This window comes from Onychomys torridus, chromosome 3, assembly GCF_903995425.1.
Source record: "Onychomys torridus chromosome 3, mOncTor1.1, whole genome shotgun sequence".
NCBI lineage: Eukaryota > Metazoa > Chordata > Mammalia > Rodentia > Cricetidae > Onychomys > Onychomys torridus.
Window position 1 is genome coordinate 26,326,491 of NC_050445.1, and position 72,089 is coordinate 26,398,579.

Genomic DNA, 72,089 nt, shown 5'->3' on the forward strand with positions numbered 1-72,089 from the left:
AGGAAGAGCGCTGTGGCTGTTGGTGGACTGTTGAGAACTGCTGGGTTGTGGGTGGACTTTTGTGGTAGTAGGTGAACTACTATAGTTATTACATCAAATGTGCAGGGTACACCCTGAATTGGTCAGTGCACAAGCCTAATCTGGTCTTCAAGATTTTAAGTTGCATAATAATACAGTGACTTCATGTCCTCCAATATTCATCTATGTGTGATTTTCAAACAATTCATGAATGTTTTCAGTTTTAGAATTTTTTTCCTGGTGTCATATGTCCTATGACAGAGTGTCTGTTTGAGCTTAAAATAATAAATATAAACTGTTTTATATTTTGTTAAGTCTTTAAGTATTTTCAAACAGTGATAAGAAAGTTGTGAATGTATTTTTCTTTTAAAAGATAGTTTTATTAATATTTTCTAGTGCTCACTCTGATTTACATGATTAAATATATGTGAATTAGCAATGACCATTCTGTTAATGACTATACAAAGTTATTATGAAATTATATGGGCAAACGTAAGTGAGAAAAAATGTTTTTCATCTATTGTATAAAATTATTTCTCATCTGAATGCAAGCTTATCAGTGATTTATAGTTTCATAAAAGTATAATATAAAACACATTGAATGAGTATGAATTTCTAATTTCAGAATAATAAAGGTCAAATTTTGCATTCATTGTTTACAGAAAATTATTTTGGGAATTTTAGCTATTTAATAATTAGTTTTATTTAGATAAAAATAGTTTATGATAGTTTTAATATGATATAAAGAAATAGAGAAGAGTACAAAAAAATTGGTGTAGGTTATTGTGTGACAATTCCTGTTATTTATCTATTCCAATAAATGAGTAAACACAAAATTACCTTCCTCAGAGGGAAATTTCCTTTTCCATAAACTGCCAGCAATTTTCTTCAGTTGGACCAGGGTCATGCTTCTGTAGCCTATTTATCTTCAAGCCATAAAATTCATAAGAAAATAAATTGGCTTTGAGTGTTATGTGGAAAGGAATTTATTTAGTAAACTAGAAGTAAACATGAATAATCTATCCAGGTTCAAATCTTATTTTTTTAACAAGTGAAGAGAGAGTGGTGTATAATTCATGATTTCCAAAATGGAAATGATGTAACAGAGAGCAGTCACACCAAGTCTAAGAATTAAAACCTGACAGACATGACACACACATGCAATATAAACACCCTGTTGGACACATAGACCCAGTCACAAACCATTGTTTCTGGACAAGGAAATTTGCTTACTGCACTGTTAGGTTTGTCTTTATAATGACTTCAAATTATTCATTGTTTATTTGTCAAAATTTTGCTTTATTTTATGTTTTCTTTTTTTTTAAATCACAAAGGCCATAGTATATTTAAAATAACCAAACTAAGTTATGCAATTTTATGCTAAAAAATCAGCCCATAAAATTCAGTCAATATACATTAAATGCTCTGCCCCACTCCCAGAATAAGTCATTACCATTTTTTTTACATTGGAATTTTTTATTATTATATTTGTATTTTAATTTTACACATCAGCCATGGGTTCCTCTGTCCTCACCCCTCCTGCACCCACCCCCACCTTCCCCCCAGTCCCTCCCCTCCATTGCCATCTCCTCCAGGGCCAAGACTCCCCTGGGGATTCATTTAAACCTGGTGGATTCAGTACAGGCAGGTCCTGTCCCCTCCTTCCAGACTGAGCAAAGTGTCCCTGTGTAAGCTCAAGGTTCCAAACAGCCAGCTCATGCACTAAGGACAGGTCCTGGTCCCACTGCCTGGGTGCCTCCCAAGCAGTTCAAGCTATTCAATTGTCTCTCTTATCCAGAGGGCCTGATCCAGTTGGGGGCTCCACAGCCTTTGGTTCATAATTCATGTGCTTCCATTCGTTGGGCTATTTGTCCCTGTTTTTTTTTGCAATCGGTCTCAACAATTCACGCTCTTACAGTCCCTCCTCTTTCTCGACAATTGGACTCCTGGAGCTCCACCTGGGGCCTGGTTAAAAAAAAAAAAAAAAAAAATCCAATGTAAAAAAAAAAAAATGGTAATGTTTTCTTATACTATGTGTCTCTATTACACTGTGACACAGTTCTACATTTCTTTGTGTGACTTCCTATGTGTTCTCTTTCCTTCCCCATGGTAGTCATTGATGGTATAGATTATATTCACTTCTGCCATTACCATATGCTTTGTTTTCACAGATGAATTTATTATATGCCATTACCAGTATCGAAGAGTTCTTTAGTACATAATTGTATATATCATAAGAAATAAAATAAAGTATTTTTGAAAGTATCCATTCTTTGGACAGTGACAGATAAAAAATTTTCTAATTGGGGCCGGGTGGTGGTGCTACAAGTCTTTAGTCTCAGCAGTTGGGAGGCAGAAGCAGTCGGATTTCAGTGATTTTAAGGCCAGCCTGGTTTACAAAGCAAGTTCTAGTAGAGCCAGGACTGTTGCCAGAGAAACCCTGTCTTGAAAAATATAACAAACAAACAAACAAAAAAGATGTAATTATAACGGGGATAAAATAATTTCTGATCTCAAGGTCAAAATCCCTGCTATTTAATCTACACATCCACTGGGATATTTCCCAAAACCAATGATGAAAATTAATTCTTTTGTTCTTTTTTGTTTGTTTGTTTTTTAGAGACAGGGTTTCTCTGTGTAGCTTTGCGCCTTTCCTGGAACTCACTTGGTAGCCCAGGCTGGCCTCGAACTCACAGAGATTCGCCTGGCTTTGCCTCCTGAGTGCTGGGATTAAAGGCATGTGCCACCACTGCCTGGCTTCTTTTGTCCTTTTATTAATTGTTCTTGTTGTTTTCATTTATCTTTGTAGTACTGGGGCCTTTCACAAGTCAATTGAGTACTCAACCACAAAACTACATCCCTAATTTGGCTGATATTTGCGACAAAGGCAAAAAAGGAATTTTCTTTCCTGTGTATGTAGTAGAAAGCTGAGAACTTGGTGCAAACAGATGTAAATATTTATAAGTACCAAATACCATTCTCTATTAAACATTTTTATTATTCATGTTAAATACGCTTGAATTTATAATTGAAAGGATTTTAATGTTTTATTTCCTCTTGATTGACAAAATCGTGCATTGTTGGAGGTTACAATACTGGTGGCAGATACATACTGAATAGTCATCTCATTAAGCTATTTTACTTATTCATTGTAGAAAACATTATTTCTTTATATTATAACATTTTAATCACCCAAACGCTAATGATGTAATAGAAAACTTGTCAAAAGACATTCATATCAGTTTTCTCCACAGAACTCTCTGATATGTTATCCAACCCCAATGGTTATCCCAACCATCCATATGTATGTATGCGTGACACCAAATAGAATTAGTAGGTTCTCTCTCTCTCTCTCTCTCTCTCTCTCTCTCTCTCTCTCTCTCTCTCTCTCTCTCTGTGTGTGTGTGTGTGTGTGTGTGTGTGTGTGTGTGTGTGTGTATAACAATAATAATTAAGTCTTGAATTTAAGAGAAATAGGAAGGAACACAGGAGAAATTGGAGCAAGGAGAGGGAGGAAGATATGATACAAATACAAAATTCTTGTATGATATTCCCAAAAAATAAAATAAATTCAAAAACATAAAATAATTGTCAGAAGAAGATATTACAAGTCACAAGGTTTATGGAGGAAAATAAAACTCAACCTCATTCATCATCAGAGAGGTTCAAACCAAAACTATAATGCCAGATAGTTGACTGCTATCAGAAAGTTAAAATTAACACAAGCTGGCACGAATGCAGGAATAGGGAAAAGTTTGTGTACTGTGGATGAAAGTGGCAGTTGGCACAGGCATTATGGGAACCAGAGTGAAATCTTTTTGAATGGTTAAAAAATCTTTATGTGAATTTCAGTCCTGACCCTGTCTCAACCATAGCCACCATGATCAGGATTCAGACAAATCCTGTTCTTCCAGAGAGAAGCCAACGTCATCATAAGACACCTTCATCATCAAACGAGTGTATGGCAATTTATATGTGTATATTTTGAGACTGATATATGCATATGTGTTGTCACTTGTATTTCTCTTAAAAGAATAGCATATAACAAAGTAGTCAATTAGTGACAAATTTCATCAATCCACTGCAATTCAAATGCTACTGAAGATTGTGATATAATTCCTATAAATACAAAAACTACTATAAAAAGTGAAGTTTACTGTAATATGTAAAGGAAACAAAAGTCATATGAATATATTTAATTTTACCAATACCTGAAAAATTCTTACAACTGTTGCTCTAGAAACCTCTATAATGTCTCCCATGTGCTGAGAGTAAATGAAGATACTTAGTGTTTGAAATGCAAACGTATTAACAGAGTAGACTTTACATCATAAAAAGTGAGGCAGAGAACAGCCAAGAAATATAATGAAAATCTAAAACATTTACCAGAATGTGACAAGCATTAGTAGAAAAAAAGTTTAAGTAGAGAACAGGAGGTTGACACTGAGGATAGACAGTAAGTTTAATTTTTAAATAAATTTAATTTTTAAAATTATTTTTGGGGACAGAGAAGTACATGGCATGTATAATGAAGACAAAGGACAACTTTCAGAAATCAGTTCTCTCCTTCCACCATGTGGGTTTGGGTTCTGTGACTGACATCAGGTGGTCAGGCTTATGGGCTAGACCCTTTAACAAAAGGTGTGTTGTTTGTTTGTTTTAAGGACAATTACTTTTTACACCTTGTTTAATTTTCCCACAAAATTATAGTGACAGCATTAGCCATTGTAGTTTGTGGATAAATATCTGCAATATAAGGAAATAATGGTGAAATTATTAGGGCCACTCCACGTAGTTAAAAGGGAGGTTTATTTTGTGGGGTAACTTACAAATGAAGGGGTAGTTTGCAGGGTCTGGCAAAGGTATAGCGCAGTCTGGCGGTGTTCTCTGGAGAACTCTGCTCAGTCTCCCTCCAGCGTCCAGGGTCCCGGAACCAAGAGAGAGACCTCCTCTTGATCCTCTGTCTTCCGCTTCCTCCTCCGCCCTGCCTTGTGGGCGTGACCATTACTGAAGCCTCAATGGGGGCTGGAACTTCCAGGCCAATGCTGGGATGGCTACCCACTACAAGGAAAGGCCAGGGCAAAGGTCCTGTGGTCAAAACAAGTGTCCTATAACAAAGAATATGAAGGAAGTCCATTTGGCTTGATCATGGTGATCATATAGGAGGATTTACTCTCTGTTTTAAAGCTTCTAATGGTATTTCTGAGTTGCTAAGATGTTGATTAAAAATGTAATTTAGTATAAAGGAATTTAACCTTATTTCTTCTTATATTTTTATTAATCTTTATAACTTAGGTTACAAAGTAACAGGTTTCATTATAGTATCCAGCAGACATGGATTTGAGAAATGATATCATTACATGTAGAAAGAGGGATGGAGCCATAAAGCAGACTCAAAAAGACAAAGAGCAGATTTTCCACCACATGTGAAAAACACACGTATTTCAAAACCAACCTTCTGTGGGTATATTTGAATATGGTTTTCTTAATATAACACCAGGTCCCTTAATCAATACATCTTAAAACAAATTCACTGTTGTTTTTGAAATCCACTTTCTCTTATCAGTTCTTATTTTTCAGAATTTTCCTGTTTCTGTTAATAAAATAACAGCATCAAAGTGCTTTTAATATTTAATATTTTTCCCATATCCTCTCCCCATTTATTTATTTTTAATATTTAATTTTGAGAATTTCACATAAATCGAGTCATAGATTTAGTACATGATCTCCAAGCACCACCCCATGCTGAGGAGATATTGGTAGTGGTTAGTTGCTGGAGGAGGCAGAATCATTCATCATTGAAAATATGGCTACTGGTAGGTTTCTCATGAGCCCATTTTCCCCATAAATGTAGTCCTTTCACTGCTACTTCAAATTCTCCATTTCAACTTTGTGCCCCTCAGAACTCTGTCATGAGAAGTTCTGTGTAGCCTCCTGGCTCTCGGGTCTTAATCTAATACTGTACAAGGTTTTCACATTAATTGTGATAAATGGTAAGTTCTTCTGTTAACTAGACCCAGGGGGGTAAATCAATTACTCTGAAGGATGGGGTTACAGCTACTGTTGAATTTTATCTTCCCACAAACCCTTCATCTCTGTCCCCTACAAACTGAGTAATAATTTAGCCTGGGCTCCATGAAAAACTAATTGTATGTTAATGCATGGCAATTTTAGTGGGTTTTCAATATTCTTCAGTCAAAGGGTTGCTTCTTGTGCTCAGTGAATCAGCAACAAAAGTAATGAGAAGCTGACTCTGAAGTGAGAACAGTCCCAAGGTGTGGAGTCTGCAGGATAAATGAAAAAGGTTGATTGATATGGTACCTTTTATTCATAAGGGCATCTTCCAGGGCAAACAAAGGATGGATCTCAAAAGAGTTCAAGTGCTTCAGAGTAGGAGGAAAGTTTATTTTAAAAAAAATTCCAAGTACATTTGTTTGTAAAGATAGTATGAATACAATATGTAAAACATCCCGTCACTTGAAATGTTTGATAAAATTGTTTTTATGGAATCTCAAAGGTGGGGAAGGCAGAGTAGTATCTTGCCATATCCAATCCCTTAAGCTTATATTGAACTTGGAAATGCACAAAGGAAAAATAGTAATAAAATAAGTTGACTTAGGTGCAGAGAGATTTATTTTTTATATTAAATAGAAATTAGAGTAGAATAAGTTGAGAGTGTAACACAGAATGGTTTGTGTGTACATATGTGCAAGTATGTGCATAAATATGCATGTGGATGTATGCATGTGGATGCATGTGTGTATGTAGACAATATGTGGACACCAGATGTCTTCCCTGATAACTCCTCACCTTAGTTTTTAAGACAAGAGTCTCTCACTGAACCTGGACCTCATTGATTCAGCTAGTCTAGTTGGCCAATGATCTCTAAGGTCACTTACCTCCCCAATATCCATCTCTCTAATCCTGTGATTAATGGAATACTTGACTGTACATAATATTTTATATTGCTGCTATGGGTTTTCATGGTTGTGCAGACTACAGTTACCAACAAAACCATTTCCTGAGCCATACATGGAATATCCTGAGGCACATATCTGCTTTCGTGGTCTTTCTAATTTAACAAATGGTTTATAAGACTCTAATTCATTCTCTCTTTCCATGCATATGAACTATCTGGGGTTTTTTTTGCGGGGGGAGGTGAACAGAACTTTACAAAAGTTGATTTAAAGCCACATGGCCTCATTTTAAAGTTTGGCTCACAGTGATTTTTGTCAAGTAAGTCATTTTACCTTTGCAAGTTTCACCGACTTTGCATTTGAATGATTTTCTTAGCTGGCTGATCTCTAGAGCCAAGGTCTATAGAAATAAAAGTCCTTGTGAACAAAGAAACAAGTAGAAGAAATATATATATATATATATATATATATATATATATATATTATATAATTCAATTTGAAATAGAAACTCACTTACTTCAATTATTTCTATTAAGTCAAGGTTTATAGATATGTGGTCAGAGCAATTCTCCCAAGGCCAGCCTTGCATGTAACGTTCACTTTATATGAAATCAGAACAATAATTTAGGAAGCTCCAGAGATCTGTAAACCCATTAGAAATTTGGCTGCATTTGTTACAATTAGAAATGAAGAGAAAGGGAGGGAGGGAGAGAGAGAGAGGAGGACTCGGTCATCTGCAGAAACCGGACTTCCAAGAAGCCTAAATGTTCCACACAATAGTTCTGTGTTGTTGTTTGTTGGTTGGTTGGTTGGTTGGTATTTACATTGATAGGATTATCCTTCTGTTCATAATTTAGCTAATGCTTTGAATTTGTTTTGGCAAGCATATTATTAAAAGTTATCTAAGACTGTTCAACAGAAGTTAGTAATAAAGTATACATATTTTACATCTCTACTAGCTATTATGCTAATTACATTGAAACATATACAGAGAAGGACACATTCAACTTAAAGTAAAACCTACGAATCACATGTTTTGTGATGTGATTGCCTGTGTTATAGATTAAATCCTAAATTCTAAAAATAATGCTTTAATATACTTTAAGTGGTATAAAGAGTATATGACCTGAAACCCTCTCTCTCTCAGCTCCCTTAAGTGAGATCCAAAAGAAACATGGAGAAAAATCTGAAAGAAGTTAAGAATTAGATGCAATTCCAAGGTGCTTTGGTGACATCTGCTCCCTATATTTCACACAAGATTGACTTGCATAATGAATGATATTTTCAAGATATCATTAATCATATCAATTCCTTGTATAGTCAAGAAGTTACCCTGGGAAGTTGGCTTTAATCAGAGGAGCCTTTAGAAGAATAATTCCCCCTGGCTACTATCAGTGGAATTTAGACATACTCAAATTCTGGAAAGACATGATAGTCAGAGACATAGACCAACAGTGATACTCCATTGCTAGCTTGAAGATGAAGATAGTCATGTGTAGAGAACCTTCATGGTCCTTAGAAATGAGGAGGAGTTTCTCAGACAACACTCTACAAGTAATGAGGACCTCAGTACGACAACCTAGTTATACTAGATTCTTCCCAGATTCTTTTTTTACTATTTTGTTTTTGTTTTTTGTTTTGTTTTGTTTTGTTTTCTTTTTGGTTTTTTTGTTGGGTTTTTTTTTGGAGACAGAGTTTCTCTGTGTAGCTTTGCACCTTCCCTGGATCTCACTTGGTAGACCAGGCTGGCCTCGAACTCACAAAGATCCACCTTCCCCTGCCTCCCAAGTGCTGGGATTAAAGGCGTGCACCACCACTGCCTGGCTTCTTCCCAGATTCTAAGTGGACTAGAATTCTTCCTCAAAATTGGTGGATAGGAGTCTGCTTTAATGAAACTTAGTTAAAATTTATGAAACCTTAGAGACAGTATAAACTGGTCCTGTCCATGGATAGGAATTGATAAGTATTCTTCAAGATGCCAAGTTGTTAGGAATTTGTTTTATAGAATAAGATACCATTTCTGAAGTCTCAGATTAATATTACACACAAAATTAAATTCACATTGATGAAAACCCTAAGGCAAAAAATTCAACTGTGAAATCTTAGAAAAAAGTACAGGACAATATTTTCATGGTCTCTGATCAAGGGAGGATATTTTTAAAAAATATTTTAGAAACATACTACACAAAGTGAAAATAGAGTAACTAATGTAGCTACATCAAAAATTAAAATAAAACCATTTTATTAAAAAGTAAAGACAAATTAAACATGCAATGCTGTTTTATTAATACATTACTTCATTAAGTGATTGATACATAACAAATGGAATGTAATACCAATCATTAACAACAAGTCAATGCATTAGAAAAATGGAAAATTTATGTAAAGATATAAATTAAATAGAGCTGAAATGGCATTTTTATAACAGGAGCAATTAGATAACTATGGTATTTAAAAATAATTTATTCCATAGCCATCATATTGATCAACAAAGTTGGAGGATATAGACGCAAAGCATTGAACTGGTTATCAGATGAAGGGACATTTAATATATATTTTGGAAACTAATGAGAAACAATCGTTTTATAAATGTAATTTGGGACTATCTAATAATATTGAGGAGGCTTATTCCTCATCAATCAGCAAGTTTATTTCTAGGGTACACTTGAGAAAAATTTCACACATATTTACATACAGAAAAGAGAAAAAGTGCCATTTTCAGCTTTATTTCTACTACTCAAGAATGTTGATTATATAAATCAGGACATTCCAACATGAGGTGTACTGGTGGGTGATATTAACTAACAAGAATTACATGTAGTCCTTTTAATTGATAAATTGTAAGATCCTAAATTTAACAACACATTTTCTAGTTCTGTGAAGGCTCTCCTTTATCTCTTCTCTTTAAACTACATATATAGCATTAGTGCACACACTCACAGACACATGCACACACATACACACATACTGACTCATGCATTCACATGCGTGCACACACACATTGACTAGTTTTTCATTGTCCTGGAAAATTAATACTTATGTAATACCAAATACTGTTTTACAACATGTGGGATAGGTGCTTGTATTGATTAGTCATGTTATTGCAAATTCAAGATATGGATTCTTTTGTCTTATGAATGAAGGAAGAGGAGTGGCTGCAAGGGGATTCTACTGGTCATAATTAGAAAGGTCCTTGAAGTGTAGACAGAGAAAACATTGGAAAAGAAAACCCTTCTGTCACTGTGAAAGCTAGCCAACAGGGAGAAAGTTTCTCAATTGATTTGAAATGGATTTCTCTGTGCCCTGCATCGAAAGCATGGTATTTTCAGAAAAATCATTTAACCTTGTAGTTTTGACAGTTAACAAAGGGAAATAGGCAATAGCCTGTGGTTTGGGGACTCCTGGACCCTTTCTGCCCTTCTGCTGCTGCTACTTCTACCATCCCTGCCGTTTCTTAGAGATGTTCCATTCCTCAAACTACAACTTTAGATTAACAGCCCCTGTTTTCTGAGATCAACATTATCCACACATGTAAGGCTACCTATGGCATGCACCACTGGTATAGTATTCTTAAAATAGCAAAACAATAAAGTGAGCAAGTTCCTTCCTGATTGTACTATGCTGTAGATGGTGTCATTAAGGCAGATCAAATGACTAAAAATGAGGAGCTTGTGGGAGACATCTGGTACAGAAACAATTCTGCAACTTGGTCATGGTGCTTTCTAGGCAAGTCTACAAATAACTAAATAACCAAACTATGCATACTAGAGTATGTCAATGTCTGTCTGCTGGTTTTCAATAATGTGTTGTAATTTTACATGGTGAACTGGTTACTGGGTGAAAGCCATGCAGCACCTCAGTGAAATTTCATGTGCCTTTGCAAATGAAGAATTATTTCCAAATAAAAGCAATAAAAACAATTTTAGCAAAGGCATGTATTAATATATCATTTTCTATATAATATCAACTATGTCTTAAAGGCAGCTGTGGAATTTGGGGTTACCAAAATTAAAAAAAAAAATTCACTTGTTCCTATAAGACTCATTCATATTATAGTAAAGGAAACTATTAATAAAATGTAACACATGTTTAGTAAGTAATCCATGATGCTAAAAAGACAATGGGATAATTTCCTTGTGGCAGTAGAATATGGGTTAGGAATTTATAGAAAATATTAAAGGAAATTGAGCTGAAAAGGAAATATTTGAATCAAAGCTGAGTCTTTAAAGAGCCTGGTCTTCATCTATATCTATTGCTAATTTCACTCAGTGGATAAATGTTTGTTTATGTCTTCAGGCATTGCCTATATAGACATAGTCTTTGAGAAAAACTAAAATAAATTTTATAACTGTGTTATTTAAAAAATAGTGACCATGCTTGAGTGAACCATTGAAGGTTTCACCAAGAATTGCTGACTGTGAGAAATGAGCAAACAATGTCAATGGCTTTAGTTGATCTCCTGTCTATCTATATTAAACCGGTTTATAACAATATTAAAATGTCTTTGTCAAATCCTCATTCTAAGATAATTCACTCATGTATCTGAGGACTATGGAGAAGATACTTCACCTTGAATATGATTTGAGGAAGAATTCTTTAGTGCAAGGACTTTTAGTTTGACTCTGTAAGGGGGTATTTCTTCCAAGCCACAGCAGAAGGCCAATTTCATCACAAGGGAGATTATCAAAACTTGAGTCACACCATCATCACAATAAAGTTTTAGTTTGACCAAGTCATTTTCCCACTCCCTATTGCTCATTTGAAACAGACGTTCTTTTTCTGGTTTACTCACCTAGCCATACTTTCCTGTCCCATGTTTTAATAACCTGTACAGACTGCATTCTTGTGTACTTCAGGAAGACACTTGAAAAGTACTTTGTGCCTTCGTTATTGCAGTGATTGATGCATGGCAAAAATCTCTCTCTAATCTCCTGCATTCTACATGTATAGAAAGTTGGGGGAGGGATGATCTTAGGAGTGAGAACAGATGATATTTGTCACTCTGAGTTAGGATCATCTCACTCATTGTATTTTTCAGTTTTATTCATTTCCCTGAAAATTCATAATTTTGTTTCTATGGATGAATATATTTCTACTGGAGTGTTTTGGAGCCACTTTTAAGGGAGGAATGATAGTAGAATGCAGGTGACATGAAAGGAAATAGTGGAAAGATAGAGGAACATTTTAGGTAGGAAGAGGGATGGGTGAGTAAGGCAGAAGAGGGGGTGGAGGAAGAATAGTTAACACTAAGGATGTTTGAAAAAGTAATATGAAAATCTATTATTTTATAAACTTTCTAAATGTATATTTACATACATAAGTATTCATTTGAAGTTACTCTGTACAGCAAATAGTACTCCTTCCACTGGTAGCCAAACAAAAAGTCCAGTGCCAGTTGAGGGACTACAGCCCTCAAGTTATTGGTCAGAAGTGACCTTGACCTGGAGATCCCCAAAACAATGTAGGCTATGGCAATTGCTCTTGATTGCCAACCATAACTTTATGGTGAGACCTGATTGCTGAAGATACCATACACTTTGATACTTGGATTGTAGGACATGGATAAACCACATTGATATTGATGTGATTAGCTTCATGCTGACTAACTTTCATAGCATCTGAAGATGCTGTGTTGGTGGTTGTGGGAAGGGTAGTTATCAACACTCTTACCTGGTAAGCCTCAGGGTCGACTCTATTAGTATTACTTTGTTAAGTGGACAGTGTCAAACCGTTATATAATATTACACTACTGTATACACTGAGAACTCATCAGAGAAGTTTACTTATAAAGTAGATGATGGTTAAGACAGAAAGACACAACAAATCAAAGTATGCAGAGTAAGTGTCAATAGGGTGTTTGGTAACAAAAGGAACATCCATATCACCTCTGCAGACATTTAGAGACCATCACAGAAGATTGTCAGAACCAGAAATTGGGGAGGACTGTAGTGAAACAGTATTTTCTGGATATTACAGGACTACTGCACTCACAAACTCATAATGGCTATGTTGCTAACATTCTGGCATGGATATCCTCTCATCATTAACTAAGGAGTTATTGACAGTTGATACCTTCTGGGGGTCCCATCGCTGAGATCATCATGACAAACAACAAAATAGACAAAGGATGTTAATGGAATTCTTTTAATAACAAAGGCAAAGGATCCATACGAAAATACAAGGAAGGAAGCTGGGCAGTGGTGGTGCACGCCTTTAATCCCACCTCTCAGGAGGCAGATGCAGATGGAGATCTGTAAGTTCAAGTATAGCCTGGGCTACAGAGTGAGCTCCAGGAAAGGCACAAAGCTACACAGAGAAAAAAAGAAAATACAAAGAAGGTCAACCTCAGTAGCTATAAGAGAAATGCCATTTTTGTAAACCATACAATAAAATAGAACTTCATGTCCAATAGAGTCACCAAAGCAAAAAGATGCAAAATACAAAATGTTGTAAAATTGGAGGAAATGAGTACATTATTGACTGGCCTGTAAAACAGTACAGCTATTGTAGAATCCATTTCATGTATTTCATTAAAACACGTGAAATGGCAAGAAATGTTCATAGTTAATATCCAAATAGAGTAAGTCCAAAGGCACGGAACACAGTTTGATGGCTACCAGGAGGTTGAAAGAGAGAAAGGTTTAAGTGTCTGTTCAATGGCTATGGCGCAATGGTTTTCAATCCATGAGCTGTGACCCCTTGGGGGATAGAACCACCTTTTCATATCAGGCATCATGCATAACAGATATTTACATTACAATTCATAACAGTAGCAAAATTATAGTTATGGAGTAGCAACGAAAATAATATTATTGTTGGGGTCACCATAACAAGAGGAAATGTATTAAGGAATTACAGCTTTAGGAAGGTTGAGAACCACTACTATGGGGTGTTCTTCTGGAATAATGAAAGTGTTTTAAATCCTCTTAAAGATTTTGCTTCTGTTTTGACTATACTAGTGGTCATTACTTTTAAATTTTAAGTTAATTGCTTTGTGTGATATAAATTTCACTTAAAGAAATAAAGTATGAAGATCTTAAGATGTTGGCTTTGGATGTAGACCATGCAAAAGATAAGAAATTAACAATCTTCCAGCCGTAGCATCCTGAATATTTGGATTAGGTTATCAGCACTAGATGAGCCTCTGACTTTGTATGTAACTTTCAAACTCTCTCCATTGTTTCATGTTCTAGGCCTCAATACTGATTTCTACAATTTTATCATCAGCTGGAAATTTTATACTGAGAATTCATCTCAGGCTGGTAATCAAAGTGCTGGCTGATTTTTATGTTTGCACTTTTCAATTTGCTAATAAACTTTGCTAATGGAAAGCACTATGTTGACTAAGATGCATCAAATGTGGGTCAAACACACTTGTTATAAAGAAAGGATGGAATATCAATTGACCATAAGAGGATTTCAAAACTGCGTAATGACTCAATAAATTTGTTAATTGAGCTTTTATTCATGGCTGCTATGACAGAACTGGGAATTTGGGGCCTTTAATGGATTATGGCTTATTCCAAATGCTTTTTTAATATTGGGGTAGCTCAACTAGTCTACTATTTTTGTTTGACTTCCACAAAATAGGACTAAATTTTATAGCTGATTAAATATTTAAAGTGTAAAAAAATCTTTCCACTCTAACCATAAAGCCCTGGACCATACAGTAATGTACAGGGCCATGCTATGGTTTTAGCCTAATCCACTCTCTGTGGAGTTTTTGCACAATATTCTCTAGGCTGGTAATTCCTCCAGAGGGTGCTAAATCACATGTGAAACGTGTTCATTTTCTTGAAATATTTGTATTTACCTCATTTCTTCCCAATTGCATCACTTGTTGGACTGTATGAAGAAGTGGAGCTGCTGTGGCCCTGATGTGCTGTGTTAGGGGAGAAGTCCCACTGTGAGCAGCAGAATGTTACCAGATAGAGACAGTTCCCAACCTCCTAAACTATGACCCTCCACAGTCAGCTTTTGGGGCACAGAAGACACAAATCCAATTTCAGCAGCATGTTTGCATGTGTCTATGTTGGTAGAATCTACTTATCAGTCTTTTTATCCATCTGTCATCTAACTTGAACATCTCACCCTATGAGGTGGATATTATTGGATAGCACATTATTTGTGATCTGCAATTCTATTGTCCACAAACACCAGGTGTGAATTATAGATATCAATAATTGCAAAGTGGGTTTTAAATTAACAAATATACATACAAACATATATGATTAAAATAATTCATGTTTATGCTTGGAAACTTAAATTATTCGGCAAGACTGCACAAATTTATCAGTTTCACTTTGAAACGCAATTCAAAAGTCCATTCAGGTGTAAATATCCATGGCATTTGAGGTATTTAAGAATGTAACAGTCTCTGAGGTGGAGACTTTTTTGTCTTTTATTTGTGAATATATTCTAAGACTTTGTTTCATAAATATAAGTTGCATCATATTGGTTTATGCAGCAAACAAATATGAACATTTAAGCAAATATAAGGTGAAAATTATTTTATTGTTAAATGACATGTTAAACCCTAAATACTTAAATGTAAGTAACATGGTGAATATTAACATAAAGCATAGTAACATGGGGAGTTATAAACAGTGCCTAATAACTGAGTGACTTTGTGAATAACACTAGTCCCTCGTGCTGGTACAAATCCCCTCCTTGACCTTAGGATTGACTACTAAGTTACTCCCCCAGTCCTGAGACTCTATTAATACCTAAAAATTTTAAGACCTAAACCAATTTTAGAAAGACGTAATATATACCTATAGATTCACCTCTAATTCATACAGGACCACACAAGTGGGCTGGGATGCTGCTGTCTGAGAAAAAAACTTGAAAGGCAACTAAAGACAGCCTGCTTAGAAGACTGATTAAGGAAATGGTAATTATTTTTTTAAGATCTATTTTATTTTTATTATGTATATGTATATGTGGTTCTGTGTATGCATATGTATGTGGACATGAGTGAAGTGCCCTGTAAATCTAGAAAACAATATCAGATAACATAGAATTAGAGTTACAGGCAACTGTGAGCTGTCCAACATGGGTGTTAAAGAACCAAACTCAGGTCCTCTACAAGAGCAGCACATTCTCTTAATGGTTGAGCCATGTCTCTAGCCCCACTATTTTATAGTAGTTAAAGAAGCACTATACCTTGTTTATCACATGTAACTGTGACTAATTTCCAATACTGTAAGTAAATAAACATTTTATTTCATTCTTTTATTTTTCACATCTCTCAATGGTTCAATTCTCATACACATTGAATTTTATTCAACACATAAAATACATCTGAAATCCACTCTCCCTGAATGGTTCACTACATTTGTTCAAGCCATATCAATCTAAAACAACTCGAAGAATAGCATTACCTAAAATAGATTCTCTAACTGTTCAATTCAATAAAAGTTATGAAACTTTAAGCATCCACATGGATATTTAAAACAGTTGTAAAACTTAGCCTCACAACAAAGCGTTTTGGAGGAAAAGGTTATATTCAAAATAAATGCAAGCATTTATTTCTCCATGAAAAGTTGTAATATTTTGGACAAAATGATAAAATATTAGAAAGTTTTCAGAGTAAGAAATGGTAAAACATAAATCAAGAACTTGCTAAGGTGATGAGAATCAAGTGATAAAGAATATCATATTAAAAAATAATCCAGGAGTGGGTAGACGGCTCAGAAGGTAGCTGCCACCCAGGAAAAACACACTTCGATCCTTAGGACCCACATGATGGAATAAGATATAATTTGTCCTAATCTACACACACACACACACACACACACACACACACACACACACAAACACACACGTGTAATGAAAATTTAAAGAAGAAGCTAGATCAGCTTGGAAGATGATCATAGGATGCTGTGCACTGTCACAGGAAGAGGCTTCTTTTATTGTGTGTGCATGTGTGGGTACGTGTTGTGTTTATGTTCCTGTGCCATATCATGTGTGCTGAAGTGAGAAGAGAACTTTGGGCATAGGTCCTCACCTTCACATTTTCTGTGACAGGGTCTTTTCTTGCTCAGCACTGCCTATGCCAGGCCAACTGACCCATGAGCTTTCAGGCATTCTTCTGCCTACAACTCCCCTGTCACTGAAGAAGCTGTAGAATTACAGAAATTCATATTGCTTCCAGCTTCACGTGGTTCCTAAGAATCAAAGTCAAGTCTTTACATTTGTGCAGCAAGTGCATTAGCCATGGAACCATCTATTTTACAGCATAGCTTCCTGGATTTTATGAATGTGTAAATTTTGGCACTTCATAATATGACTTCTGTGTCTATGACATAAAGCTCATAATACAGAGATGGATATGTGAAGGAGAAATTGCATTGTAGACCCCAATCATCACATTTAAGGAAGGAGCCACTTCAACGCCTGAAAAGGTAAATGGATGGATTCACATTAGCAATATTTTTATAGAAATACATGATTATTTCACAGTATTATATGTGAAAGTCTCACGAATCAAAATGTAAATACCAAATGTGGAATAGTATGCATATGAAAAGACAGTGGTCAGCAATAATCCAGGTTAATATCTTGCATGTAATTTAACTACTATGCCATATAAGTAGATATTGGTTTACTTACTTATTTATTATTTTTATTGTTATTTATTTATTTTGGTTTCTTTGAGAAAGGGTTTCTATGAGTATTCCTGACTTTCCTGGAACACACTGTGTAGACCATGCTGGCCTCTATCTCACAGATATACCTGCCTTTGCCTCCTAAGAGCTGGAATTAAAAGCTATAGATATTGGTTTAGTAGAATAAGTTATACATTGGTCTTTTATGATAAAAACCATAAATTTAAAATTCAAATATAACCTTGTCTAGTTAAAAGTTACTCCTTTATTTATCACCATAAATGAACAAAGATTACGACAATATTATAAATGAGTTGTTTGGGATTCTTTACTTAAAACTTTGAGTGTTTGGTAAATATTCTTCTTTGCTTGTATTGACCATCTATCCTTGAAATGTACTAATGAAACTGCATATTTTCTATTGACAATAGCTGTAAACTCATCTTTTCTTCTAATTAGAATTTTCTCAGAATAAGAAACATTATAGGCAATTTTTAGAAATGATCACCCATGATCTCACATCACAGTAAACACTGATATCCAAATGGGTGTCATAATATATGTGTACTCCTGTATAGGATTTATACTCCTTTTAAATTTTCTTAAATTATAATCCTGTTGGTGATGCTCAAATAATCTACAGTGACTAGTATCACTCTGATGCATCTACACCTATTTAGTAAATAACGGTAGGGCACTTGGCTAAAATTGTGTGTCCCTAAGGCAGTTTTGATTTGAAATAGGGTTTTCTAATGTATATTTTAAAAATTCTTTTTGTGCAAGTGGTATTCTCTGAGACAGAGATGCTGAGATGGAGACAGGAGTGCCAGGGGATGACTGGAGGCTAACTTAGAAAGGAAACTGGATTGCCCATGAGATCTGTCAGAACCTAGGAAAGACTGACTTAAGTTCGTGTTAGCCCACAGAGGAGTTCAGAGTTCATATTTCCCAGTGAGCAATTCTCACACTCCAGCGAAATGGCTAGGATATTTTACAATCAGTTTGATTAGACACTGCAATTCAACCTGGAAAATGAACTGTCAACTACCTCTGCCTTGTTCAGTCCCTCAGCACCCTAAGAAGAGAGATATCTCAGCTTGGAACTGCTGAAACAAAGTCTGACTGAAGTAGTCAACAGAAGAAATTTGTCCCTACAACTTTTTAACATAGCTTTTTAATCCAAATATAAAATAACTGCATGGATTATTATGATTTTTACTTGTAAGCTAAGAAGTGATTGATAAAATGCAGGTTTCAATATTATTCCAAACTCTCTTCACCTTTCTTAAACAGTTCATCTCCTATTTTAGTTCACACAAGAATGAAAATTACATTGAAAAAAAAGCTTTATTAATTTCTTTTAGCCTCATTGAAAAATGTAAAGGGAAATTTTGACAGGCAAAATTCTAGCAAACTTAAAAGAGAACTTATGTATTTGATATCACTTTAGCAGTATATTGTTCTCAATTATAGAAAAAACATTTAGCAATTTAAGATTAATTACATTAATTAGCACAGAAGAAAAACATGATCAACTATAACGCATGTGGGGATAATGGTTGCAAGAGTTTTTTAGCTTTTCCTGTTGGAAATTCTATGCAAAACTGGCCTGATCATTTAAAACAAACTCAAAAACTGTACAATGCCTTCAAAGTAAGCATGTTGTTAACAGTGACTCTTGCTGTGTTCTGTCAATGGACAATAATAATCTCTATAAAATAACAGTGGGAAGTTAAATATGCCTTTCTGTGATAAAAAAAGAGAGCCTGTCAAAATCCTGCCTTTTTTTTCATTAGAGCACTACTAATCAAATGAAATGGCTCCCCTTTCTCACCCCATACCACAATTATGACACTGAGAGTAGATACTAAATTTAATTTTTGACAAGCTATCACAGTTGTGACTTGGAGAGAATTAATTTACTTACAAAAAAAGTAGAGGTAGTATACAATCGTTTGGACATTGATGTGTTAGATTCTATCTTGAAGCAATTTAAGAAATAAACTGCATGAAAACTCCTGTTAGGATAAATATTATGCAGTAGGCTTCAAAGGGAAAGCCATGCTGTGAATCACAGTCACTTGCAAAGGATTTTTCAAAACATCCTTAAATGAATTCTACTTAAGGAAAAACTGTAGAATCAAAGAGGCATTAATATAAGATGTCAATACAAGCACAGATTTGGAAAAAAGCTTGTTGGGAAAGTATTTTTTTAAGTAAACAGGGGTTAAATAATTGTAAATCAATTATACCCAGGTATCACATAAGGTTATGAAGAAAAGGGTGCTGGCTCTGCCAGTGAATTGTCTATTGTATCCATAATTCTCTTTATATATATTCCTACCAAAACCACACTGTATGTATCAGAAATGCTTCAGAATTAGTCTTCCTGTCTATCAGAGTGAAATCCTTACCAAGATTGCCACATTGTCATATGAAATTTGGAATTGCATTTTCAGTTTTCAAAATAGACTTTATGTCAATTTGCTGAGGATTTTACTGAATTTATATATAACATTGGGAATTAACATCATTCCATGTTATAGGTTCTCAATCTACGAGCATAATATAGCATACCTGAGGCCACTCGCACATATTTTCTCCAACTTGAAGTTTTACAGTTGTGTGCTCTGCCTTATAAATTCAATTTGTTATTTATTTCTTATATCTACAAAGACTGGGTGGGGGAGTAATTGGAACAAATACCAGAAATAAAATGTGTAACTCATGGAATACATGAAGTCCTATAAAATAGTAAGGATGAGAATAGCAAAGGCAATGTAACAAAAAAGAGGAAAAGAATTTGAAAAAGAAATCTTTAAAAGGAAATTCACATTGCCAATGAGCACATGAAAGGGAATCGACCTCATTAGTGCTTCTGTAAATAAAAAATGTGAAGCTTAAATAAATGCAGTTACACATTTGTCAGGGTGACTAAACCAAGAAGCAGATATTCAAAGAAAAGCATTTGGAGCAAACTGAAATAATGAGGAATCAAACTCCTGATCAAAGTATAATTTGTGTACCAATTTTGGAGAATTGTTTGGCACAGTATATTAATGCTGAGAACACACATATGGTTTAATCACATCCCACATTTCATTGGCAAAGAGTCTATCATGAACATCACTGAAATCATCCCAAAACCCCATTTGAGAATTTATCTCTTTCCAACTTTGGAATTCTTTTTCTATATTGACAAGGGTCCATGAAAAACACAGTAGAAAACTAGATATATTAGAATTTATACATTTTAATATTAAATATCAAGGAGGGACAAGGGATTATTTACCAACATATAATTAACTAAAGTCTTCTAAGATATAATAGAACCTGAATAACATGTCCAGTGGAGAAATGAAGTTGTGACAGGATTTTTTTGCTCATGACAAACATTGAATGCTTCTTTGATATGGTGTAGCTATTTGGTCATCTTTGTTGAAGACATTACTAAGTTGTCGGCACAGATTTTCCACAGCTGTTGATTGTCAAATGAGAAGCCAATGAATTGGTAAAAATGGTGGCCCATGTTTCTGTTGACAGAGCTTGCTCCAAGATGGTAGATAAAAGCTGATGATCAGAAATCACCCTGCCAGAATGCCATGAGACTGAGGCTGGCAGGTAAGACACCACAACATAGAGTTGGCAAGTGAAGCTTGCAGAAGGCCAAGTAGTGTGTTGGTGTGTATGCTTCTGCCACGCATACTTCCAGATCAGGAGGAGAAGCTTAACATCATCTGCCGTCTTAACCCTCTGCCAGCTGTCCAGAAAGAAAGGTAAAGTCTTAAGGCTTACAAGAAAGACCTTGCAATGTCAAAGTGTCTATAAAGTATACAGTGAGCTATCTATTGATAGCTCTCAACACTTCAAACAGAACAGAGAGCTATATCCTGGAGAATGGAGAATATTGTATCTATGGAATGGTGTCAGAATTGACTCTGATACAGTTACATGCCAGCACAACTCATCAATTATTGAACTTTGCTGATGGAGGTATTGGCTCCATCCCTCCTGCAATGCATTCAATGGGTCTGTGGACACATCCATCAGTGCTAATATTATTTCCTTTTTATTAGTGTTTATTCATTGTGCAAAACATTGGGGATTCATTTTTTTCATACATATGTGTAAGTTGGCCATTTTTACATCTATTACACTTTTCTGGCTATTCTAACACTTTTCATAGTCTCTATTCCCCTCACCTCTCCCTCCATCTCTCTCTCTCTCTCTCTCTCTCTCTCTCTCTCTCTCTCTCTCTCTCTCTCTCTCTCACTTTCACACACACACACACACACACGATATCTTTCTAAGGGAGGCTCATTTTCTTTTCTATTTTCTTTTCTTTTTTCTTGTTTTTTTTTAGTTTTTTCAAGACAGGGTTTCTCTGTGTAGCTTTGCACCTTTTCTGGATCTCACTCAGTAGACTAGGCTGGCCTCAAACTCACAGAGATCCACCTGGCTCTGCCTATCGAGAGTACAGGGATTAAAGGCATGTGCCACCACCGCCTGGCAAGGCTTATTTTCTTAACAGAAAGATCTATTGCTTCATCTATTTTTCTGAAAGTGGCATGGTCACTTTCTTCTTGTGGCTGAATACCACTTTGTTCTGTAAGTACACCATATTTTCTTTATTTGTTCATCTGGTAATAGACATCCATTTAAATACCATGGCTTGGTCATTGTGAATAGTTCATTTTTTTTGGTTTTAGTTTTTCGAGACAGGGTTTCTCTGTGTAGCTTTGCGCCTTTCCTGGAACTCGATTTGTAGACCAGGCTGGCCTCGAACTCACAGAGATCTGCCTTCCTCTACCTCCTGAGTGCTGGGATTAAAAGCATGTGCCACCACCACCCGGCGTGAATAGTTCTTGATTCAAAGTGGATATGTGATTATCTCTGTAGTACTACGAAGTATATCCCATGCAATAGTGTCTCTGTGTCAGATGGCAATTCTATTTTTAATTTTAGGCATACTTCATACAGATTTCTATTGAGGAGGCAATCATTACATGATTTCTGAATGTATATTTAGTATGAATAATATGTACCACCTATAGGTAGCCACATTGTTTTCTTTCTTTGGAGCAGGATATACTATAGGTGAGCCTTGTTTCTGCCAATCCCTTTTGTGCAATATGTCAAGTCACAGGCAGCTATGCTGCCATTACTGTGAAACAAAGTCTAGCTCCACTATTAAAGTACAAAATCCTCACAGTTGGCAAATTTTCACATTTCTTTTGACCTCTACCAAAAAAAGGCAAAAGAAAAAAGTAGAAAAAAATATGTATTTGAGAGGATAATGGTGAACAATGAAAAATTTAAAGTGTATATATGTGAGTGTCTGCATATATACATGTATGCATGTGCTCCATATGTATGCCAGTGTTCACTCAGGCAAGAAGAGGGGATCAGATTTCCCAGAAGTTGCAGTCAGAACCACCTGATATGGGAAATAGGAATCAAACCCCAGGCCTCTTCAAGGGCAGAAAATGCTCTTAATTACTCAACCATCTCTTGAACTGCTAGCTGATATTATAGCTACTTTCTGCATTACTAAAATTTTCAAACATGTTAAAAATGTACATGAAGTGACAAGAGTAAATATTCATCATCTTATACTCATGTCATCATTAAATTGCTTCTTCCATTGGCAATAATGATATTCTATGCAAAATCATTCTGTTCCTAAAGCACAGCAGAGCCTGATGAGTGGGATGTGACATATATTAAAGATGGTCAAAGTATAAATTTGGGGTTCTGAAAACCAACATCACTCTGATAAAATTCATACTAGATTAAAAAATAGCCAATAGCTATAATAATACCTCTATCACTATGAAAGAGACAGAATTAGATGAAACAGTTTAAAGACAACATATACAATTGGATAAAAAAATCTATTTAAGATGTAAACTTCAGAGTTTCTAGTTTCAGAAAGCCGGAAAGAAGGGAAGACAGCATTGTTTTAAGCTTCCATATGTCTTGGACCACGTGACCCAGAGCTTGAAGACTCAGATGTTCCTGCAGTTTTCTTACATGTCTAGATGCCATCAGATTTCTCCAAAATGCAAAGGGAGGGGTTTAGTTTCAGACAGATAGGAAGGAAGTAAAAACTGGACATCTACTCTAAAAATGACACCATCCCCCACTTCTAGTCAGCTCTTTCACTGCTCTCCTTGCTATCCCATCCCAAGATGATCCCTCATGTTCACATCCTACCTGCCCCCCAGTATACCCACAAAATTTCTTCTATTTCTCCTTCCCAGGGTGATCCTAGTGTCCTTCTTGGTCACTTCTTATTACTTACCCTCTCTGAGTCTGTGGATTATAGTATGACTATCCTTTAGTTTACAGATAATATCTGCTTATGAGTGAGTATATACCATGTTTGTCTTTCTGGGTCTGGGTTACTTGACTCAGGATGATTTTTTTTTCCTAGTTCCGCCGATTTGACTTCCAATTTCATGCTGTTGTTGCTTTTAACAGCTAAGTAATACTCCACTGTGTAAATGCACCACATTTTCTGTATCCATTCTTTGGTTGAGAAACAGCTAGGTTATTTCCAGGTTCTGGCTACTATGAATAAAGTGATATGAACATAGTTGAGCAAGTATCCTTGTGGTATGACGATCATTTGAGTATATTCCTAAGAGTGGTATACCTGGGCCTTGAGGTAGGTCATTCCCAATTTTCTGAGGAACCACCACAATAACTTCCAAAGTAGCTGTACCAGTTTGCACCCTCCAATGTAAGCAGTGTACCCCTTACTCCACTTGTCATTTGTGTTTTTGACCTTAGCCATTCTAACAGGTGTAAAATGGAATCTCAGAGTCATTTTGATTTACATTTACCTGATGACTAAGGATGTTGAACAATTCTTTAAGTGTATCTTGGCATTTGATATTATTCTTTTGACAATTCTGTTTAGAATTGGATCTCATCTTTAAATTGGACTATTTGGGGTTTTATTTCTAGTTTCTTGAGTTCTTTATGTATTTTGGAAGTCAGCCTTCTGTGAGATGTGGGGATAGTGAAGATCTATTCCCATCTGTAAGTTGCCATTTGTCTTATTGATAGTGGGTGTCCTTTGCCTTATATAAGCTTTTCAATTTCATGTGGTCCCATTTATTAATTGTTGATCTTAATATCGACATTTTTTGTTATGTTCAGAAAGTTGTCTTCTGCACTAATGCATTCAGGGATATTTCCCACATTCTTTTCTATCAGGGTCTGTGTAACTGGATTAATGTTCAGGTCTTTTATCCACTTGGATTTGAGTTTTGTGCAAAGTAATAAGATATGAATCTATTTATATTCTTCTAAATACTGAAATCTAGTTATTTCAGCACAATTTGTTAAAAATGCTTTCTCTTTTCCATTGTATAATATTGGAGTCTTCATGACCAAGAGACTCAACTGCCCAGAAACCTAGAATAGAACCAAACATGATTGGAGGGAAAAAATGTCAATGTAATGATGCCTAATGATATTCTGTTATACTCAGATTGGTGCCTAGTCAAGTTGTCAACAGAGAGGCTTCATCCAGCAACTAGTGGAAACAGTCAAATATTAGGCTGAAATTGTAGTAAGACTGCTGAAAAGAGGGAGGAAAGATTGTCAGAGCCAGAGAAGTTAATGACAACACAAGAAAACTCACAGAATCAATTAACCTAAGCTCACTGGAACTCACAGAGACTGAACTGACAACCAGGGAGCCTGCATGGGACTGATCTAGGTACTCTGCATATGTTACAGTTTTGGAGCTTGGTCCTTATGTGGGATTCCTAACAGTGGGAACAGAGGCTGTCTCTGAATCTTTTACAGGCTTTTGAGATGCTATTCCACATACTGGGATGCATTGCCCAACCTTAATAAATGGGGAACTACTTAGTGTTACTACAACTTGATATGTTATTTTTTGCCATGGGAAGTCCACCCCTTTCTAAATAGAACCAGAGGAGGAGTGGGTGGGGATGGAGGTGGGGGGGGGCAACTGGAAAGAGAAGAGAGTGGGAAACTGTGGCCAGAATATAAAATAAGTAAATAAACAAGCAAACTATCTAGGTTCAGCCAAAAACTTAACAACAGAAATACTGAAATACTGCAGGCAAGTGTACATAAGAAAATACATATAAACAGGCCTATGGGCATAAGACAGTGTACCTAAGTCCTTGTATCACATATCCAGTGGACATGAACACATACTGTCCCTATTTCCCTTCAAAGAAGAGCTTAAGTCACCTGATGCCACGGTTTCCAAAGCGAGCCTCTCAGACTCCTCATGTCAGAGAATACCTCATTTGAGACTCTCAAAGCCTTACCCCAATCCTTTCCAAACAGGCTTGTATTCTTACATCATGTATTTTCCTAAGATTTTTAGGACTGGCTAAAGAGTCATTTTGAGATTTAACATGGCTCAGTAGTGAACGTGACTGTCATAGATTAAAAGCTACATTATTAAGCAACCATTTCTAGGAGAAACTAACAGAAAACTTGCTGACACAGTAGCTCTTAACGGTATTCCTGGCTCTTCCTCTGCGATGCACATAAACTATGAAAATGGCCTCACCAAGTTGTGTTTCATACACCAATATGTAACAAATACAGTCAATTAAAAAGAGGCTATCAATTTGAGTGTGGCAGAGCATGAGAGGGGATCCTTGGAGGGGATCCAGGAGAAGCTGAAGAGAGGAAAGGGAAGTAGGAAAGTGATGTAATTCTATTTCAACTAAGAACATGTTTTAGAACAACTAGGTGGTGATGGTAGTATATGTCCAGTTAACTCCAGCACTTGGGAGGCAGAGTTGGGTAGATCTCTTAAGTTTGAGGCCAGGCTGGTCTACACACAGAACAGCAAGTTCCAGGAGAGCTAAGGCAACACAGTGAGACTCTGTCTTAAAAATCCCCTCCCCCACTAAAAGGATGAGGGGAATCAATAATAACGAGATAAATCAGCAACATTCATTCATTCTAGGCACCATTAATTCTAAAATAAAATGTCTCTAAAACAAGTTCAAAATATATTGCGTACTGCATGTAGTGGTACATACCTGTAATCCTATTGTACAGGAAAAGAGAGTGCAGAAGAATTTGAAGTTCAAGGCCAACTTGGGATACATAATGGGTTCCTGGCTAATTTGAGCTACAGATTAAAGATACTATCTCAAATATAATGTGTAAATAACCATTTCAAGGGTATCATAAAGTTGCCCATGGTATAGCAAGAGCTTAGAGAGAATAATGAATGTTGAAATCATTGTGGGTTGTAGCACAAAGAGTTGGATTTTTAAATTTGGTGAAGTGTGAGCTAACTTAATTTATCAACATAAGCAAACTAGCCTCAGTCTGGGAAGTCTAAGAAAATCCTCTAACAAATGCAAATAAAATATTATAGTTTGCAAAGAGCAAGGTCAACCTTGTGTCACTAAAATAGGAGGTCTAGAATTATATCTTAGTATTTGTTTCTTCTTTTCCTTGTAATCTGTAATTCCTGATTCACTTCTATTTACTTACAGTAGCCTGGATCCCCAAATGTGCTAAGAACACCCAATGTTAATATTTTCTTCATTCTCTTTGGGAGAATTTTCTCCAGAGCTCCATATGGCTTCCTCCGTTCATGCTTATGTATATAAACACAAATTCTCAGTGATGATGCCTCTGAATCTGAACAGCTGTCCTCACCCTTCTCCCCTCTGATTTATTTGAATTAATCACCATAGAGCATGCTATGTGCTTTTACAGATGCAAGTGATGATAAGGATGGACTTCCCTGAGTCCAAGAAGCATGGTTTACAAGAGAATAAATGGGTTTCCCTGCCAAGTTCACGGAGTGATCAATCTTGGTAAATGGCAAGGCTCAGACTATACAATCCTGTCACACAAGGGACTGTTGCCCATTTTACTTTCAAATCAGTACCAAAGTCCAGAAGAGCAGGACTGTAGTCAGACTCACACTCTGTCAATTTACTCTTGGTATCTGATTCCTGAGCATGGTATGGATGTATTCTGTGTTTCCTTAATGATGGAGTTGAAATCCCCATGGTTGCAGTTTAGAATCTAGTCTGGCTAGGTCTTTTCATTGCCTTAGTATGAAAATGGTCTAGAGGGCACCCATTTAAACACTAATGACCCAGGTCCTACAGACCTGATATGTGTACTGCTAGACAACTTTTGCTTATTTTCAAACTATCTGCTTAAAGTGAATTCACAGATTTTTCATTGTTTTATAATGAGAACCTAGGAAATGCCTGTGAAAAAAAGGCTAAAAATTCTGTGGCAGTGTTCTTCAAGCACACAGAAATCCATCTACTAATGGTCACAAAGGACACTAAGACACAGCGTCAGACTGATTCTTAATGGCACCAGCATAGGGGCACAGAGGAAAGGGTTAAACAGAGTGGTGAAGCACCAGGCAAAGACCAGACACTGAAATTGGGCCAATAAATTCTTACATGAAAGAGGCAATAAAACTGTCCAGAACTATAAAGAGAGCACAGATACAGGGACTGAAGCTCCTTGTTTGGGAGTAAAATTAGCTACAGGTGTCCTCCAAGAGAACATTTTGGTGATGGATAAGTATCTTGGTCAGATTTGAAGTGACTAAGAAGGGAAAGACTGAGACAGCTGAGCCGGGCAGTGATGGTGCACGCCTGTAATCCCAGCACTCGGGAGGCAGAGGCAGGCATTTGTGAGTTCGAGGCCAGCCTGGTCTACCGAGCAAGATCCAGGAAATGCGCAAAGCTACACAGAGAAACCCTGTCTAGGAAAGCAAAAAAAAAAAAAAAAAAAGGGAAAGACGGAAAGACTTGTGGCCAGGTACAATAGAAGAGGAGACATGTGACAAGGAATTAGCATATGACATAGGACTCTTGGATGAGATGCACACAAGGAACGTTTTGTACCCAAGCTCTGCTGCGTATAATAATCTGTTACTATTTCCATTTCACAGTCAAGAAAGTGAAGCTAAGAAACTTAAAGGAATGCTAAAGTGTTGATTATCCAAGCCAGAGAAGCAAGACTGAAGTGAAGAATGGTTGGGTCTCTGACAGAGGGGATGTAACAAATCCAATGGATATGTTTATGTTGCACATTGAGTCTGACTTTGGTTGCAAGATATAGAGAAAACAAGGTGGAATCATCCTCTCTGCTACCAGCTTTTATAATACTGGAAGGTACTACAAAGCCTGCTGTAGAAGAAAGGCTTCAGCAATCAAATCCAGCTATGAACCCTGGTCAGAGGTGCCAACTGGTGCCACAGTGGCATAGCTGTTAGGCCTCCTCCCTCCAACCTATCACTGTCTGATTGGATTAGAGGCCTATTCTGTGGAAAGGATTACAAGACTGGGGACTGTAAACCTGATTTAAAAAAACAAAACAAAACAAAAAAAACTTTAGCCTATTTTTGTTGTGTTTTGTTTTGTTTTTTTTTTGTTTTAAAATGTGAGCACTGACGATTGTAGATGCAGGGAATGGTTTAGCAAGCATTAACAATAACAGCAAAAGCATATGAACAATAATCAGGCTTACTATTACTCAAGCCTTGTGTAGAAGTTCTGGTGATGTGAAGTGGTTTCTTGTTCCTATAAATACATTTATAAAAACATAGGATATTTGCAGCATGGTGGTTCCAATTTGCTTCTATTGATGCAATAAAACACTGAACACAAGTAACTTAGAGAAGAAATGGTTTATTTGGCTTACAAGTTGCAGTCTTTCATCAAAGGACACCAAGGCTGATATCTACAAGCAGGAACCATGAGGCAGGACCTGAAGTAGAGAGCACAGAGCAACACTGTTTACTGGTTTGGTCTCCATTGCTTGTTCAGTTTGCTTTTTTTTTTTAATTAAATGTATTTATTTATTAAAATTTTTTTTCATTTTACATACCAACCTCAGTTCCCTCTCCCTCCCCTTCTCCTGCCTCCTCACCTCCCTCCAGCTCTACCCCCATCCATTCCTCAGAGTGGGTAAGACCTCCCATGGTAGTCAACAAAGTCTGGCATACCAAGTTGAAGGAGAGCCTAGCCCCTCCCCATTGTATCAAGGCTGAGCAAGGTATCCCACCATAGGGAATGGGCTCCAAAAAGCCAGTTCATGCACCTGGGACCCCACAAACAGATCAAGCCACATAGCTGTCACCCACATTCAGCAGGCCTAGCTTGGTCCCATGCAGGTTCCCGAGTTGTCAGTCCAGAGTCAGTGAGCTCCAACTAGCACCAGTCAGCTGTCTCTGTGAGTTTCCCCATCATGAGCTTGACCCCCTCTTCTTCTTCTTCTTCTTCTTCTTCTTCTTCTTCTTCTTCTTCTTCTTCTTCTTCTTCTTTTCTCCTCCTCCTCCTCCTTCTTCTTTGTCTTCTTCTTCTTTTTTTTGAATACTGAATGCCATTTATTGAAGGAGGGAGGAGGTCTTAAATACAGGCTTACAGCACAATGGGGGGTGCTTACCAACCTAAGACAGAACACCTATGTGGCCTAGACAGGTGTCTCCATGACAGGTAAAGTGACCTGCTGACATCATACGCAACCTAAGTCAGAAGCTCATTTTTAGTAAAGGGGGAGGACCTTTAGGACCCCGGCCCCCATTTCGGGTAACTGTTGCATTGCTTGCTGACCTTGACCTTGATATCCTCCCTATGCAAATCCCCTTCGAGATTCCACCCTCCTGAATGCTTAGGGGATGTTCCTTGTCTGTGTATCCAGCATATTGGGCATTAACAGCTAGATGAAAGATTGAAAACATCAGAAGTGGGGTTGGGGACTTAGCTCAGTGGTAGAGCGCTTGCCTAGCAAGCCCAAGGCCTGGGGTTCGATCCTCAGATCAAAAAAACAAAAAACAAAAAACAAAAAACAAAAACAAATACAAAAACATCAGAAGCGAACGGTTTGCTTTCTTATACAAACCAGATCCACCTTCCCCAGAGTACCACACACAGTGGAATGGGCCCTTTTCCATCAAAGAACAAATAAGAAAATGTGCATGGGTCATTACATGGGGCTCTATCAACTGTAGTTCCATCTTCCCACATCTATCAAGTTGACAGCAAAATTAACCAGGACAATGACAGAAAATGGATCACATTTTCTTAGAGTATACCTGAAAGGCTTAGAGAAGAATTAGGAACATGATGAGCTTACATTTTTAAGATCATGGTAAGCAAACTCTTCTTATTTGAATATAGCATAAATTCTTCCCAGTGAGTAATGAGAACCATTCCTTTACCTTAATTCTATAAAGAGCCCTGACACTATATTTTCAGTCATGCTTGCTATTTGCACAGAATTTTCATCTCTGTGTTAGACAAATAATTCTTTCTTTCCTTATCTTTACCTCCTTTCCTCTCCCCTACCTCCTCTCCCCTCTTCCTTCTTCTTGTTCTTCCTCCTCATTTTATTGTTTTTGAGACAGAGCATCTCTATGTAGCCGTGGATGTTGTGGCATTCCCATGTTTACCTGGCTGGCCTCAGACTCACAGGGATCTTCCTGCCTCAGCCTCTCTCTTTAGTGCTGGAATTAAAGGTGTGGACAATTAGACCTGGTCTCCTTCTTATCTTTCTCTTCATTCTTTCTCTGATTAAAAAGAAATATCTCAATACTACCTATAGTAAGTAACTTCCTCATAATTTCTCTTCACAGTTTTTAGCATTTATTTTCTTTATAAGAGAAAGTCAAAAATTACACATGGCCTAGGTCCTTGCCGTATGAAATTTACTAGGATATATAAAAATGTGTACTTTAAAATGCAGATAAATATTTTTATTATCACCATTGTTAAACAAGTACCAAAATACAAAATACTATTGAATAAACTTCTGTTCTTACTGTTAATATATTCTATTATTCAAATAATCGATTGAGACCCATGTTATCTTTAGTTAGGTAAGATAGAAATTTCACTTACTTTAACAAAACAACATGTAAAATTTTATAAAAAATAAAGTTACAAAAATATATTCAACCACTGAAAAAATATATCCTCAATACAGCATGGAATAAAATGCACAGTTGAATACCAGAATACAAATAACTATTTAATTACACTATATTTTATGTGCACAATTTAACTAGCAAAATTCTAGGAACTCTCTGAAGCCAACTAAAATAATATAGAATGGTTTTTACAGACAATGAGTCCATTTGTACAAAATGTCAATGAAGATAGATATACTTACTTCAAATTGGCGCTTGCATTTATCTTGCAGATCATGTGACAACATTCATAATAAAAGAACAAACAAATGGAAGGACTGGGAAGTGTGTTCATACAGGTTTAAATATTTCATAGTTTATCAAGGACAGATTTTTCACTAGCGTCATCAGTTCATGCCTGCAGAAAAACCTAAATATATGTTAAAATACTGTGAGGCTACTATTGCCTCTCAGGTTATCCAAAATGCATTAATTTGAAACTTAGACAGAGGTGTATTTTTGTATTTTTAAACAATACAGGTGAAATTGGAAATTACTCCAACCTCTAATGCAGGAAACGTGGCTACATGTAGTAACATTACATATGTATGAACCTTTGCTTGGGGAGTCTTCATGAATGTACACTTGTAAAACAGAACTGAAATAAACTCGGGAAATTCTGGGTAGCACTGTCTCTACTAGCAGAATACAGAGGACACAGATGTCTATCAGCAGAAAATTAATTAGTATTTATAAAATGTGTATTTAATTCAAAGAAAATAATAATTACAATGAAACTTCAAAAATGAATGAAGCATATCTGCACCTACCACTGTGAAAATCATTCACAATGCATTGTTTAAGATGTTAGAACACTGAAACCGGGCAGTGGAGACACACGCCTTTAATCGCAGCACTTGGAAGGCAGAGACAAGAGGATCTCTGTGAGTTCAAGGCCAGCCTAGTCTACAGAGTGAGTTCCAGGAGAGGCTCCAAAGCTACACAGAGAAACCCTGTCTCAAACCTCCCCCACAAAAAAAGATGTTCGAACACTATAAAAAATTGTTAGTCATAAAATAAAAGTTATAGATTAAAACAAAAAATCGTACATTTTAAGTGTTGATTGTCCCTGAAGAATGAAGGAAACAGTGTAATACAGAAGAGTGGGAGAAGTGCTCAACAAGTACACCTAGTTTAATTGAGTTTGGTTTAGAACTATGTAAGTGTATTACCAAAAATGAATTAAATGAGAAATCCCTAAAAAAATCAGGAAATAAATATTGTATAAAAGTGAATTGCAAATTGAATTTACTACTAAAGTGTAATTAAAAGAAAACATTAGCATTGAATGCCACTTTATTATGAAACTGGGATAAGTAAAAACTGTAAAACATTTAAATAATTTAGTTACTTATGCATTGGCCAGTGATATTGATGCTGTGACGTTAATCTATAATTCTTAAAATATGTAATAGAATTAGGTGGATAGGGCTAGAAGGTGATTTTTCACATTTGGAAACATGATATATCTTCTTTGGAGAAAGGAAGAAAAATAAATAATTAAATGGCAGTAAGAAATAGGAAATGTCCTGCTTTTTCTTTTGCCTGTTTATCAAAGTAGTATAAGGTCACTGTATAGTTTTCATTATTAATCACTTTGGTTTCCCATTGCAGGTAAGAAACCTTATCATCAGGAGCAAGGTGTTAGTTAGCAAGGTGACATTCTAATGATGTCAGTCCAGAAAGATTCAAGTAACCTCAGAAGGTTAAAAGTAACCAGATGGCTTTGAGGCCAGAGTAGAAGTGTAAAACACAACCACATATGTAGGCTACAGAAGAATGTACAGATTCTCTTTCTCTTGTATGTTTACATTTCCCCATCTCATTAAAAATTCTCTTTTGGAAGCATTATTTATTATTGATCAAAGATTGTTCAAATCCTTTTTGCTTTCATGAAAGCTGGTTCTGAAGAAGGTGTATCGGTCAGGGTTCTGATGAAGGAGAGAAATCATAGTATATATATAATTATAACCAGGAATTTGTCAGATTAATGGAATTGGAGGTTGGTTGCTTACTCTACAATGCTGAGCAGACACATACAAGCACAAACACACTTCACTGACATCTTCATTCTAGGGAGAGTGAAGCTTGATGGCAAACAGTAAGGACAACAAAAGTGGGAGTTTGGTCTTTATGGCTTAAAGAGTCAGAGTACACCCATGTGTAGTGGTGCCCACATGAAGTCCTAGTCTTCAGAGGACTGAAGCAAAAGGATTGGTGAGAGTTTGAGGTCATCCTGAGCTACATTATAAATACCAAACTAGCCAGGGATACACAAAAACTAAAGTTTCAAAAAGGCCAAAATACAAAGAATTGCCGGTAAGCAAGCCATGATGCATGGAAGAGGCTAAGAATAGAAAGTGCCAGAATCTATGTTATTCTCTTCTCAAATTTTGTCTACAAGGAATAACAATTGTAGCAGACAGATTGTGAAAATGAAAAATGTATACTATAAGCTCTAGAACAACTACTACAAAAGTAATACAAAGTAACATATCTGAAAAGCCAATAAATAAATTATAATTAAATTATTAATAATATATCAATAATTCAATAGAAGCAGGGAAGCAGGAATAAGTAAACAGAGAAGAAAGACACAGAAAATATCGCCAAAAGGTAGAACTTACAGACAGGCTGTCTACAACGTGCATACAAAAGATAAAGACACAAACTCTGGAATTTAAATTAGGTGGAGAAAATATTGTTGATACCCAAAGACAGGAGGTTGTATTGGAGATATCAATGGCTCATGGTATACCATAAAATGCAATAAATTTTAATATAAGGAACATAGAAATTTTCATAATAAAAGCTAAGAAATCTTAATGTCAAATGTATATTATATATGCCTGTATTAGAGATTAAGAATACACTAAGTACAGTTTTGTAGCAGTAAACTCAGAAATACCTAGTTCCTCAATCAGATTTGAAAACTCCACCATCTTTTATTGCTTAGTTTATGGAATAAATGACATAATTTGTGTTCTGAAGTATATGAAATGAAATTAAAGATTGAAACTATTTAAATGCAGCTGGTACATTTATTAGGACACAAATCTGGACCATGAAATCAGTTTTGTAAAAATAGGACTTAGACCATCACAGTGTGTTGTCTAATAGCAATAAAGTAAAAATCCATAATAATAAGATATAAACACACCACATATGTAATACATTCATATTATGTATTAAAGATCTTATCAAAGGTGTTACAAGAAAAATAAGAAAAACATTAAAAGTAAAATGGTGAATAAACAACATGTAAATTTTGTGGGATACAGTAAAATCAATTATTACTGAGAAATTGATAGCTTTACATTTCAAGTAAGCTAAAATAATCACAACAGATTGAGGGACTGGAGAGATGGTTCAAAGCAAGCACTGCTTTTGCATAAGACCCAAGTTCAGTTCCCAACACTCAGGTCAGACACTTTTTCCAACACCTAATAACTCCAAGTCCACAAGGACTCGATGCCTCTGGCCATCAAAGGCACTACACTTGTGCACCTTCCTTCACACAGACAGGAATGCATAAACATAAATATAAATAATAAAAGTAAAGCATAAGAACTTTGAAAGACAACATTTTAAAGAACTTCCATAAAATGTAACACTATGTAGCATTCTCAGATTCTACAGTTAATCAGAATATAAGTACATCCAGTGTATCTGAGTACAAAGCATTTAAATAAAAACACTAAGAATAACACACACACACACACACACACACACACACACACACACGGTGATATTGTGTTCCCCAAAATATTGTGCACCCTAATAAACTTGTCTGGGGTCAGAGAACAGAACAGCCACTAGATACAGCGGTCAGAAAATGATGGCACTCACACCTTTAATCCTAGCATTCCAAAGGCAGAGGAGATCCATCTGGATCTCTGAATTCAAAGCCACACTGGAAACAGCCAGGCATGGTGACATGCGCCTTTAATCCCAGGAAGTGACGGCAAGCAGCAGAAAGGTATATAAGGTGTGAGCACCAGGAACTGGATTCTGGTTAAGCTTTTAGGCTTTTGAACAACAGTTCAGCTGAGACCCATTCTGGATGAGGACTCAGAGGCTTCCAGTCTGAGGAAACAGGATCAGCTGAGGAAATGGGGAGGTAAGGTGACTGTGGCTTGTTCTGCCTCTCTGATCTTCCAGTGTTCACCCCAATACCTGGCTCTAGGTTTGTTTTTATTAATAATACACACACACACACACACACACACACGCACACACACACGCACGCACGCACGCACGCACGCACGCACGCTTGGAAGACCAAGTAGAGCTAATAGATTTTTATGAATGTGAAAGTCATCCAGTCCTCTAGAAGGAAAGTTTAGTTCTCTTAACTGTTAAGCAAGTCTTCCTACTAATTCAGAATATAGCAGTCCACTTCTTGACATTCATCCTGTGGAAATTCACAAGGAGTGCAAGCTCACATAAAGATGTATGATAAGCTCAAAGCAGCTGAATCCACAGGGAAATGTTGAACAGTAGCATTTTTTATCCTGGGGGAAGCAACAGTCACCTAATTGTACTTAAGGCCTGAGCAGTAAAAAGGAAGTCATGTTGTGGAACCATAAATTTAATCAAGTACCTGTGACTGGACAAGCCATGAAATGAAAGGAGATTCTACTACTTTAACTTTCCCAAACTAGTGTGAACTTAACCTCATTGTAAACATTCATCCTTATACCACAGATTCACGTACAGCTCTCACCCAAGACACATCATTGTCCAGTACACAGAGATCATTCCAGAAGGACACAACTGGTCAAAAGTGGAGATCAACTGACCATGGGGTGTCCACCCCCAATTAATACCTTTCCTACACATCTACACTTAAGGCTCAAGAAAACCTCACAGACTAGGGACAGGAAGTCTGTATGAGCCAAAGGACTGGGATGTCTGCTCTGAGATATTGCTTCTATAAGAAAAAGAAGCAGGACAGGAGAGGGGAGAATTGGGAGAACTTGGGGAGACAGTTGGGGAAATGTGATCAAGATACATTACATGCAATTGTCTAAGATACAAAATACATATTTTATAAATAATATGAATAAATAAAACAGTATATAAATTAGTTGAAAATATAATATGAATATATTGGATAATGGGTGTGTGGTAACAAATTGTGAGTAGCAAAACTAGTGTGTGTTTGCAAATATTTACTACAAATAAATGTTTTTGTTTGTTTGTTCTTTGTTTTTCTCGACAGGGTTTCTCTGTAGCTTTGGAGCCTCTCCTGGAACTCACTCTGTAGACCAGGCTGGCCTTGAACTCACAGAGATATGCCTGCCCCTGTCTCTTGAGTGCTGGGATTAAAGGCATGTGCCACCACTGCCCGGCTGGTACAAATTAATCTTACCCAAAAAATAATAATAATAATAATAAAGAAATATGCTGTAATAATTCCTCCAAATTTTCTATTTGGTTTGAATATTTTGTAATAGTTTACTACTGAGAAATATATATGTATGATGTATGTGTATATATATGTGTGTGACACAACATAGAATCAGAAGTGTGTGTGTATATATGTATAAGAATAATTAAAGAAAACTGTACAAGGTGTTCCACCATAGGTAGGGAGCTCCAAAAACCCAGTTCATGTACCAGAGATGGATCCTGATCCTACTGCCAAGGGGCTACTTAAGCAGATCAAGATACACAACTGTCTCACTTATGCAGAGGGCCCAGTCCAGTCCCATGGAGGCTCCATAGCTGTTGGTCTAAAGTTCATGAATTCCCACTAGTTTGGTTTGGTTGGAACTCAGCCTGGTGCTTGGCTGTGGATCTCTGCATCTGCTTCCATCACTTACTGGATGAAGGCTCTATGGTGATAAGGTATTCACCAATCTGATTACTGAGGTAAGCTAGTTCAGGCACCCTCTCCACTATTGCTAGTAGTCTAAGCTGGGGTCACCCTTGTGGATTCCTGGGAACTTCCCTAGCACTCTGTTTCTCCCTATTCCTATGATGTCTCCCCGCTTCATCATGGTATCTCTTTCATTGCTCTCCCACTCCATCCCTTTCCAGCTCAGTGGTGATATATTGAATACCCTTAATAAACTTGTCTGAGTATTAGAGGACAGAGTCAGTAACTAGATTAGACATAAGGTCAGGCAGTGGTGGCATATATCACTAATTCTATCACTCAGGAGGCAGAAATCAGTCTGAATCTCTGTGAGTTCAGTGCCACACTGGAAACAGAGCCCAGGCAGTGGTGGCACACATCTTTATTCCCAATACTGGGAAGCACAAATGCCTTTAATCCCAGGAAGTGAAGGCAGGGCAGAGAAAGGTATATAAGACGTGAGGAAACAGGAACTCACTCTCTTTAGGCTGAGGATTTCCTAAAGGCAAGAACTAGTGGCAGGCTGCTCTGCTTCTCTGATCTTTCAGTTTTTACCCCAATATCTGGCTCTAAGGGTTTTTATTATAAGATCATTTAAGATTCAAACAATACAACTCAACCATCCCATTCCCTTATGTTCTCATCCCCCATCCCTTACCCTCTGCCCCCCCACCCATTCACAGTTTACTAAAGGAGGTCTCATCTATTTCCCCTTCCCAGGGTGATCCTTGCATCCCTTTTAGGGTCCTCCTTGTTTGCTAGCTTCTCTGGAGTGTGGGTTGTAGTCTGGTTATCCTTTGCTTTACTTCTAGTTTCTACTTATGAGTGAGTCCATACCATGTCTGTCCTTCTGAGTCTGGGTTACCTCACTCAGGATGATATTTTCTGGGAGATCTGCACTTGGAATATAAAATGAATAAAAAAATCCCTTAATTAAAAGAAAAGACAAAAAAAGAATAATTAAAGATGAGGTCATGAATTTAAGAGGGAGATTGGGTACACAGGCTAATTTGTAGCAGGGAATGGGTAGAATACAAATGATACAAATACAGCATGCATGTAGGGAATAGTCATAGAAATAAGTTATTAAAAATAAAAATAAATAAACATTTGCATACCCAAAATATAAAAATGTTTCTCTATATGTTCCTCCAGAAGCACCTGTTTGTTTCCTTCTTACCTCTATGCTTATAGTACCTCCTGAGTTAACCTTTATATAAAAGAGATAGATTCAAGTTTCCTTCCTTTCACAGACATTCATCCATCAAGCATTGAGTATTAAAGTTGCCTGTCATCTTCACCAAATTGTCAGCTTGTCTTTCCTTCAAACTGAGACTTTGTAAGGACCTGGGTCTGGTTGATGTCAACATTCTATGTTCTTGCACTTCCAATGAGCTTGCTTGCACTTGTTTGTTTCTGAAACTGTTTTCAATAATTCCAGGGCATCCTAACCTTTGAAGCTGAGAAGTATCAATTTGTTGAGTTTTTTTTTTTTTAAACTTTTTTCTCTAAGATCCTTTTGGTTTTACTAGGTTATTTGCATTTTAAGTAAATTTTAAATTTGACCACTTATAGAACTTACTTTACCAAACAACAACAACAAAAAAATTGCTATGCATGTGAGTGGCATTGCATTAACTCATTAAGTTGTGTCACAATGTAAAAATAAACACTGTTTGCTGACACCAAAGAAGATATACCTAGTATATAACTAAACTCTTTTTCTATGATGTGCAATACCAAATAGTAGCAATGTACTTGGAATGTGAAGAAAACAGATGGAACTATATTAAGTGAGAACCCAAAGCAGATGGAAAAGATGGGGGATGTGGAAAAGACCAAAGAAACTTCCCATTACAGTGGAGGAAACCCGCAATCTAGAGGAGGAAAACTCAGAGGAACTGAGACAGTCACATCTGTCTCCTAGAAACAGATATAGTTATATAAAATACCGGCAGATTTTGACCTCAATGAGTTGAGATGTAAAAATATCTTGGTACCATTTCAGACCTCTTAAGCTATTGACATTAACATAATATATATTTAACAGTGTTAGGAAAATTGTAGGCAATCAGGGTTAGTCACTGATCCACATTAACAACCTATTTGTCTGTCAACTTAACACAGGCAGAGTGACCTGAGAACTGTGCCCCAGTTGTGTAATTACTTGATCTGTGGGTGTATTTGTGGGGCATTTGGGGGATTGTGTTTCTTTTCATTCATGTGGGTGGGTGTGGTGCATTATGGGTATTACTATCCCTAAGCAAATGATCCCGATCTGTGTAAGGCATCTAGCAGAATATAAGATGAGCAGTAAGAATATTACATTTATTTATACTTAACTTTATAATTATACATGAAACTGTTTTTAAAGATTTAAACTCAAGCTCATTACTGTGATGTTATGTAGTAACAAAACCACATGACTAGCATGAGGGAACAGTAAAGAAAACATTTCATATAAATCTACTAAATTATGTTTTCTTATAGAAGGATCATGTCATTGTGGGACATTGCAATTTCCAGATTTCATTTTAGTTTTGAGTAATTATACTTGCTAAATTTCATAACTTCTAATATTCAAACATACTAGGTATAAAATTAAGTGAAAAAATATAGCAAGTCTATCTCTTCATGGACTAAAATGAAAGAATGTGGTGATAATAATGGCAAAATATCAGGACATTATTAATACATATAATTAAAAATGTATTACATACATATGTATATATACTGTCCTATAAAGGAAAAATGGGTAATTTAGTCTAAAATAAATTTTATATCAATTGAATGTAATTGGATTGATAGTGGAAATGGCTATGGGTGAAAATGCAGGAAAACAAAATTCTTTATCATACATGAGAAAAGAATCTACAGAAATGCCCCAACCAGGATCAATTCCAAAGCACTAACTACACGTGCTCAAATATGGCTCTTTGTGCTTTGAGTTTTCCTACTTTAGGTGATATACATGTGGTGATATTTAAAAATAGCCGAAGTAGGTATAAAAACAGAGTTATGAAATGTAAAACCCCCTAGAAATACAAAATCTGTTTCAACTCACTGCTTCCTCAGCCAGAGTCAATGTATGGATTGTGCTTAATCTTGAGAAAAGAATACAGCTCCTCTTTGTTTAAAGAGTCAGAAGTTGCCTTGGAAGAATTGGGCCAGTCAGGAGGGATGGTGTCAGCACAATGAGAAGCCCTCGTTATTCTCCAAGTTTAGGGTCTGTCTCTCAGTACAGCAGCTGCTTTTTAAGCTGCTCATCTAGGACAAAGCTGACCACATCACAGAATATACATATAATGTCTTTTGATGAAATCCATTCCCATTTTTCTCACCTCCAATCCCTTCCAGCTTTCCTCTCTACCAGTATTCGCCTTTTTCCCCCTTTGTCTTTCAAACCAAATGAGTCCACTCCATGCTGCCAGTTTGCTATTGGATAGCAAGCCATCCCCTGGAGCATGGGTAGCCTCTCAGGGAGTACATCCCAGAAGAAGGCCAACTGTCACTCTCCTATCTGGCATCAGTTGCAGTGGGTAGTATAAGATTATCTTAAAATTGCCACTGAAAGTCCATGTGGCTACTTGGCCACATTTCCACGTACTCAAACCATAAACTCAGCTGAGATGTCAGACATGGCAACCAACTCTACTGAGAACTTTAAAGCTACTCTTCCACTGTTACTAATCAAGTTCTTGGTCTTACATCTGGACATCATCATTGTTTACCTATTGTGTCTACAGTGCAGTACTCAACCACATTCAGTTTAATGCTACCTGGTTCATAAGTTATTATTGATTGAATAAGTCTCTTTTTAAGTAAGTCCACAAAAATAAAGTAAAACAAAGCATCATTTGAAATCTCCTTTTATAAATATTAGCAAATAGATATTCTTTTAGGGTTTATATTTTTTAATTCTTTTGAGTATTTTATATGTGACCATTGCTTTTACAACATTCCTCCTACCCCCACCCATTCAACTTCTGTTTGTCTCTCATTCTCTCTCAAATTCATGACCACTTGTTCTTTAACTAATGTTTATACAAACTGACTATAGGGCAAGATTGAGATTAAAATATATATCATATAAAAGTTCAAATTAATAGACCATCAGCAACAACTTGTTAATAGCTTATTTCAAGTCAGTGACTATAATAAAAGAGTACCAGTGTTTGAAATTAAAGTCTAATCAAAACTCCTGCTACTAACTTCCAACTAAGAAAATATAGGAAAGAAATTATCAGGTCTAACAACAGAACATTACAAGAACTCAAAGGATATACCCACTACCCACACTCCAATTTAAGAGTCAAAGTCAAACCAAATTTTACCTTGCCATTGGAAAGATTCAGAAAGAGAAGTAACTGTTTCCATATAAAATAGAAAAATATGATGAATAAGAACAAAAATGATATGAAGTTTCACAACAGTATGATTCAAAATATAGAGGTGCCATTATAAAATAACAGATGAACAGTTATAGTGAATCAAGATTCTGACATCAAATCCACAGTGAGGAAAATATTAAGAGAATTATGTGCCCAGTGCCCTTCTTTTAAAAAAGTCATTTAAAAATAGCTTAGGGAAAAAAAGGAGAAATGACGAAGGACATGGAGGAGGGGGGAAGAAAACAAGGAGAAGAAACAAAAAGAGAATGAAGAGGAGGCTAGTGAAGAAGATAAGGAGGAAGATAGTGGATGCAGAAGAGAAGGAGAAAGAAATCCAAGAAAGTAGTGGACAGTGGAGGCGCACGCCTTTAATCCCATCACTTGAAAGCAAATCCAGGTGGATCTCTGTGATTTCAAGGCCAGCCTGGTCTACAGAATGAGATGCAGCAGAGGCACCAAAAGTACACAGAGAAACAAGAAACCCTGTCTCAAAAAAAAGAAAAAATCAAGCAAACAAACAAACAAAAGACAAACAAAGAAATTCAAAAAAGTAAAAACCATGGAATAAAGGACAAAGGAAATTATCCCCAAGAGAAGTGTGTGGGTAGAAAATGACTCCTGTCCAATCAAATCCTACACCAGACATTCCCACCTTGAAGAGCATGTTAACCAATGATAAGCAAAGGGAGTTGATGACATGCCCTGCATGTTTCCCTACATAACTCATGTGTTGCCATTTATTAAGAGGTGGGGCCTTTAATAGATTGTTAGGATCAGAGTCTCTCTCTCTTGAATGCATCTGTCACTTCTGCCTTTTGCATAAGTTTTGGATTTCAAGACCATCTCAGAATCAGTTGAAGAAGCATAGCAAGCCACGTTCCCAAATAGTGCCTTGGACCTTGGGTTTCATGATCTCCGCAATTATGAGAAATGAACATCTTCTTTGTTTTAGAAATTATCAAATCTGTGGTATTGTGCTATACCTGCACAAAATGGGTTGAGAAAAGCAGGCTGAAAGTAATTTTTCTAAATCATGTGCTTTATATATGGGGGAAAAACCCACCACAACTTTATCTGCGACGAGATTTTGAGTAACCACTGGAATTTTCTTGAACCCCTATTCATCTAACACCAACAATGCTTACTACCCATGTAAACAGGCTGTGGCAACTCAACCATAATGAATACCTTTTCATATACTTCCATCATTTACAATTCAGAAAGTTAAAGATGGAAGAGCCACTTACCCTCCAAGTCAGAAATGTAAACACAGTGGCCATGGCAGACAACTGGGCAGTGAGAGAGGTAAACGCCATGGCAGAGATACAGATAACCTCATCCTAGAAGGCAGAAAATGAGACAAGTTAGTGAAAAGCTCAAAGTTATCAAAAATGCTTTTAAATAAATGATGTAAAAATATTAAATCAGATATGAAAACAACATTGCAATTGTATCTGTTATGTGTATTTGGATGAACTCTCATAACTGAAAATGATGGACATATTCAGAATTCATTTCAGGAGCGTATTATGAAATACTAAAAAGGAGCAAAGCTATGATATAATGGTAGTAGTAGGAATGGTTGAGTTCCCTGATTTTAATATTCTTATATTTTGCCATATGCCTTTGTTTCTTTAATGAACAGTGAAGGTAAATTATAATGAAGAAGCAATATTCTGGAGCAAAATCTTTGAGAGAATACAAGCTATGGGGAGTGGTAAGAAACAATGAGGGAAAAATAAAGACAATGGGTGGGGAGATGCACAAACTTTTTTCAAGAACTGAAAAAAAAAAATGAGATAGGTGATAGCTGTGCAGGTGAAGCTAAACGAAAAAACAGGGCTGCATTTGTAGCTGAAGGGCAGAGTGCCTGCCTAGCATGAGTAAACTCTGGTATTCTATCACAAACACTGGGAAGAAACAAACAAACAAACAAACAAAAAACTGATAGAGAAGTGAACAAAGCCAGACACTAAAGCAGGAAAGCTCAGTGCAGCAGAGGAAGTGATGTTTTCTGTGTTGTGGATGAGTTGAGGGAATAGAAGAAAAGAGAAGAAGAAAATAAAATAATAAAAGAAGAGAAGAGAGGAAAAAAGAAAAGAAGTGTGCTATTGGAAGCAGGTTCTTACCTAAATTGCACAAAGACAAAGATAAGCCATTCTGTGGATTTCAAATATAAGATTAAGACAGAAGTCAGGCCATACGTACTGCAGTCATATGATACAACAGTGTGGCATGATTGTTAGAACAATGATGAGCAATTATTGATGGTAAAGAAGAAGCTTAACTAGAGACCTCTCAAGTATAGTGTGTTCTGCGCTGTCCTTTGTGAGCTTAACATAAACAACTGGATCATGAAATGCTACTGGAATTAAGATTGGTTGCTGGGAACGCCACTGAAATGCTTCAGAAGCACAGGTTCTGCTGTTCATCGTTTCATTTTTCTTTCCTGTCTCCTCCTGGATACACTGTATAGTTTTATTCATTTCTGACTGGCAGAAAGAAATTTCAATAAATTATGATTGCCACTTTATGAATCTTCAGAACATCTGAGTAATGGAAAATGATATATTTCAACAGAGAAAACGATTCAGGTACTGAGCAGGCATTTTCAATAGGTTTAGAGAGCAGATGAACGATGATATATCAAAGACTGTTCTGAATGAAATATTCTTCATAAAATGACTGCTCAAGTGAAAATCGCTCTTGATATAACTAAGATAACTCTCTTTAGGGGTCATCTAGAGAAAAGAATATGCTGGAAAAAACTTGTATGGGATGTAAATGTTAACTACACATTTGAAAAGTAGTTTCTAACCCCTATAGATGCCTTGGGAAAAAAATGCTCTGAGATTCCTCATTGTATGTGTGCTGGTTACTGTCACTTATTTCTGGGAATTTTCAACAGGAACAGAGAGGATACAAGAGGGGGCTATGACTTTCTCACCTCTGTTATTGGCTCGAATGTCACAGCACAGTTGAATGTGTTGTGCCATGATATATGGAGATAAAATTAAAATCAGTCAGAACTACATATTATTTTTGAGCTACATAGATACTGAACTCAGTGGAATGCTGGACCTTGTAAAACACTGAACCCTGTGGGATTCTGGACCTTACCATATACACTTTCTAAATCACATGAAAGCTGTAACACCACTACCAAGAATCAGAAAGAGAACATTAGAAGCAGAGATTTTGAAAGCTAGCAGAATGAATTATTAATCTCTCTTAAAAGGTTATAAATGAGAATCAATTGTAATTACATTAGCTTTATTTTTTTTAAAGTTTTCACATTTTAGTTTAGTTCATTCTTGTGAAGGGAGGAAAGACAGTCTGGGGATTGCTTCTAGGGTCCTTATCATGCTGTGGGAATCTCTGTCCCTGTGTTCTAGTTCCAGCCACAAATGTGCTTTTGATGGAGAGAAAAAACAACTGGGTGGTGACATATTGTGTACCCAAATAAAGCTTTCCTGGGGATCAGAGGACAAATCCAGTCACTAAATCAATCATAAAGGTCAGGCAGTGGTGGCACATGCCTTTAACACTATCACCCAGGAGGCAGAGATCTATCTGGATCTCTGTGAATTCAAGGCAACACTGGGAACAGATCCAGGAGTGGTGGCACACTTTAATCCCAGCACCTGAGATCTCATGTGTTTGCCTGGGAAGCACACATGCCTCTAATCCTAGGAAGTAATACAGCAGGACACAGAAATGTATGTAAGTTGTGAGGAAACAAAGACTCGCTCTCTTGAGACTGAGGATTTTGTAGAGGCTAACTTTTTCTGTTTATCTGGCTCCAAGTTTTTTTTTTTTTTTATTAATAAGACCGTTTAGCATTTTGTATTACACAACTGTATTGCAGTGAGGACAGAAAATTGAACTTAAAATTAACATTAACCTAGATGTAAAGGAACATGACATATGTATGTGCACTCTAGTTTTAAAAATAAATTTTTATTAAGGAATCATTTCTAAATTATGATACTATTAGGCTATTCAAAAACTTCCTAGGTATTTACTTTTTATTTTTATTGTAAATATTACATACATGAAGCCACGAGATTACAATAATCTGTTAAGAAATCTGTTATTTTTAATTTTTGAAAAATAATTTGATTATATCATTTCTCTTTTTACCTTCATCCCTTCCAGCCCTCCATATTTCCCACCTAGTAGTCTCCTTCAATTCATGGGATCTCTAGTTTTTCTTATTGTTATTACAAACACACACACACACACACACACACACACACACACACACACACACACTACATTGATAAATATAACCTGTTCAGTCAATATAATGTTCCCGTGTGTGTGTGTGTGTGTGTGTGTGTGTGTGTGTGTGTGTGTGTGTGTGTGTGTGTGTGTATGTGTCTGTGTCTGTGTGTGTTTTCAAGGTTGGACATTTGACACTTACATCCAATTGAAGTGTTCTTCTTTGAAATAAGACCTCATAAAATCAGCAAAAATGGTGACATGTAGTTACTGTCACTCAGCTGTTTGTTTACTGAGGTATTCCTAGTTTAATAAATCAACTACAAAAAGAAAACCCCCAACAATATATATGAACAAACAATTGCTTTGACTATACAAATAACAAATGGTGTTCTATTTTGTCACATGAAGCTTACTGTACCTGTTGTAGATTATTATGCTGACTGGAGAGGAGGGTCTTTTGCACTGTGGGACTCAGGAAATCAGCCTTTATGTGCCCTACTTGGGTGTTAAACGAGTACATGCAATCAGGGCATAAGTGATGCCCAAGAAACAGCCAAATTCACTAGATATTTTCTAATATTTTTCTTCCAAGTAAGTGGATGTCTGTTAAGTCATGGCAGGGAGTCACTAATAAAACAAGAAAACACCTGTCATCACTTCATTAATTTTGGAGTCAAATCATCAATGAAAATCTATCAAAATATTCCTTCATTGCATTCCAAAAATAACAAAATTACTTTAAAAAGAGTTTATTTGCATTTGATTGGAGGAAGAGCTACAAACAATTAATACTTGTTAAGAGAAGACTCACTCTTATCTAGAAAACCCCTAATAGGTTATCCAAAGCCAAGTGGTCAACCATATAACCTTCCTTATGAACAATATCAAATGTACTCAACAGGATGTACACACACACACACTTACAAGGGAGTTATGAATTAAGAAGAAGAGGAGAGATCATTGGAAGTAGTTGGAGCAGAAGGGGGAAGAGTAGAGATGATGTAAATAAAATTAAAGAAAAAGAAAAAATGAAGACATGAAGTAGCATGGTTTTAAAATTAGGTGGATGTAGGAGGGTTTGGGGAGGGAACTGAATATGTATGAGTTCTGAAAGAATTAAAGATATTTTAAATGAAAGATTAAACATTTGAAGTCAAATAATGATATGAAGTCTTGAATTTCTCAAATTAAATTTAATTAAAAACTAATCAATGAGTAGCCCATATCCTTAAGTTGTATCTATGAAATTAACATTATTAGAGAATAATTGAAATGAAACAGTGTTAGAAATCAGGGAGATGGAAGAAACATTTGACATGATGTATGACATGCTGCATGACATAAATATATATATTGGCATCCAATATTGGTAGGAAGTTGTCATATTGTCACTTTCAAAAGTTATTTGTCTTATTTATGATTATAGATTAAATGTATGAAGGCAAGTAAAAAACATTGCAAGAATTTGAACAATAATTTTAATATTTTTGCATTTAGACTATAAATCATACAGCTTTCTCCTCACCTCTTTTGTGGTAAGTTTAATATTTCTTATAAATTTGAATATCAATAAAGGATAATATTGCCTGAATAGAACAGTTACTGAGTCTTGGATGGATGAAATTGGAGGCCAAGTGCATAAAGTAGCAGATATGTAGGGTGAATCACTCCAGAGACCCAGAATATGTGTGAACTAACAGTACTAAAACTGACTACATTGTGGTTTCTTATCAAATAGATTTTATCTACTCTTACTGTAAAAGAAGTAACTCTGGAATATAACAGGCATGTTAACCTATTTTATGATTGCAACCATGATACAGTTATGTTTTGTTCATAATATAAAGTTAAAAGCCTCAAGTAAACACAATAAATGCATTAATACAAAGTATAAAATATTGACAACATACCTACAATCATGTGTAGTTAGAGTTTTCCTGCCTGGCCCAGTCAGGACAAATCTCTCTTACCTGCCAGTCCCACAGTCACTCAGACCCAAACAAGTAAACATACAGAAACTTATATTGCTTACAAACTGTATTGCTGTGGCAGGCTTCTTGTTATCTACTTCTTCTGTCTTAAATTAACCCATTTCTGTTAGTCTATATTTTGCCACATGGCTTGTGCCATACCAGTGTCTTTACATGTTGCTTCTCATGGCGGCAGCTGACAGTTTCTGTCCCTAGCCATCCTGTTCCCAGCATCCTCTTCTTCCTTGTCCTGCCTACCCTATCCTTCCTGCCTGGCTACTGGTCAATCAGCACTTTATTTATACAGAGTGATATCCACAGCAATCATGTCTACATTAAATTATATTTACATGCAAAGAACATATACTAGAAAGAACATCATAAATATTTAGCAAAATTTCCCATGTTATTGAACTATATTTTATAAAATCAACATAAATATACAGTTGTGTCAGTTTTGACATAGGTATATCATTGTGTTTCCATAAAAACATTAGGCTAGTGATTGTTCATTCCTGTTATTATTATTATAATTTTTTTGGTGGTAGTGTGTGTGTACTTCTCTTCTTTGGGGTTTACTGCTGTGGTGTTAAATATTGCCTGTGTTTTCGAGGGTGTTTCTGACTTCCTGAGGTTGGAATTTTCCTTCTAGTGCTTTCTGTAGGGCTGGGTTTGTGGTTAAGTATTGTTTAATCTGGCTTTGTCTTAGAATGTCTTGTTCACTCCATCTATGATGATTGAAAATATTGCTGGGTATTTTAGTCTAGGCTGGCATTCATGGTCTCTTATTGTCTGCATTACACCTGTGCAATTCCTTCTGGCTTTCAAAGTCTCCATTGAGAAATTGGGTGTTTTTTTAATGGGTTTGCCTTTATAAGTCATGACCAAATAGGCTTCATGCCAGGGATGCAAAGGTGGTACAACATACAAAAGTCTGTCAATGTAATACACCATATAAACAAACTCAAAGGGGAAAAAAAAAAAAACACATGATGATCTCACTAGATGAAGAAAAGGCCTCTGACAAAATCCAACACCCCTTCATGGTAAAGGTTTTGGAGTGATCAGTAATACAGGGAACATACCCAAACACAATAAAGGCAACTTACAGCAAGCCAACAGCCAACATCAAATTAAATGGAGAGAAACTCAAAGCGATTCCACTAAAATCAGGAACAAGGCAAGGCTGTCCCCTCTCCCCATAATTATTCAATACAGTACTAGCTAGAAGTTCTAGCCAGAGCAAAAAGACAACATTAGGAGATTAAGGGGATACAAATTAGAAAGGAAGAATTCAAGCTTGCCCTATTTGCAGATGACATGATAGTATACATGAGTGACCCCAAAAATTCAACCAAGGAACTGATACAGATTATAAACACCTTCAGCAACATAGCAGGATACAGGATAAACTCAAAAAATCAGTAGCCCTCCTATATACAATAGACAAACAGGCTGAGAAGGGAATCAGAGAACCATCACTCTTTACAATAGCCACAAATGATATAAAACACCTTGGGTAACTCTAACTAAGCAAGTGAAGGACCTCTTATGACAAGAACTTTAAGTCCCTGTAAAAAGTAATTGAAGAAGATGTCAGAAAATGGAAAGACCTCAAATGCTCATGGATAGGCAGGATTAACATAGAACACATGGCAATTTTACCAAAAGCAATCTACAGATTCAATGCAATCCCCATCAAAATACCAACACAATTCTTCACAGTCCTGGAAAGAATAATACTCAACTTCATATGGAAAAATAAAAACCCAGGATATCCAAAAGAATCCTGTACAATAAAACAACCTCTGGAGGCATCATGATCCCTGACCTCAAGCTCTACTATAATGCTACAATAATAAAAACAGCTCGGTACTGGCATAAAAACCAACATGTGGAAGAATAGAATCGAATTGAAGACCTTGATATTAATCCGGACACCTATGAACATATAATTTTTGACAAAGAAGCCAAAATGGTACAATGGAAAAAAGAAAGCATCTTCAACAAATGGTGCTGACATAACTGGATGTCAATGTGTAGAAGGCTGCATATAGATCCATATATGTCACCGTGCACAAAACTTAAGTCCAAGTAGATCAAAAAGACCTCAACATAAATCCAGTTATACTGAACCTGATAGAAAAGAAAGTAGGAAGTAGACTTGAATGCATTGGCATAGAAGATCACTTCCTAAATATAACACCAGTAGCACAGACACTGAGAGAAACAATCAATCAGTGGGACCTGTTGAAACTGAGAAGTTTTGTAGAGCAAAGGACATGCTCAACAAGACAAACTGACAGCCTATAGAATGGGAAAAGGTCTTCACCAACCCCACATCTGACAGAGGGCTGATATCCAGAATATATAAAGAACTCAAGAAATTAGACATCAAAATGTGCAACAGTCCAATTAAGAAATGGGCTATAGAACATAACAGAGAATTCTCAACAGAGGAAGCTCAAATGGCTGAAAGACATTTAAGGAATTGCTCAACATTCCTAATCATTAGGGAAATGCAAATCAAAACAATTCTGATATACCACCTTACACCTGTCAGAATGGCTAAGATCAAAAACACTGAAGACAGCTTAGGCTGGAGAGGATATGGAGCAAGGGGAACTCTCCTCCACTGTTTTTAGGAATGCAAGCTTGTACAGCCACTTTGGAAATCAATATGGCACTTCCTTAGAATATTGGGAATCCATCTCCCCCAAGACCCAGCTATAGCACTCTTGGGCATATACCCAAGGAATTCTCAATCATACCACAAGGACACTTGCTCAGCTATGTTCATATTAGCATTGTTTGTAATAGGCAGAACCTGGAAACAACCTAGATGCCCTTCAACTGAAAAATGGATAAAGAAAATGTGGTACATATACACAATGGAGTGCTACTCAACAGAGAAAAACAATAAAATCATGAGGTTTGCAGGCAAATGGATCATCCTGAGTGAGGTAGCCCAGCCTCAGAAAGACAAACATGGTATGTACTCACTCATAGGAGGATACTAGATGTAAAACAAAGATGACTAGACTGCTACTCACAACTCCAGGAAGGCTACCTAGAAAATAGGACCCTAAGAAAGACACAGGGATCACCCAATGACAGAGAAATGGATGAGATCTACATGAACAACCTGGACATGAGTGGGGCTAATGAAGGGCAAGTTTCTAGGGAAAGAGAGCTTAGGGGAGCAGGAGATCCCAGCTGGATCAAGAACAGAGAGGGAGAACAAGGAATAAGAGACCATGATAAATGAAGAGCACATGAGAATAGGAAGAAGCAAAATGCTAGAGAGGTACCCAGAAATCCACAATGATACATCCACTGTAGGCTATGGGCAATGGTCAAAAGAAAGCCCAAACTGTCAAATGCCTTTTCTGCCTCTAGTGAAATGATCATGTGTTTTTTTTTTATGATTTTGTTTATATGGTGTATTATATTGACCGACTTTTGTATGTTGAACCAGCCTTGTATCCCTGGGATAAAGCCTACTTGATCATGGTGGGTAATTGTTTTGATGTGTTCTTGGAATCTGTTTGCCAGTATTTTATTGAGTATTTTTGCATCAATGTTCATGAGGGAGATTGGTCTGTAGTTCTCTTTCTTTGTTGCATGTTTGTTTGGTTTAGGATTCAGCGTAATTGTAGCCTCATAGAAGGAGTTTGGTAATATTCCTTCTGCTTCTATTGTGTGGAACAATTTAAAGAGTATTGGTATTAAGTCTTCTTTGAAGATCTGGTAGAATTCTGCAGTGAAACCATCTGGTCCTGGGCTTTTTTTTTTTTTGGTTGGGAGAATTTTAATGACTGTTTCTATTTCCTTAGGGGTTATTGGACTATTTAAATAGTTTATCTGGTCTTGATTTAACTTGGGTTAGTGGTACCTATCCAGAAAATTATCCATTTCTTTTAGATTTTCCAGTTTTGTGGAGTAGAGGTTTTTGAAGTATGACCTGATGCTTCTCTGGATTTCCTCATTTTCTGTTGTTATGTCCCCCTTTTCATTTCTGATTTTGTTAATTTGGATGCTCTCTCTCAGTCTTTTCCAGGGATGTTTCAAGGGAAAGAAAGCTTAGGGGAGCAGGTGATCCCAGTTGGATCAAGAACAGAAAGGGAGAACAAGGAATCACAGACCATGATAAATGATGACCACATGAGAACAGGAATAGGCAGAGTGCTCAAAAGGTCCCTAGAAATCCACAATGATACATCCTCTGTAGACTGCTGGCAATGGTCGAGAGAAAGCCTGATCTGACCTAGTCTGGTGATCAGATGGCCAAATACCCTAACTGTCATGCTGGAACTCTCATCCAATAACTGATGGAAGTGGATGCAGAGAACCTCAGTCAGGCCCCAGGTGGAGCTCCAGGAGTCCAATTGTTGAGAAAGAGGAGGGACTGTAAGAGTGTGAATTGTTGAGACCAAGATTGGAAAAGCACAGGGACAAATAGCCAAACTAAGGGAAGCACATGAATTATGAACCAAAGGCTGTGGAGCGCCTAGCTGGAGCAGGCCCTCTGTATAAGTGAGACAACTGAATAGCTTGAACTGTTTGGGAGGGACTCAGGCTGTGGGACCAGGACCTGTCCTTAGTGTATGAGCTGGCTGTTTGGCACCTTGGGCTTACACAGGGACACTTTGCTCAGCCTGGAAGGAGGGAACTGGACCTGCCTGTACTGAATCCACCAGGTTTATATGAATCCCCAGGGGAGTCTTGGCCCTGGAGGAGATAAGAATGGAGGGGAGTGGCTGAGGGGAATGTAGGGGGAGGAGTGGGGGGAGGGGCGAGAGGGGTGGAGGGGGGAGGACAGGGGAACCCCTGGCTGATGTGTAAAATTAAAACACAAATATAATAAATTTAAAAAGTGTGAGAAAAAATTAAAAATAATAAAAAATTCAGAATATAGATATACATTATATAAAGAAATATATATTATATAAAGAAAGCCCGAACTGACGTAGTCTGGTGAGCAGATGGCCAAATACCCTAACTATGGTGCTAGAAATCTCATCCAATGACCGAGGGAAGTGGATGCAAAGATCTATATGGCCATGCCCCAGGTGGAGCTCCAGGAGTCCAATTGGCAAGAAAGAGGAGGGATTGTATCATTGAGAATTGTTGAGACCAAGATTGGAAAAAGCACAGGGACAAATAGCCAAACTAATGGAAACACATGAACTATGAACCAATAGCTGAGGTGCCCCCATGGAACGGATCAGGCCCTCTGGATAAGTAAGACAGTCAATTAGCTTGAACTGTTTCGGAGGCCCCCAGGCAGTGGGTCCAGGACCTGTCCTTAGCGCATGAGCTGTCTGTTTTTAACCTGGGGCTTATGCAGGGACACTTTGCTCAGCCTGGAAGGAGGAGACTGGACCAGCCTGGACTGAATCTACCAGGTTGAGCTGAATCCCCAGGGGAGTCTTGGCCCTGGAGGAGATGGGAATGAGGAGTGGGCTGCGGGGAAGGAAGTGGGGGCAGGAGTGGGGAGGACAGGGGAATCCATGGCTAATATGTAAACTTAAATTAAATTATAAAATAAAATTTAAAAACCATTAGGCTAAAAATGTATTTATCATTCTTTGAAAACAAAATATAGCAAAATAAACTGAGAAATATGATAGAGACTAATGGGGGAAGAAAATTATCATTAAAGCAAGCATTTATGTTTCAAGTGATTTTCTGATTTCAAAAATACTTTATTTCTATGTCTGTTGTGTAGGCAAGTGGTTCTTTGTCTGTGCATGTCAGAGGATAGCATTCAGGTGTCAGTTCTCTGCTCCCAACATGTGCTGCCCCAGATCAAACTTATTACATCAGAATTAGGAGCAATTTCTTTACTCACTAACCCATGAAAGTGGCTCATATTAGAAGTATGTCAACAGATGTTATCTGAGAGGTAGCACAATTATTATTCCTCTCATCTGCTATTTACAAAAGAAAACACGATAAATACTATAGGCCACATAACTTTCAAGGTGTCACAAAAGCTAATAATATCCATGGGAATGCATGCAAAATTCCAAATGAGTGTCAAAGATTTACTATGAACTGTTATTCATCCTGAAGGGGCCTAGAACAGCAAAAATTGTATTTACTGAGAAACAAGGGAATTAGCAAAAGCTTAAATGATAAAATCCTTTAAAGCTCCAAATCTTGAAAAAGAAATACATTAGGCAAACTATGCCATGTGAGCTTGAACAGAAAGTTTGTCAATGCCATTAACTTGACTTTAAGTTTTTTGGATTTTTTTTATTGTTGTTGTTGTTGTTATTATTGTTTTTTCTCTAGTCTCTACCAGATTTAGCCTTTTGGCATATTTGGGAGATAATTATCCCAGTCCTGAAATGTGAACTGCTTATAAAGATGAATGATTGTCCCTGGATAAAAATTAGAAATGTAGAGTAGATAAATTTGTCTTTCAAATCTATCAACAGCAGTTAGCTGTATTTAAAGGAGAAATAGGACACAGGCAGCAAACTGAGGCCATCACCCTCTAAAGTCTTCCCAGGAAACACTGCTTTGATATCAGTGTTTATATGAATAAGTCCCAACACTGCTTCTCACAGAGAACTGGAACCTTATTCTTACAATTATCATAAAATGAGTATTTTCTTATCAGGAAAAGTGAACCTGTTACTAAAGGACTGAGGAGAGTTTACTGTGACTCTTCAGTTCATGAGCTGGAGTAGTATTCCATAGTTCCTCTGTCATGTGATCAAGCAGCCTCCAAACCACAAAGACAGATTCTTTCTCTTTGGATGACAAGCCAAGACTTATCATGTCCCAAACAGCCACAAATCTTCTTGATTATCCATTTTGAAGGCCCCATCAAACATCCTGCTAATCTTCCAAAGCTGAAGTTGCCTTCAAGTTTTCTCTTACTTGGAATCCTCAACAAAAGTCTTAATAGGTCTATCCTGAGCATACCTGCTGGTAAGGCTTGCCACTGACCACTTTTTAAATTCTTGTTCTATGCCCTGGACTGGGCTAGACTGCCAGAGACTGAATCACACTAAAGCTGGTATTGAGTGGTGACGAATCCAGACATCATCCAACAGGGTTCTTTAGCATGAATTAGCCTGGGCAACAACAGACACAAAATTAATACCCATTGGATATTCCATCCTGAACTGGATGTAAAGTTTTGTGTATTAAATAATGTAAGGTCTGCAGTCCAGGAAGGTCTCCTTGCATCTTGAAAAAAATTCATGAACACTGTGTCAGGAATAGTCATTCTGTACATACATAGCATTGTTATCAATCATTATTCTGAGTGAAAAGATGGCACAAATGTTCAAATCAAATCAATATTCTTATTATTGCTAACAATGTTACAATTAATAACCTTTCTATGCTTCATAATATCCCTGGAAAGAAGACATATAGACCTTTGCTTCCTCCCTGAGACTGTGTGCACAGTATCATCTATGGCTGTGCACTGCTTCTTATAAGACAGAGCATACATTCCCCCCTCCCCTGATGCCTTTGACCTGTATAGCAATAAAGGTACCTTAACTCTGAGAATAGACTTGAGCTCTCTTTTTTTGCCTCTTCCTTCTGTGATGGTGTATATAATATAATACTGCACACCTCAGAGAGCAGGTCTGCCCAAGCAATGGCCCAGGACAGAGAGGACATGGCACACACCAGAAGCTGACCTACAACTCCCAACTCACCAGCAATAAATAATTGTTTTTGTTGCAAGCCATAGAGGTTCTCAGGGTGGTGATTTCTCCCATAAAAGCACACTATTATTGGAGTTTGACTGAATTCTCACAAGTGAGATTGTTGGGTCAAAGGATAAATGCAATTTTTATCTTGATGGGTATCACAAAATGCCATCACATGGGGCTATTTTCATTTTCCGCTGTGGCCACAACCTGTCTGTCTACTTTCTTCTGCAGTGGATAATATTAAAAGTCTGTGTTTGCCCATCTGATAAGTGTGAGTTAAAGCTTTAGTGTTGTTTGAATTTGTATTTCTGCAGTTAGGACTGAGGTTAATCCTCTCCTTAGTTTCATACCTCCACTCCCTTGTCTACAGTGATGGGGATACTTTCTTCTCAATTTCTACACATCCTGCTTGAGCAAGGTTAGTTCCTGAGAGTTTGGGCGGCAAATGTTTTCACCTAATGTTCCTTGTCATTTGACCTATACCACAACTTTTCCATTGAAATCAAAGAAGCATTTTTTTTATTTTAACTTTTATTGATTCTTTGTGGATTTCACACCATGCTTTCTGATACCACTGATCTTTCCATCCCCTTGCATCATCCCTCTACCCTTACAACCTCCCCTTCAAAACAAATACAAATTTAAAAGAAACACCAAACACCAAATAAAACAAAGAAACAAAACAAAATAAACAAAAGGGGGGATCTAGTCATGTAAGTTGTGGTGTGGCCCAATGAGTTAACCAGTTTACCCTTTTATCCATTGCTGTGGATATTGCTCTGTGTAAATAAAGTTCTGATTGGCCAGTGGCCAGGCAGGAAGTATAGGCGGGACAAGAGAGAGGAGAATTCTGGGAAGTAGAAGGTTGGAGAGAGACACCACCTACCGCCGCCATGAAAAGCAACATGTAAAGACACAGGTAAGCCACAAGCCATGTGGCAAAGTATAGACTAACAGAAATGGGTTAATTTAAGAGAGAAGAAGTAGATAACAAGCAACCTGCCACAGCCATACAGTTTCTAAACAATGTAAGTTTCTCTGTGCTTTCTTGGTTGGGTCTGAGCGACTGTTGGCCTGGTGGGTAAGAGAGATTTGTCCTGACTGGGGCAGGCAGGAAAACTCTAACTACAATTGGCGCCCAACGTGTTTGCAAGAGTTTCCACCTAAAACCTGAGAAAAAAAAGATTCTAAACGGAGCTAAAAACAGCTTCCTAATTGTATCTCTCAAGTTAGCGGCAGCCTGCCGGTTTGAGCTACTGTGGCGGGTTCCTGGTGTGTGAGTCTGACCTGCAGTGTGGCGGGAATGAGGAGTCTACAAGCGGCACTTTACTCTGCTGCATGGTGGATTTAGCCTTTGCTAGTTTAAAAAAAAAAGTTTCTGGGCTATGCACTGCTTTGATAGAACTGCTTCTGATAGTTGATGGTACACACGGCTCCAGACCCAGAGCTGGCAGTAAACTGTACCACCTCCATGTTGGGAAGCTGAGGTGGGTGGAGCCAGCAGCCACAGCGGTGTTTCAGTCTTACAAAGATGGATATTACACAGAGAATCTGGTTTATGTTGTCTTTGGGATTTTTAACTGCAGAAAAAGATTTGATCGTAAAAGCTGTTGAGTTAAACAAATATGTAAATTTTAAAGGTACCTTGACTTCAAAATTTGGACATAAGGATATGTTGCTTTGGAAAAGAGTCTCTGCTTTTGTTTCCACAGAAAGCCAGAGGCTGTGGATTTGTTCCAGATTAAGATACATCAGGTTTGATCAGCCAAGACCACCTGAAAGGTCTCCGATGACACCATGGCCCAGATGATCTGACATCCAGAATGGTTTCAAGGCCACTGGCTCAGAGGTTCACCCTAATGGACTACTCCATAATCCTAAAATTTTCTTTGTGTTCTCATAAGATACAGCGCCCCCCTCCAGCAGGAAGTAGTAAGAAAAACTACGCCCAATTTCCCAAAATTATCAAGCTGGTTTTGGAGATGGAATTGGCTCACTCCTTCTCTAAACCCAGACATATTGCTTAAAAAAAGAAATGGTTAAGAGATTCTTGTGTCCCAAATCAAAAGAGCCCTCTGGTGTGGGACAGAGAAAAAACAATATTTTGATTTAAAGCAGGTTGATTATAAATGAGATCTCTTTCTAAAGAAGAAAGGGGAATATGATATAGATATAATAGGATGAAAGGGTAGATTAAGGAAGGAACTTACTTCTAAAGAGCAATAACTTGTTTAAAATGTTTTACATTGGTTTAGATTTTAGTCTATTGATACAAACTTAGTTAATTTTGTTATATTGTGTGTATATTTCTACTCTTATTTAAGGTATTGTGTTTATATAGCTCATTTAATTGTAATGGATAATTAAAAATAGATTAATAACTGGTCATCTATGATAATCATACTCATAGCCATGTTAGTTAAGTCTTCTAGGTATACATAGAGATATTTCAGATAGATAGGTAATCTTCAAATACTTCAAAGACCTTCAGAATATGGCATTTTAAATATTTTTAAAATTTAGACTTTCTGGACAGTGAGACATGTCTGCTCCTGGCAACACTGATTTACTTCAGAGACGAGGATGGGCATTGAAGACACTTCATATCTTATCTTCACCTTGGCAAAAATAGCCATTTGGGCAAGAAACTGTTCTTGCCTGGACTGCTTGATTGACTGGACATGCAGGACCCATAGAAAGGTGACCACTAAACTTTGCTTGACAAAATGGTCCTTCAGGTTCCTGCTTCACAGAGGAAACTGCCAGACGTTCTACAGGACACTGAGAGAAGTGACCGAGAGACTCTAGCCCTGTGGGCTGAAGACAAATGCCCCACCTTTACAAAGGAACATTAGGTGACTGTCCAGGCTGCCAGCTGTCTCTGTCTACCCTGCAAGACTCCCGAAAAATGCTCGCATCCTTCTCCTGGTTCTCAGGTAATATTATATCCTTCTGAGGTCTTTGATGTGGTTGAAGACTAGATAGTTATAATTTCCTCAGTTATGATACAAGATAAGTTAGATATAAAACCTTAGACTCACAAATATAAGATAGATAGGATATCTTCTTTAATATTGTAACTGTAATTCTTGCTTGATAATTGTTTTGTTATATGTAATTGTACTATGTAAAAGTTAAAACCTTCCTTAAAAAAAAAGAAAAGGGGAAGTGCTGTGGATATTGCTCTGTGTAAATAAAGTTCTGATTGGCCAGTGGCCAGGCAGGAAGTATAGGCGGGACAAGAGAGAGGAGAATTCTGGGAAGTAGAAGGTTGGAGAGAGACACCGCCTACCGCCGCCATGAAAAGCAACATGTAAAGACACTGGTAATCCACATGCCATGTGGCAATGTATAGACTAACAGAAATGGGTTAATTTAAGATAGAAAAGGTAGATAACAAGCAGCCTGCCATGGCCATACAGTTTGTAAGCAATATAAGTTTCTGTGTGCTTTCTTGGTTGGGTCTGAGAGACTGTGGGACTGGTGGGTGAGAGAGATTTGTCCTGACTGGGCCAGGCAGGAAAACTCTAACTATAATCCATTCCTCTTTACTTGCAAGTGTTCATTGCCATAAGTCATTGGTCTGGCTTGCTATTGCTACTCTGCCAATACTGGGCTCTTATTGGCCCTCCTCTTGGATATCCTGTTGGTGTCCTGTCTTGTGGAGTTCCTGTTGCTTTGGATTATAGGTTTGTCCCTTTCACATGGTCCAACAGTTCATAGATAGGGTAGATGTTGGGGCAGACAAACGCATAGCTCTGGTTCTAGTTCTGGGTGGTTGCTGGGTTGATGAGCTCACTAGCTCACCCTCACCATCGTTACCAAGGCTAGCTCTCCAGCCCTATCTTGGTTCGCTCACCCAATGCAGCCTGCAGTAAGGAGGGGGCCATTTCTCCTGTTCTCGGGTCCTCAAAATTATTATATTTAAGGTGACCAAATGTCTTTATTTTCCCAATATTATAGTTAAGCAGAAATCAATGAGTTGTTTACGGGATGCCCACACCCAAATGTTAGAGACAACATATACGGCAAATTCATTTACTGGAGCATTTAATGTGTATATTTTATCAAGTTGATTCCACCTGAAGTATGTATTATATGTTTCACAGTACAGAGGTATCTGAGGTGAGTATGTCATTTTTATTTGATGAAAAATTGAACATCTTTACATAATTAATGATTAGAACATATGGAATAAGTCCTCCAATGTGTTATCCATTGCTTATTATAAAAGAATTAATTATAATATGAGTCATAAGGAAACCATAATCTGAATATCACAAGAATATCCTAGAAATACATTCTACCACTGTTCTAATTAATATAACAACAGTATTGTATATAATTCTGTTTATAACATAATATTTCAAATAATTCTCTTGTATTCTTTTATTCCCCTTTTGTATGGATACAGAGTAATGGAGGATTTCCTTTCCATAATATTTATCTACTATGTTGGTAATTTCAAAATAATAGCAGTACAAAACAACTGCACTTTGTGCTCTCTCATACATTAAGTAGGAACCTGAGAATATTACTCAACTTTAAAAATGTGATTTTTAATGTAAAGTAAAAGATGACTAGTTTGAAAAGTTTTATATGGAAAGTTACATATAAGTTTAATCTTAATGGACCTAATTATTAGATACATCTACCTTACTGACAAATGAATTGATATTCTAAAAATTTTAAATAGTTTTTATTTTAATTTCCAGAGAATATATAAAAGCAAATAAAGAAAATAGTAAAACACAGCACAGGAACCCATGAATAGAAAACTTTAATAAGGTTAAACACTTCTTAATTTTACTGTTAATCATTCATCTTGACATGCCTAGATTAAATCAGTGAACTCACAGAGATGTGCAGATATTGAAATATTGTTCATTTCAACATGTCTTTGGTAATAAATACTTTGGCTGAAATGCTTTAATCTTTCACATGCTTTGGTATATATGTTTGTCAAAATCTGGACCCACAGATTTACCTTAATCAATTTGGAAAACATCAACCATATCACCTAATTGGCACAACCAGTCAATATTTGCTACTAATCAGAAAGGTTAGAATTCTTTCTGTCAGAGAATGTCTGCCTTCATTTTTCAATTCAAATATACATATTAATATGCATTCCTACAGCACCCATCTCACTTTCAAATGTAGTTCAAGGATGGATAGATAGGAAAGAGTCTACCCACAAATATCTTCAATTGGAGAAATAGTGCCCTGTCACCTTCAATATTTCTTCCTGAAGCTCCTTTGTTTGGTTTTCATGGGATTCTCTCAGGAGTGATTAATTTCTTAGTGATATTGGTGAATGGGAGAGGCAGGATCTTCACATTAAAACTGTCATATCTCCTCTGCTCTCTCACTAAGGAATTTATTTAGATCTCAGCAAGTGTGCCTCTTCTGTTGGTCACACTGAAAATAGAAATGTTCATAAGGGAAAGGCACACATTGCCATCTATTGCAGATAATTGTTGTGAATAATACCATATCCAAACCTTTGATCATTTATTCAATAAGTGGCAAAAAAGAAAGGCATCAATCTTCTACCTCTTTACATACCATGATATCAAGTTGAATTTTAAGGGAATGTGTGTGTGACTTGAAATTCTACATAAAATGCTTGTGAATATTTGCCATTTAGAATATTTTTGTAAACAAAAAGAAATTACCAATATTGCAGTTTAAAGATCTCAGGTCATATGATAGACAAGGCACACTGTTTAAGTCATGAAAACAAAGTTCTGTGCTGAACAAAAGGAGACTGGACACTTATATTCAGAGTGCCCTGAGTTGAACAATGATTTTCTAAAGATCACAGCAGCATGCAACCTTTGGATTGGACCTGATTAGTACATAGAGACTTTGTGGGTTTTAATATGGAGATATATCTGTGCTTGGCTAGAGTTTGCCCTGTGTCTAACATGACTGGTGTTGTTACAAAATAGAGATTTGGACTCAAGAGTTGCAGCACATAAGGAAGTGACCATGCAAAGACAGAAGTAGGATGGCAGCTAAGGTGTCATAAAACAAGTCCTTACAAAGATTACCAGCATCTACCCAAAACTACAACAGCGCATAGCAGGTTATTCCCTCACACCATGAAAAGAGTGTGAACCAAACTTTACACAGTCTCCGGTTTCTTTTTCATAACTGGTGTAGAAAATGTTTCCATTATTTTGTCACTATTTTGATGTAGTCCTGATAGCAGAATTTCATTGATCAATATGAGTAACCTAAATTTTGAATGGCAGGAAATATGCATATTTTTGAATAGTATTGTTGGCATACTAGGGAGCAAATTGTAGTGATAGAGCTCAACCAACGCTTGAAATGTTGTTATACTTGGCTGGAAACCAAAAGGCCATTCTCAGCACTAGAACAGTACTCACTCCCGTCACTATGATGTATGAATTATAGCTCTTCTAGTCACAATAGAACTAAAATTAACCCTAGGCCAATTATCCTAATAAAGGAAATGGGTGCTGAGTCAACACCAGTTTACACTGGCTGTACAAATTCTTTTAAGTTAAAATCAGATTATGATTCTTCAAAAACTAGTCAAGAGGGGACAACATATGTCATGTAGCAATTTTTTAGATGATTTTCTAGATAATTTAATCACAGATGATTAAAATATTCCACCTTGGATTGAAGTTTACCTCAACACCAAAGTCAACTGGGAGGTGAAACAAGAGAATATTTTTAAAACAGGATATTAAGAGGGAGGTAAAATGATATTTTGTTTGTGTTCTGAAAAATAAAGCTTGCCTGGAGATCAGAGGGTGGAGCTGGCCACTAGTGAACCACAGAGGCCAGCACTAGGGAGGAGGAATCAGGAAGATTAGGAGTTCAAGGCCTTTCTGGCTACATGAGATTAAACTAGTCTAAAAGAGAAACAGCCTGATGGTGGTGTTGTAAGTCTTTAATCTCAGCACTAGGGAGGTGGAGAAAGGAATATAAGGGGGGTAAAGCAGGATCAATGCCCATTCATTCTGAGGATTCATAGAGACAGGATGTCCATTCAGTCTGAGGATTTTATAGAAATTCTCTGCAGCAAACTCCACAGGCTTCTGGGCTCCAAATGTCCCTGGAGTTAGCTATTTACACACACACACACACACACACACACACACACACACACACACACACACAGAGCTGACTCTTTGGCTTCTTCTATCCTGGTGGTTGTTGGCTTTCCATGGACTCCCTCCTTAGGCTGCTGCCACACTAGGTAGCTGCTCTGACACTCATTTGGGTTTCTACTGCTCAGTCAGCCTTACATTTCATCATCATACTCACCATCAGCAGCAGCAGATTTGGTGAGAAAATTGGGAATTCTTAAAGGGAGAAATTAGTTAAATGAGAGAATTTTTTTCTCATGTTAAACAATGGAGAGAGTTAGATCTCTGTATGATTACAAAATGGATGCTTTAAAATGGAACAATTAAATGAAGGGATGATCAAATTAACTGGGATTGACATAATGTTAAATATCATTTTGATAATCTTTACTGTTGGTTTGATAATTCTTGGTTTATCTCTAAACAAAGTTGGTTGATATGAGTGCCAAGATACAGGGTTTAGAAAACTTATTAAAACAGATTGTAGAGATATTCAGCATTACATTATAAAATTAGAGAGGAACAGCCCAAGGTTTTCAAACAACCAACCTTAATTTACCTAGTCACCTTACAGGAATTGCTAAATGACAGATATCACCAAGGCTGTGTATGAGCTGCCTAGATTCCTGTGGAAATGTTGGATTTATGGCACACCTTCATCTCTTGTGAAGCAGATGTTAAATCCATGGTCAACTAGTAACAGAATTCTCCCACAAGACTAAAGAGACTTGGTTACAGCATTATTGCATCATGGACATCAATTACAGTGGAGAACCTGGGGGAAAGATGAGGTTAGGACTGCTGAACAACAGAGAAGGGCTAGAGGTATTGAAATCTACCAAGATCAACTTCTTACAGAGGGCAATTATGCTGACGTACAAATACAGTCTTTATATGATGACCACACCCTGGCTCTATGCTGTGTAGTAGTTTTGAATGCTTCGGACAGAATTGAAAAAGTCAGAAAGAAAATTGAGTCATTAGCTAAAGTTATACATAACCTTAAGGAAACTTTCACTGATTTTCTTTTTTTTTTTTTTGCTTGTTTTTGTTTGTTTGTTTGTTTTTCAAGACATGGTTTCTCCGTTTAGTTTTGGTGCCTGTCCTGGATCTCACTCTGTAGACCAGGCTGGCCTCTAACTCACAGAGATCCAGGTGGCTCTGTCTCTGATGCTGGAATTAAAGGCATGCAGCACCCACTGCCGCCAGGCCAAGAAACTTTCACTGATTGTTTTACAAAGATTGACTTCAGCTGTAAATAGAATGATAACAAATTTAGAAGCTAGACAAACAATAATTGAATTTTTGGCATTTGAAAATGCTAATTCACAATGCAAAAGAGTAATTAGGCCTTTAAAGGCAAGATCAGCAGCATAGAGGAATGGATCATAGATACAGTCAATATTGAATTCATAACCATGATGAGTCTTGCATAAAGAGGGGATTTCCAGAGGCTTGAAGAAAAATCAAAATGTTAGGTGTTTTAATTTTGGCGAACGAGGTCACTTAAAATGGAATGTAGACAGGGCATTCCTAACAGATGGCCCCTCCCTTCTGGAGTATGCAGATGGTATGGCAAAGGCCAACATTGGACCAATGAATGCAGATCAACAGGGGACAGACAGAGTAATACATTACCATTGGGAAATGCCTTGTGGGGAATCTTGAAAGCCCCCATGTCAAATTTGGTTCAGTCATTCCCTATCCAGATTTAATTTGCCAAAAGAGAAACTCCCCAAATTTATGGTTGGGCAGGGTTTTGTTTTTGTCTTTCTAGGGAAAAAAAAAAAATCCATCTTGAGGAATTTAAAGAACTTTGGACAAATAAGCATCCAAAGAAAAAAGCAGAACTACCCGAAAAAAATTACAAAGAAAAGAAATAATTTGACCTAATGTGACCTCTGAAGTTTCCAAAAAGATGATAAGAACCCACAATGACAATTCCACCTGTACTTTGCTAATGCCACTAAGCTGACAAACAACCTAAACATTGGCTTTGGACTACAAACTTCTCAGGACAATTTCAAGGTAGCTGGCTGAGATGATCCAGCCTCACAGACTACTCTAGCCAGGACTTGAGATATGCCTTGAACTTTCCCATTATACAGAGACTGGATAACAATCGATAGAGCTAGCTCTTCCAGGGCTTGACAATTAACCCAAGTGTTTTTCAGGGTCCCCTAAAGATGCCATTGCCCCCAGACAGCAGGAAGTAATTTAAAGAACAGGACCCCCACATTCCAAAGAGATAGGATGAATGGTTTGGGTTGTTTGGTGTGTTAGAGATATTTGTCATCATTTAGGGGAGTAGTTACAAGTTGCTGTTAGTAATGGACAGGAAAAAATCTAAACAAAGGAGATTAGATTCAGGGATCTTGTTCTAAAAAGAAAAGGGGGGATATCAAAATAGGATTAAAAAAAAAGTAAATTATTGAATCTACTTTTAGAAAGCAACTACTAGTTCTAAATATTTTACATTGGATTGGATTTTTTTATATTGAAACAAAATTGAGGTTATTTTTGTTTTACTGGGTATATGTTATAGAAATGATAGGATAAAAGGTGGATTGTTGAATCTACTTTTAAACCAAATAAACAACTACTGGTTTTAAATATTTTACATTGATATAGATTCTTGTATATAGATACAAATTTAGGATTATTTTCATTAGAACATACTATACATACATTTCTACTCTTGCTCAAGGTATTGTACCCATACAGCTCATTTAACAATATAATGTAATTCTAGTCTTTGGAAATTATCATTACAAATGATTTAGGATAATAAAGAAATCAAACTTGTAGTCCTGTTAGGTATGTCAATCAGAGATATATTATAGATAGTCTTCAAACACTTCAGAGATCTACATAATATGGCATTTAAGATGATTTAATAGCACAAGTTTGCTTTATTTTTATGACATATGAGACATATACAGCACCAATCTACTTCAGAGAAGATAATGGGCATCAAAGAAACTCCATATGGAGTTTAATTTCTTTATGGCAAAGAGACTGCCCTTGTATCAACTGCTCACTGTATGCTGTCTAAACTACATAAGCAAGATAGAAAAGAAAGTGATTGCAGAACTTTACCAAGACAAAGTGGTATAGTTCTTCAAAAATCCTGCTTCACAGATAAGTCTGTTAGATATTCTAGGCCTGTAGGCTGAAGAAGGATGCCCCAACATTGCAGAGGAAACTTGGGTGACTGTCCAGGCACCTAGCTGTTTCTGTCATTTCTTATTTTTGGAAGTTGTTTGTTCTACACTTCCTGTTCACTAGTGAACCATACAGACCAAGCAGTATTGGCACACACCTTAATCCCAGCACTTTGGAGAAGGAAGCAGGAAAATCAGGAGTACATGCCAAAAAAAGGTGACTCTCAATAGATGCCAAAATGGCACTAAAAAGGTATTTATGTGTTCAGAGCTAAAGAGATAGAACAATGGGTAAAGGTACTTATTGCCATATCTGACAACCTGAGTGTGATCCACAGAACCCTCATAGTAGGAGGAGAAAACTGACTACACCAAATTTTCTTCTGACCTCCACATATATAACAAATTACATATACACACAGACATTCACCATTAACAAATAAATATAATAAAAAAATCTTTAAAATGTATGTGTTGGGTAATATATATAACTTTATAGAAATAGAAGTAAAATTGTCTTCCCAGTCTTGCCAATTGACTCTCCAGAACTCAATACTACATTTAACAAATGAAGCCCTACAGGCATCACCAATACTTGCCATATTTAAAACACTATCACTATCAGAAAATACATTCTTAATTTTTATCTTGTAATTAATACTTACATTTATGAATTTGCTTAATCCAAACTTGTATGAATTACTTAAGTATAATCAGGTTGCATCATATCACCATTATCTAATGAAGTATAGTTATAATCTGCTTTACAAATGGGACACTGACTTGGGGAAAGAGGCTATAGCATGGCTGAGGCCAAACAGACAAAAGACAAACCTGCAATTCCACAAAGCGTGTGCACTATCAAACAGTGACTCTGAATAAATATCCCTATCCATGTACTGTTAACCTCACAGTAAACATGGGTTAACTCCTCATTTCTTTTTGTTTTCCTAAAATCAAAGGTTGAAAGGCAAAACTGCAGAAGGGAGATGGGCCCATTGCATTGTGCAGAACAACTTGGAAGAGGGAGGCTACAGTGAATTCACTCCAGAAGTCCTGAATATTACAATCAAAACCTTAAAAATATATACTATGGAAACCCTGGATCACCCACAGACGAAGCAAAACCACATGAGAGCACATGGCACAAGAAACAGAGACTGTCCAGACTTTGGTGAAAGAAGTCATCTTGAGACCCAGCAGATGCACAGTGAGGATGAAAGGGGGAATCAAATGCAAAGATTAGTTTGAATAGCTGGAGAAATAGAAGGGGGAGAGCGCGGCTTCTACAGGGAGGAAAGCTTCTGTGGCTGAATCTAGGAAGCTTGCCGAATTTTAAGGACAGAAAAACAGAGCCTAGGAAACATGTTTTAAATATTTACATGGTCTTGAGGCAAGATCGAATTACATCATTAGTTTTCCTTTTAAAAAAAGTGCAAATTATATTTGAGTTTTAACTCTACTAAGAAAAAGGGAATCTACAAAGTTTCATAAGAAAATCTGAAATAGTTAAGTTTTAGTATTCATTTTAAAAGACTATTTGCTGCAAAATTTACTTTGTTACAAACCTAGTGCTGATTTACCCAAGTTACTACATTTTCTAGAAATATTTCTAACAATCATAAAGTAATGTGTAATACAGCAACAGAATTTTTTATGTTTGTCTGATTGATTTGGTTTCTTGCATAGTTTTTTAAAGATATATTACATATATGTTTATTGCTTCAATAAAAGCTTAGCAAAACTCATGCATTTATGCAATGAATACCTATAAAAGAAAATAAGCTGGATGCTATGCTTTTAAAAATATATTAAAATTCCTATTAATTTGTTGACTCATTACTGGATCATTTATCCAGATACCAAAATATTTCCCCTTTTAGAATAATTTGGGTAGACACTCTATGTGAAAAACAAAATTGTAAAATAGCTAAAAAAAATTTTGCCATATTTCAGTACAATCTTTCAAAAAGTTTACTATAGTGTTGGGGGCATAATTCAACTTCTAATGAAAATTGTTAAGTCAAGTTTGCAGGGCATGCCCTGAATTGAAATGAGATTCAAATATTATAAGGCTTACATGATACTTTCTATTTAAATCTTTTCTTCAATTTTAAGAGTTTCTTATATGTATACTATGAAGCATGGTTTCATTGATCCTCCTCATTTCCCCCTCCAGTTCCCTGCACATTTAGCCCAACATGACCCTCTCTCAGTTTACAACCATTTTTGTAACTCCCTAAGTTCAGATGGTTTTTCACTTGTAACCAGAGGGTGGAACCCTCCATTGGAGCAAGGGAAACCTACCAGTAGCTACATCTTCCAAGAAGCATGTTGCTCCCTCTCCTAGCAACTATCAACTGCCCATAGTACTTTAGCAACTGCTGGGATATTTTTCAAAGATTAAAATATGATGACAGTATAAATGGAATATCTGAAAAGAAGGTTAGTCACCTAATTTAGAATGGAAAATATTTATTGTGACTGATACTTTGTGAGGTATGAAGTTTTAATGACATTTGATTGCATTAAAGGTGAAACATAATTTTTTGTTTACCAAGGATAGAATCTTCTTCTATAGATCAAACTTCCATGGAACACACTATGTAACCAAGGCTAGCATCAAAATCAAGGCAATAATCCTGACTCCTGAATGTAGTATGAAAGATATGTGCTACCATGTTTCGCTTCAACTCTATTTATTAATTTAGCCTCTGTTAGTATCCAGATACCTTCCAGCACCATGAACATTAGTCAGTAGGGGTGCAGCTACTTGCTAGAAACAAACTTGATTTCTCTCTGTTCAGTGACATATGTAAGTGTCATCTTCAACAATAGGTTATTACTGTTAGGTTGTAGCATTAAGAGAGTAACCAACAGCCTGGGGGTTCCATGGCATACCTGAGGCCAATGATTCATAAAATGTAACCCATTCCTGGTGCTGGAGGTTTTATTTGGTGACCTAAGGTGTCTAGATGGGGCATTCTCTCCCTTATTATTTGGTGACTCCATTTAGATTCATTTCATATACATATAGTTTAGGAAGCTTCTTCAGTAGGAGGTTGTCATAGGGATTTTTCAAGTTCTCTTTAGTGTTAATTGTGCCCCTCCATATTTCCTTCTTTATCCTTTTCTCCTATCCCCCTCCCCATTTAATCCTCCACTCTAGTTTCTCTTTTATATCTCCAAATACTATATTCTATTTACTCTTCCAAGGGAGATCTACCTCCCCATCCCTTACTAGGTGCCTAACCTCTCTGGTTATTTGGATTGTAGCACAAATATCAAATGTTTAAAAAGCTATCTTCCACGTATATGAATTACTTTCAATAAAATTTCAAAGCATCTAGATGTGGGACTTCATGGTCACCCCAGCACTCTAGAGGCAGAGACAGGAAGACTGCTGTAAGTGCAAAGCAAGTCTGGACTGCATTATGACCTCAAGGTCAGTATGGGATCCACAGCAAAATCAACCAATCAATATGCATAAAGTAGAATAAAAGGCATTTCCCTTGTCTTTTATCAGCAAAAGTTAATTTTACTTTTGTTTTCATCTTTGCCTGTCACATTCTTATACTTAATAAATATTTGTTAAATCTGTATTGTTGCTTGTTTTTTAAGGCAATGAGGAAAAACACATGTAAACCTAAATGATTAAAAGATGAGCAGATATTTTAGAACAAAAGTGACTCAGTATCCGAGTTTACTATGCTGTAATTAAACACCATGGCCACAGCAACCAGGGGAGAACAGGGTTTATTTGGTCTATATTTCCACATCATGGTTTATCATTGACAGAATTCAGGGCAAGAACTCAAGTAGGGCTGGAACCTAGAGGTCTTTAAGGGATGCTGCTTACTGGCTTGCTCATCATCATGTGTTGAGCCTGATTTCTTATAGAACCTAGGGTCACCAGCCCAGGGATGGCACCACCCACAAAGGGCCTTCCTCCTATCAATCACAAATTAAGAAAATGTCCAATAGCCAGAACTTATGGAGGCATTTTCCCAACTGAGGTTCTTTTCATTCAGATGACTCTAACTTGTGTCAAGTTATCATAAAACTGGGTGGCACACTCAGTATCACAAATAATTTAAGTATGGAAGCATCTATTGCTTGGGAAATCTAGATCCCAGTGAATAATAAAGAGCTTACTGTTCTAATGCCAGGACACAGTGGGCAGAGTCTGCAGGACTGCAAGTTGAAGGCAAGTATATGGCACACGGTAACAATGGTTTCACTTCCTCCAGAAACAAAAGAAATAAATAGACAACACAAAAAGTGTGTAATATTCCTGAGGAATGAGTTGAAATTGCCCCAAATATCCCAATATGTTTAAGCAATCATTTGTTATCTTGAAATGGGCTAAGTTCTTAAGACATCCTTGAGAAGTTGTCATCTGAACATGAGTTGTTGGAATCTGACATTTGTAGGCACTTTTATAGAACAATACTATTGAGATAGTTTAGCTTTCCATTCTATTCCCCTGTTTGTGCTGGACCATGACAAAGAACTTAGAACAAAGCAAATAAGCATATTCTTGATCAATTTGAAATTTCAATTTTAGGAAATAAAAAAACATGAGTTATTAAAGGCCTCTGTCACCATAAATGAAACATAGATTTATTGTCTGGACTCAGGCAGATGTTTACATGCCAGTGTGTGTGTATATACAAAACAATAAACAATAAAATATGTGTTTAATTCAAACACATGACACTGTACACTACATGGTTTATCTATGAGTCACTGAGATACTATCTTAATAGATGTGGTGAAACTGGGATTTTTTCCTGTTAGAGCTACACAATAGATTAAGTCATTTTACATTCTGTCTTTATTGAACCATTTGAATAAGGAGAGAGCATTTCTAAGAACACAAGTTGTACAAATGTAATAGTCATATTCAGCTCACACTTTTATTATAGTATACTACAGCACTAATAGGAATACAATGGCAGGAGCTCTGCAGCTCAGTGCTTCCTCTTTGGGATCATGGGCCACTGTCTGAGAGTGGTGAGGGAGCTGAAACAAGTGAGCAGGGTCTAGCAGCTAATAAGTCAGTGGAGACAGCTCTCCTGGTGATGGTTAAGTGTTACAATTCCACTTTATTCCAGGAAAAAAAGACAGTATAAGGGATGGGGACAGTGGCTGGGGCATCACCAAGTTTGCATAACAAGATATACGCTTATTATAAAGCTCCTAATATGTGCAGCAAATAAGGCTTCTAACAGGCATCTGTGCCAGGGTTTAGGCTAAAGATAAGTCAGGCACTGCACACATGGTACATAGATATACATACAGGAAAAACATCCACACACATAACATAAATATTATAAATTTTAAGAAAGAATGTGATAGCTGAACGAAGTTTAACTGAACTATCAAAGAGCAATGTCTTCTCTAAAATTAAAAAAGTAACCACTTCTAGACGGAACTGCTGGAACTTTGAAGTAAATTAGTTTAAGAGATTTATACAAATGCATGATGAATTCCTCCCCACGAATCCCAAGAATAAAACCCAGTACTGTCTATGACTGACTCAGAACAGCTTCAAAATGTATTGAAAAGAGGTTTTGATGATGCAGGAAAGTACAAAAAAGCCACATAACACTCTAGTAAAAAATGAAAGAAATAAAACTCATTTCTTATTATATACCCCTCAATACAGGTATCAATATTTCAACGAGTATGAATTTTATTCCCACTATTTTATAGTCAATTTGAGATACAGGGAGTCTGTCATAAATCAAATATCAGGGCAATAATAGTACTGCAGTTGGGTTCCTGTTTCTAGTCTGCTGATTAAAAGCTGTATGTCTTCAGTGTCCTAACCGGACAATGCCATTTCTATCACGACTAAATAATTGTTGATAAATGAAACAAGGTCAATGTTATAGCTATTCAATAGACAGAAAATCCAACAAAAAGACATACTACAGCACATAAACTAGAGTAATGGAACGTAAATTCAGGACCAGGAAACCAAGAGAATGTCAGTTCACCAATTCAGTGGGTGCTGCCTGCTTCCATCTTCAAAATAGCCCCAAATTCTCCAAACCATTTTAGCATGCTTGCACAGCAAGAGCTTTGCCCACTGAACTTTTTCCCAAGTCCAATTCAATACATTTTTAAAGCCTAATGCAATGAG